Source organism: Scardinius erythrophthalmus (assembly GCF_964197995.2).
Source record: "Scardinius erythrophthalmus genome assembly, contig: HAP1_SCAFFOLD_62, whole genome shotgun sequence".
Lineage (NCBI taxonomy): Eukaryota > Metazoa > Chordata > Actinopteri > Cypriniformes > Leuciscidae > Scardinius > Scardinius erythrophthalmus.
Window position 1 is genome coordinate 401,492 of NW_028296533.1, and position 72,089 is coordinate 473,580.

At 41.9% G+C, this 72,089-nt stretch overlaps 2 protein-coding genes across 2 annotated transcripts; both read left to right on the top strand.

The window, feature by feature from the left end:
- Positions 1-2,330: 2,330 nt before the first annotated feature.
- LOC308686259 (extracellular calcium-sensing receptor-like) lies at positions 2,331-5,498 on the top strand (the record flags this gene model as incomplete). Its single annotated transcript, XM_081394631.1, has 6 exons — positions 2,331-2,539; positions 2,692-2,980; positions 3,062-3,817; positions 3,933-4,160; positions 4,304-4,427; positions 4,588-5,498. 6 exons carry the CDS (start codon positions 2,331-2,333, stop codon positions 5,496-5,498), a joined length of 2,517 nt encoding a protein of 838 aa, XP_081250757.1.
- Positions 5,499-20,586: 15,088 nt separating this feature from the next.
- Positions 20,587-23,916, top strand: olfch1 (olfactory receptor C family, h1; the record flags this gene model as incomplete). The annotated part of the gene is made up of 6 exons (XM_081394632.1): positions 20,587-20,789; positions 21,075-21,363; positions 21,458-22,282; positions 22,373-22,600; positions 22,712-22,835; positions 23,006-23,916. 6 exons carry the CDS (start codon positions 20,587-20,589, stop codon positions 23,914-23,916), a joined length of 2,580 nt encoding a protein of 859 aa, XP_081250758.1.
- Positions 23,917-72,089: the final 48,173 nt, after the last annotated feature.

Sequence of the window (72,089 nt, forward strand, 5' to 3'; positions counted from 1 at the left end):
ATAAAGACACCTGTCCACCCCATACAATCAGTAAGAATCCAACTACTAACATGGCCAAGACCAAAAAGCTGTCCAAAGACACTAGAGACAGAATTGTACACGTCCACAAGGCTGGAAAGGGCTACGGGGAAATTGCCAAGCAGCTTGGTGAAAAAAGGTCCACTGTTGGAGCAATCATTAGAAAATGGAAGAAGCTAAACATGACTGTCAATCTCCCTCGGACTGGGGCTCCATGCAAGATCTCACCTCGTGGGGTCTCAATGATCCTAAGAAAGGTGAGAAATCAGCCCAGAACTACACGGGAGGAGCTGGTCAATGACCTGAAAAGAGCTGGGACCACCGTTTCCAAGGTTACTGTTGGTAATACACTAAGACGTCATGGTTTGAAATCATGCAAGTGTTTCCATATTTGCCATGTAACATTTGGTTTGTTAAACTATTATTCATTATGTAAACAAGGCTTTGTACTTCACTCATGTTCCAATATCCATGTAAAACAGCATCCTTAACATGCACAAAAATGGGGTTGGGGCCATTTAAAATGAACAGTGTATCTTTTGTTTGGTTGACTGCATTTTAGTTTGATGATGAATGGCTGAAATGTCAAGTTAGGAATGCTAGAACTGATATGTTGTGTGTGTGTGCATGTGAGGCGCCTGTGTGATCAGTTGGATTTAATAAAATAAAGATAGAAAGAAATACAACTATAATGCGTTAGAGTATCACAAAAAACTACCGTAGCTTATATTACTTGTCGCTCAGTTTTTTTCTTTTGTTAATCTGTTAATTATTTAAGTTAAATATTGTAACGGTCATCAGCTGGGGTGCCCTTGAAAGCCACCTGAGGCCACTCTACATCAGACTATCATTATTCACTCACAACTACATTTCCCATAATTCACTGCCTGGACTCATCATCCCTGATTATCACTTTCACCTGTGTCTTAATATATTGTTTAGTTCACCCCATATAAGCCTGGTTCACCTCATCATTCCCGGCGATGTCTTGTACGTTATTCCACTGCTTTTCTGAGCGTTTCCTTTGTTGTCATTGTTCCTGGTTCTTGATCTCTGCCTGTGTCCTGGTTATCCCGTTCCTGCCTCACCCTCTGGATTTGTCTGTTTGTTTGGAAAAACACATTTGTGGTATTTTTGATTTGTCACAGACACCCATCTATTCTACTTTAATTTTAATTTTGACATTCTAATCTAGTCGTTTAATGGTTAATGAGCGATTAATATTCTTTGGTTATCGGACTCGTCAGGAAAATAATTTAAATGAGCAAAATGCTCTCATTACAATTTTCCCCCAGATTTACTATGCTGAACGCAAGTTCACGCTAACTCAAAAACTTGCGTACACGAGAATAGAAGAATAGAATAGAATGAGGCATTTATATAGCGCTTTCATATGTACTACTGTACACCCAAAGCGCTTTACAATCATATCAGGGGTCTCTCCTCAACCACCACCAGTGTGCAGCATCCACTTGGATGATGCGATGGCAGCCACAGAACAACGGCGCCAGTGCGCTCACCACACACCAGCTATAGGTGGAGAGAGGAGAGAGATTGATAGAGCCAATTCAATGTAAGGGGTTTATTAGGAGGCCATGATTGGTAAGGGCCAATGTGTGGAATGTGGCCAGGACACCGGGGTTACACCCCTACTCTTTACGAGAAATGCCATGGGATTTTTAATGACCACAGAGAGTCAGGACCTCGGTTTTACGTCTCATCCGAAGGACGGTGCTCTTTGACAGTATAGTGTCCCCGTCACTACACTGGGGCGTTAGGACCCACACAGACCACAGGGTGAGCACCCCCTGCTGGCCTCACTAACACCTCTTCCAGCAGCAACCTGGTTTTTCTCAGGAGGTCTCCCATCCAGGTACTAACCAGGCTCAGCCCTGCTTAGCTTCAGTGGGCAACCAGTCTTGGGCTACAGGGTGATATGGCTGCTGGCATATCGAGCTGCATGACGAGCTGAGACCTGACATGAGATCTGATCATAGCCAACGCTCACGTCTATATTGATAAAAGCCAAGATTGCGTGGAAACGGCCATATGCCCAGTTTTCCGTTCGTTTCATAAATGAGGCTCATTGTATATATAAAATTTTACCTAAGATCTTAATATTGAAAAAAAAAGTTACATCAGACCATCAAATTAGCTGAATTCCACTCCTACTTCGACTGACTCCTGTTCTGCCCTGTGAGGCCATTGGTTACACTCCAAATCATTCATCCATTTTAATTATGTTTATAAAAGTGCATAGACTGTATCAGGTCATTTACATTTGGCAGTCACAGTGGATTTCAATCTCTAGGATGCTTGTCTTTCTTTCTGCGCTCCTGCTTTGCCATAAACCTTATACAAAGGCTGAAAACCCTCTTTGTCAAAAAATGGGAGACCCTAAGTATGCACTGCTTTTCAAGGATGGAGACGTAACTATTGGAGGACTTTTTTCAATCCACAGTATAGAAATATTGCCTTCATTTGATTTTATAGAAAAACCTCAGCTTCTATCATGCTCCAGGTTAGTAACATTGTAAACTATTTGAAAAATATTATAGCAGATAAAGTTTTCAATATCAGTAGACTTTTAATGAAAATATATCGCAGATTATAAAATCATGTATTTTGAATTTATAACCACAAACTACCATAAAACCTGGAATATTATGGCAGTGTGAATTTGAGAGATTTCCGGATGGCTCAAATCATGATCTTTGCCATTGAGGAGATAAACAGAAGTAAAAGTTTGCTCCCTAATGTTTCTATTGGTTACAAAATCTATGATAGCTGTGGTTCAAGACTATCTTCTATGAGTGCAACTATGGCACTGATGAATGGTCAGGAGTTTGCAGGAGGGGACAGATGCCATGGACAGTCTCCTATACATGCTATTATAGGAGAAACTGAGTCGTCTGCCACAGTGATTCTGTCCAGAACTACAGGACCATTTAAAATCCCAGTGGTAAGGAGCAAAAACATTAAATGCTTGACATAATTACCATACTGATGACTGTTTCAGTGTTCCCTCTGCTTTTTTTCCTAGATAAGTCACTCAGCCACATGTGAATGTCTAAGCAATAGAATAGATTACCCCTCATTCTTCAGGACTATTGCTAGTGATTATCACCAGAGCAGAGCTCTAGCATACATAGTCAAATACTTTGGCTGGTCTTGGGTGGGAGCTGTGAACAGTGACAACGATTATGGAAACAATGGAATGGCCATATTTCTAAAAACAGCCCAGGAAGTGGGGATTTGTGTGGAGTACTCTGTGAAATTCTATCGAACCGAGCCCGAAAAACTCCAGAAAGTGGTAGACACCATGAAAAGAAGCACCACAAAAGTGGTTGTTGCATTTCTTTCCCGTGTTGAGATGGTTAATCTACTTGAGCAACTAAGCATTCAGAACATTACAGGCCTCCAAGTAATTGGCGTGGAAGCATGGACAACTGCAAAAAGTTTGATCACTCCAAACAGTTTTCGTGTTCTGGGAGGGTCACTGGGGTTTGCAGTGAGAAAAATCAATAATGAGGGGTTTTCAGATTATGTTATAAAAGCATTCTGGGACACAGCTTTTCCATGCTCACAGACTGGGGGGAATTCTCCTGAAGATAATTTAAACTGCAGCAGATATAAGGATCTACTTGTGCTTAAAAATTACAATGAAGATGTGCCTGAGCAAAGATATGCAATCAATGTCTACAAAGCAGTTTATGCTGTTGCTCATTCACTACACACTCTACTCAAGTGCAAAGAACAAGAAGGTTGTGAGAAAAGTCTGACAATACAACCACAGCAGGTAAAAAAAAAACTAAAACAAAAAAACAAGAAGAGAGATTTGGTGAGAAAGAGGGTAATCCTATTTCTGTTTAACAATGTGTTAAAACACCTAAATGTTCATGTATATTTATTAGGTGGTTGAGGCTCTGAAAAAGGTCAATTTCTCCCTAAAGTTTGGAAATCATGTGCGGTTTGACAGCACTGGTGCAACAGTAGCCCAATATGAAGTTGTGAACTGGCAGCAGGACTCAGATGGATCAATACAATTTAAACCAGTGGGATACTACGATGCATCATTGCACCCTGACCAGCGCTTTGTGGTTAACACTAAAAACATAATCTGGGCTGGAGGACAGCTGGAGGTAAATAGTAACATGTTGGATTGAAAAAAAGCTAATGTGGCTTGGTTAAAAAAAATCAAGGACTATAATCAGAGGAAAGGGGAAATAACTTCATGAGATTAACTGGCATTTAAACTGTATGTACAATGTACTTTTTAATGCAGAAGCCAAGGTCTGTGTGCAGTGAGAGCTGTCCTCCAGGCACTAGGAAGGCTGCACAGAAAGGAAGACCTGTCTGCTGTTATAACTGTATTCCATGTGCAGAAGGAGAAATCAGTAATGAGAGAGGTAATCTTCAGCCCATCTCACACTTTAAAAGAAAAGTAGTTAGTTGCTATTTTTGTGTTCTTATTCTACTCTTCAGGATGCAGTTTATTATCAAAGGAGTTCATATATAAAATAACTTTCTTCGTATCTCTAACTATAGTAAACACAACTTCCTTTCCAGATTCAAATAACTGCAAGCAGTGTCCAGGGGAATACTGGTCTAATGCTGAGAAAAATAAATGTGTGTTAAAGACTGTAGAGTTTCTGTCATTCACAGAAGTTATGGGTATAGTGCTAGTCTTTTTCTCACTGTTTGGAGTAGGATTAACTGCACTGATGGCCATCCTGTTTTACAGCAATAAGGACACCCCCATAGTAAAAGCCAACAATTCAGAGCTGAGCTTCCTGCTACTCTTCTCACTGACTCTGTGTTTCCTCTGTTCACTTACTTTCATTGGTCGGCCAACTGAGTGGTCCTGTATGTTGCGTCGCACAGCGTTTGGGATCACTTTTGTCCTCTGTATCTCCTGTGTTCTGGGGAAAACAATAGTTGTGTTAATGGCATTCAAGGCTACACTTCCAGGAAGTAATGTCATGAAATGGTTTGGGCCTTCACAACAACAACTAAGTGTTCTTGCTTTTACACTTATACAGGTTCTTATCTGTGTACTTTGGCTAACTTTATCTCCTCCATTTCCCTACAAAAATATGAAATATTATAAGGAAAAGATAATTCTTGAGTGCAGTCTTGGTTCTACTCTTGGTTTCTCTGCTGTACTGGGTTATATTGGCCTTCTGGCTGTCTTGTGCTTCATTCTGGCTTTTCTGGCACGCAAGCTGCCTGATAACTTCAATGAGGCCAAGTTCATCACATTCAGTATGATCATATTCTGTGCTGTATGGATCACATTTATTCCAGCTTATGTCAGTTCTCCTGGAAAATTGACTGTAGCTGTGGAGATATTTGCCATTTTAGCCTCAAGCTTTGGTTTACTGTTATGTATATTTGCCCCAAAATGTTATATAATTCTGTTCAAGCCTGAAGAAAATACAAAGCAACATCTGATGGGAAAGATTTCGCATATGTCTTAATAAAAAATAAATTTATGAAATATAAGCTTATGATAACATATGAAACGCAATAAATTAATGAAAAACTGTTCATGAGAGGGCCACCAGTGGAAGGATGGAGTTATATATATATTTAGGTTTCTTCAAGCTTCTTGGAGACGTTGTCACAGTTCTTCTGGATTTCTTCATGTAATCCCAGATGGACTCTAAGATGGTGAGATCAGATCTCCATGTGGAGCATATCGGCTATCGTCAGACTCCTTGTGTATGCAAAATTTTCACTAGAAACCTCCACCCTATTTTGAAAATACAAAAAAAGAAAGAAAAAATTAATAACTTCCATGCATTAATCTCTGCTTGGATGTTGTTACTGGATGCATCTGAGCCATACTAACTGCATAGAACATATAAGAAGATTTACAGCCTGTCACATTTTGTCTGTGATTTGGTTCTTTATCTGTGTTGAGTTCCTGTGCCCTTGGTTGCTATTATTAGTTGATTGATCTGTCCAACCTGTGCCTTGTCTTACCCCTCTTTATATTCTGTATATTGTGTTTGTTCTCATCAATGTAAGGTGTGGTTTTCTGTGATCCTGTTTCTTCCCAGTTGGTTGTTGAGGAGATTCCCCCCTTCTATGTAAAGCGCTTTGAGTGCAGAAAAAAGCGCTATATAAATGTAAAAATGTAATGAATTCACAGATCCTAGTGTTTGTTTTCATTTAATAAACTCATCCATCAATCACTACAGGCCTGCATCGTTAACCTCAATCATAATGAAATGTTTTGAGAAAATGGTCAAAAACATTATGCTTCCATATGTTACACCATTTCTAGATTGTCTCTAATTTGCATATAAACAGAAGAGAGGTACAGATGATGCAGTGGCTTGTCTCTTGCATTGTCTACTTCAGCACCTAGACATCTCTGGAAATTGAGCCAGACTTCTTTTTATTGACTTTAGTTCCACTTTCAATTCAATTCAGCATCATCAGGTAATAAGGAAACTACAGTGTCTGCAAGTTCCATCATCACTAATACATTGGATTAATAATTTATTTCAATAGACCACAAGTGGTAAAGGTAGACAATGCATTATCGCCAATTATTGTTCTTACTACTGGCGCCCCCCAGGGGTGCGTATATAACCCATTTATATTCAAATGGCGGACCCCAGATTGGTTCCATCCGGACCCAGGGATAATTGCGTCATTTCATTTCTATAGTTTAAAGTGAGCAGCGCTTCAAAACAACGGAGCGGTTCACACCACAAGGGCTCATGGCCGTTCATGGTAATGATCTCTCGGCACTACAACCTGTAATATTTTTTATCTAGAGACAAATGCGCTTCATTCAAGCTCTTTCTGCTCCGTGTGTGTTGCTTCTCTCTGATAACGCGGCTATTTTTACAAAAGTAGCAGAAACACAGGGAGCAGAAAATTAGATAGGCTACTTTTGCTAAAACACTGCAGAACTGCAAAACGTCTCAGGTTACCACTGTAACCCTAGTTCCCTGAGAAGGGAACGAGACGATGTGTCGATGACGCTTTGGGAACGCTCCTGCGTGATTGCGTCTGAAGCACTTGTGTCAACTAGTCCAATGGTGAGAGTGGGCGTCACAGGCGGGTGACGTGACAACCAGGAAAGGATAAAGGACATCCGGTTTAGAACCGTGCTAGCTTCGAAAAGGGCCGAAGCAAGTCGATCACAGGGATGTAGGAAGTATGGCAAAGTGACGCATCGTCTCGTTCCCTTCTCAGGGAACTAGGGTTACAGTCTTAACCTGAGACGTTCCCTTTCGAGGGAACTCGCGATGCGTCGATGACACTTTGGGAACGAGAATGCCCAATATGCCATACGAAACAGAACCTGTCTGTGTGAATACTGCACAACTAAGACAAGAGCACTTGAGATCCTGGGGAAGTGCCCAGGTCGAAGTTGCAAAATCTGTACCACATCCTACAGGGATATCTACATATATAATAAGGCTTCTAAGCCACCATACTCCTGTCCTGGTCTAAAAGCACCATGGAGGAAACAACCAAAGTTTCCCCCCCCTCAGGGAAATACCACCAAAAGGGACATGGTAGGCACTAAGGCCGCCACATACACCTTCAGCGTGGAAGGGAATGACCCTGCGGAAAAATGAACCAGCAGTAACTCCAGCACTGTACCAATCGGGCAGTAAACTGGGCCCCACTGTTAATATGAAGTGAAAACCCATCACTTAATACATAAATTTTCCTCGTGGAGGGAGCTCTGGAGTGAAGTATGGTCTCCACAACCTCAGTTGAGAGACCAAAGTCAATGAGTTGTGCCCCCTCAGAGGCCAAACCCACAGGATCCATATCTCTGGGATGGGGTGAAGGGTCACCCCTCCCACTTGAGACCAAAAGTACCTCCTGACTGGAATCTCCAAGGGAGAGCCGTCGAGGAGAGACACCGGGTCCGAGAACTAGTAGGCTCGGCCAGTACGGTTCTACTAGTAGTACAATTATTCAATCCCGGCGGACCTTCTCCAGAACTCCTGGGAGCAGAGTAAGTGTGTAGAGTGAATGTACTCCTTGATCGTACAAAGTGGGTTTTCCCTCGGGGAGAACCCTCTGGTTCTGAGCCACCACTGCAAGGGTCTCGTGTACAGTAGGCCAAAGGGACTCACAATGGACCTGCTGCCATGAGGCCCAACAGTTTCTCGAACTATTTCACAGTGCGTGACTGCTCATGTGGGATAGGAACCAGTATTTCCTTCATATAACCAAGGCGCGGAGAAAACGCAGCGTGATCTTGATCGTACGAAGTGGGTTTTCCCTCGGGGAGAACCCTCTGGTTCTGAGCCACCACTGCAAGGGTCTCATGTACAGTGGGCCAAAGGGTATCACATTGGACGCTGCTGCCATGAGGCCCAACAGTTTCTCGAACTGTTTCACAGTGGCCTAGCTTCAACTCTTTTGTGGCTGTGGGGATAGCAGCTACACGAACGGGCTATAGTGTGGCTCGCATCGTGACTGAATCCCATACCACACCAAGGAAAGTGGTTCTCTGTAGTGGAGAAAGCACACTCTTCTTGGCATTGAGCGAGGATGACATCTCCACCAGAATCAGCCAGTCATCGATGTAGTTCAGAATGCGTAGCCCTGCAGCCTGGCGGGGCCAGAGCTGCATCTACGCACTTCGTGAACTTGCGGGGTGACAGAGCTAGACCGAATGGAAGCACCCGATAATGGTATTTTTCACCCCAAAAGAAAACCTCAGGAACTTCCTTTGTTGAGGGAGGATGGAAGTAAGCACCTTTTAAATCTATCGTGACAAACCAGTCCTCGGATCTGATTTGAGTCACGATGTGTTTGAGTGTGAGCATCTTGAAATTGAGTTTCATGACTGCACGATACAACAGACGAAGATCTAAAATGGGACGCAACCCCCCCATCCTTTTTCGGAACAAAAAAGTAGCGGCTGTAAAACCCTGATTCTCTGTCAGACGAGTACACCTGCTTTATAGCTCCCTTCGCTAATAGAGACTCTACTTCTTGCTCCATCACCAGAGCCTGCTCGGGATGTACTAACGCGAGTAGCACCCCATTGTAACGAGGTGGAGGGGAATGAAACTGGATTCTGTAACCTCTCTCTATTATCTGCAGGACCCATGGAGATATATTCAGCAGATTCTTCCACTCTGTCAAAAAATCTACTAAGGGCACCAGTCTCTCAAGACTGGCCTCTGATGTTATTGTAACAGCCACTTCGGTGACCTGAAGCATCCTGGCAGGAAACAACCGAACTGACTGTTTTTGAACCCCCCTCAGAGGGTGCGAGTTTGACACAGTGTCGTGGTGACACTGAGCCATGTGCTCGCTGGAGACAGCTGCACCCTGAGGCACCAAGGGTGGCAGGGTTGGCAGAGCGGCCTCCTGAGGGCACCGAGGTGGGGCGGGAACCGTATACTGAGGTGTACACCGCTCCACCCTGGTCGGGGTTGCCCTCAGGGGTCTGACACCAGTGGCATTTCACAGAAAAAAACAGTCCTCAGATCCATCTTCTGCTTTAAAGGCATTTGTTGAGAATGCCATTCCGGTCCCCAATCTTTCTGAGTTTGTATAATGAGTTTGTTAATGGTTGGGGCTGCTCCGCCCTGCAGCCCCATTTCCGAAGTTATAAACTCCAAACTCATTATACACAGGAGATTGAGATGGAGAATCTTCAATTGCCTTAACTCGATGCTCAGCACATTCATCTCCTCGGAGGTGGACAGCTGTAGCACCAAATTATACTATTTAATTCCTCAAAATTAAATGTAGTAAAAGATCAACCAGACAAGTTAACACGGTCTGGATGAAATGCTGAACTTATACATGAATCTAACTAATGAAAGTCAGATAAGCAAATTTAAATGCAGCCCACTTATTTAATTCATCAGAATCAAACAGCAAAAAATCAACTGGACAAGTTAATATAGCCTGGATGAAAGGCTGAATATATATATATATATATATTAGGGGTGTAATGATACGCGTATTCGTATTGAACCGTTCGAACCATTTTTCCTGCCGACCAAAATTTCGTTATTTCAAATGTAGGCGCGTTGCGCGTGGCAAGCGCACTCATAATGTAAGAGACGCCGGCGCGACCACAACATTGCCCAACATCAAATGGCAAACGTAATGCAAGCAGAACGAAACTGCTCGTTATTGTGTGGTTGAAGGACCGTTTATCAGTTTGGACCAGTGCAGCGCAAGCCGATCGTGATCATGCGACACTGTTACTACACAGCGCTAATAAGAGATCCGGTAAAGAAAGCATTTGAATTCGCCACAGAAGTAATAGCATTGCTGTGAGATCTAGTGAGAAACATTCACATTTCTCCGTTATTAACGGATCAAACAGCACGTGGAAACCAGGAAGAAACATTGTGTCATGAATGAACTATCCAGTGTCCACAGATCAGCAACATTCACCATGGATTTACTGTAGTAACACTAACTGCAACGTTGGAAGTTTGGCAGGAATAGTAGGCATAATGCCTTCAAGTAACATTACGTCGGTTTTATTTTGACATTATGAATACAATTGCTGCCCTCAAATGTTAATCTGAACTAAAATAAACCTTTGTTTATAACTACTACAATATTACATTTAATTTTTTCCAAGGAGCTATTTTGTTTTATATGCTCCTAAGAAGAGTCAATTATAGCTCTAGAATTGCTCAAAGTAAAAATATATCATACTTTATGATGTTAGTTTTAATAAAAAAAAAAGAATTAAAAAAAATTAAATCAAGGAAATTTCTCTGGCATTTCTTCCTTTTTGCTGTATCAAAAACGTACCGAACCGTACCGAACCGAACCGTGACACAAGTGTATCGTATCGAACCGAACCGTGAATTTTGTGAACCGTTACACCCCTAATAAAAACTTATATATAAAAAATAGTTTCAACATACAATAAAAGAAAAATAAATTCATAGCTTGCAATACACTATGTATCTCTTTAATCAATGCATTGCATTTGCATAACCACTGGATTCTTATTGCAGTCTTTTTTTTTCTTTTTTTTTAAATAAACAGTAGCATGAGGAAACTTGCAGACCCCGTAATCTACGCGCTGCCTCAGCACACGCGAGATCCGAGATCAAGTAACAGAATCTTTATTGCAGACCCGTAATCTACGCGCTGCCTCAGCAAACGCGAGATCCGAGTCAAAGAGTCTTTATTGACTTTCTTCCCTCGAGAAGAAAGCCATCAGGAGCAGAGCTAAAACTCAAATAGTGCAAATGTTACACGTCGGGAATTTATGAATGAACACTGTCACAGCCCCCTTTTACTAGAGCTGACCGTGCATGCTCCACTCCCAAACAAACAACACATGAATCGCGTGTGTGCCCACTTGTAACGAAGCGAGGGCAGGGAGGAACACACGATCCAAAGCTGTTTGCTCCCCATACTCCTGTCTAGATATATTATATGCTTGTGGTTGTGGACATTCATCGATGCTCAGCAACTCTACCTCCTCAGAGATAGACTGCTGAAACACCAGGCTCTCTAACCAGGGCGGAAGAAGCAGCGGCGCGGGCTTCCGATCCCAGAGAGAGAGAGCACTGCATAGGCGGAGGGTGTGTAAGGCTGGGGAAGGCTTAGCCTTCCCCTGGCCACGGACTTGAGACTAGCACAATTCGAGTGAAAAAAAACCCAAACAATTCGAGTGAAAATTTCTCCCTCAAAAGCAGCCTGCCTGCTACTACTAGTTGCTTTTATAAAGAAAAGCTGCCCATAATTGCTGGTCTAGGATCAGTTTCCTCCACTCCAAAACCAAATGATAAGCACGGCTGGCTCAGTCAACTGTGGTCTGTGGAAAACGTAAATTGCATGCCGTGCGCACGCGCAGAGATAATTCATTTATGCAGGATTTTTTTTTTCGATAAACAATTTTTAAATAAATGAAAGCAATATAATTCATAAATTACAATGTTTTTATTAAATTGTGATCACTTTTCGTTCATTTTAAAAAATAGTTTATGACACCCATATCCGGCACTCGCCTAAAAACGCGGGTTTATGTGCTTTAGAAAAAAAAAAGTGATTTAGGCTATTAGGCTAATTTTGAGCTGGCAGCCAATTTAGTTGACATAATGGACATACGAACATTTTTCAAGACAAAGACTTCAAGCTACAACGATCTAAACAACAGCCCTTGCCCATCCAATTCAAGTGTGCAAATATCGGACAAAAACTTAGAAGAAAGCTCGTCTTCACAGATATCAACAGATACAGCCGGTGAGTCTGGCTGCACCAGGCCTTGTGAACGGATCTTTGAGTGTGTTACCAATAAAAGCAGCAGCACACCAGTGGATTTGGGCACAAAGGAAACTGGACCATCACAACCCTACTTGCCCGAATACCCAAAAACATTGTTCGGTAAGCAGAACCGGTCATTTTCGTCCGATTACTATAAGACATATTCATTCATTGAATACAGCAAGGAGGCAGACGCGATTTTCTGCTTCCCATGTAGATTGTTTCAGTGCAGTTCTAGTGGTGCATACAGAGATCCTGCTTTTATTGCAAATGGAGTATGTGACTGGAAGAATATATTAGCAAAGTTACAGAAACACGCAGACGGAGCACCACATCGTCAGTGCAGTGAGCAGTGGCACTGCTTTGAGCAAACCAAAGCTACTGGTTCCATCGCTGCACAGTTAAGTGAATCTCACAGGACCTCAGTGCAGAGCAATAGGGAATATGCAGCATCCATTGTTGACATATTGCTCTATATAGGAAAACAAGGACTTGCACTGAGAGGGCACGATGAGAGAGAAACTTCTGCAAATCGTGGGAACTTTTTGGAGCTGTGTGACTGGTACGCCAGACGTGACGACGCTTTCTGCGCTCGATTAAAGGCCCCGTTCAATCTAACGAGCCCTGACACACAAAATGAAATTTTAGAAATTGCGTCTGGTTTAGTCAAAAACAAAATAATCCGCGGCATCGAAAACAATGGGTTTTTTACTGTTCTAGTGGACGAAGCACGGAGTTTTAAAGAGGAACAAATGGCCGTGTGTGTGAGGTACACAGAGGAGCTGGAGATAAAGGAAAGATTTCTAGGATTTGTTGACTGTTCTGAAAGAGTTGATGCTACTGGAATTTATGGACACATAAAGCACTTTCTGGATGCGTGTGGAATCTACACTTTACCCATTGTTGCACAAAGTTATGACGGAGCGGCTGTCATGTCCGGTCACGTAAACGGAGTCCAGCAGAAACTCCGTCAAGACCATCCATCTGCGGTGTACATTCACTGTATGGCCCACAAGTTGAATTTGGTTTTGGTCGATGCATGCAAGGTAAATCGTACAGCAGCTACGTTTTTTCACATCCTCGAGAGTCTGTATGTGTTTTTCTCACAACCAGGCACACACCATGCATACCAGCAGCACCAAAAGGAGCTCGGGGTTAAAGCCGAACTGACAGCACTCAGCGACACGCGATGGGCGTGTCGATGGAAAAACATAGCAGCTGTCAAGACTTCAATAAGAGCCCTGCTCTCCACTCTTTCCGAGCTCTCTGTTCCCCCTTATCGTAGGTTTGTTGAGGCATCCGGTCTCTTAAGCCATCTCAAGAAGGCCACGTTCTGTGTGTGTCTTTTGGTGTTTTACCAGGTTTTCAGTATGATCCACGTTGCACACAAGGCACTACAAAAGAAAGACACGACATTATCTCAGGCCTCAAGTGTCATGGAATCTACAATAAACGGCCTTGAGAACATGAGGACCACTGAAAAGTGGGACGAATTATGGATGGAGATTAAAGCATTCTGTAATTCACTTGACATTTCAGTCTGTGAAGATGAACGCGATCTTACGCATAAGCGAACTGCGAAAAGAACTGCTACGTTGGATTCATCTGTTGTCACAAGTTCCCTTGGACAAAGAGAATACCAAACAAACATCACACAAAGCATGAAAGAGAAATGGGCCCAACAGCTATATTTTCCTGTTTTGGATACCCTGTTGGGTGAGTGTCAGTCCCGGTTTTCCACTCAGACAATGGGAATAGCAAAGAGTGTGGATGCTGTGCTAAAATGTGACCCAGAAGGCGCGCAGTTTCTTTTAAATAAATATGCGACCACCCTCTCTATCAACCCTAAATTGGCATGTACTGAGATGAATTTACTGAAACTGAACTCACGTCACACATCTCCTGACTTCGTTAAGGAGGCACTCTCGACTGGATTTTATCCAAACTTCGAAAAACTTTTCAAGTTGGCTCTAACATTACCGGTGGGGACCGCAACATGCGAGAGATCTTTTTCAGCTATGCGACGCGTAAAGAATTGGATGCGTTCAACAATGGGCCAGGAGAGACTTTCATCCTTGAGTTTGCTGCATATTGAGAGTGACATTACCACAAAACTAAACAACGAGGACATCATCAACGCATATGATGCCAGGTCTAAACGCAGGATTTTGCTGCATTAGGTAAGGCAGTGTTTATTTATATTGGCTGCCAGCCGTGCCAGGCATACAGTACTGCTTGCTTTTTTGCTAAAATGAACAGTTTGTAAACGTGTTCTTTTATTTTCTAAGATGTGCACTGTAGGGTCGTAGTAAGATTTTTACATTGTACCTGATTTGTTTGTATTTGTTTCGTTAAAAAAAAATAAAAACCTGGAAAAAAAAAACGGTTTGTAAACGTATAGTCGCGTTAATAACAAATTAGTTAACAGGAGCGTTTATACCGGGACGTTTAAGTTGTTGCTAGGCGACACGTTGGTTAAAACTTACATGTGATAGGAAATCTATTTTGCATCAAGGGGAAGCGAAGCGCACATAGCCTTACCCTGGAGTTGGTTCACCCTCCGCCTATGGAGCACTGGATCCCCCGGGTAAAGGCAGAGAAAAGGCGGAGCCCGTCTCTAACCCCTCTGCGAGATCCATTTGCGAACCCCACAATACTATGGGGTTAGATTTCAGTCAGAATTCTGCGCGCGCACGATCACATTTTGAGCGTGCAAAATGGCATTTCGCACGCGCGTGAACTGAGTTTTGCGGAGAAATGTTCGTCTCGCAGATAAGAAAATATTGCGAGCGAACGAAAATCAATTTTGCATTTAAAATAAGTATTTGGATGTGCGCGGACGTTCTCTTTCGCGTGTGCAAAGTTTCACTTTCTTGCTCCTTTCATACCAGCCGTGAGCGCTCTCTAAGCGCAGACAGCTCGCTTGCTCAACACAACCCAGCGTTACAATATGCCATAATTCCAGCCAATCAGAGATAAGACTGCTAAATTCTGATTGGCTGGCTTGAAAACCAATCACAAGACTCCCTGCATTACCGACTGCGGAAGAGAACTAGTGCAGTTGAGTTTATTATTTATGAAAAATATTCAAAAACTTCACTGTAATTCACTGTATTGTTGGCAATTTCAGTTCACACATCACCGCTGTCCTGATGGTTATACTACAAGACTTATTTTGTATAAATATTGTTTTGCGTATTTTTTATGATTATTATTTATGAAAAATATTTAAAAAAACGTCAATGTAATTCGCTGTATTGTTGGCAAATTCAGTTGACACATCACTGATGTCCTGATGGTTATACTACAACACTTATTTTGGGAAAAATATATATTTTAAATTATATATACAATTGTAAATGTATAATTATTATGATTTTTATGAAAAATATTCAATAACATAACTGTAATTCACTGTATTGTTGCCAAATTCAGTTCACACATCACTGCTGTCCTGATAGTTATACTACAAGACTTATTTTGGGGAAAATATATTTTAAGTTGTATATACAATTGTACATTTATGATTTTTTTATGATTTTTATGAAAAATATTCTAATTTACTGTATTGTTGCCAAATTCAGTTCACATATCACTGCTGTCCTGATGGTTATACTACAACACTTATAGGCAAAATATATATTCTAAATTGTATATACAATTGTAAATGTAGAATTATTATGATTTTTATGAAACATATTCAATAACTTCACTGTAATTCGCTGTATTGTTGCCAAATTCAGTTCACACATCGCTGCTGTCCTGATGGTTATACAACACTTATTTTAGGGAAAAATATATATTTTAATTTGTATATACAATTGTAAATGTATAATTATGATTTTTATGAAAAATATTCAATAACATAACTGTAATTCACTGTATTGTTGCCAAATTAAGTTCACACATCACTGATGTCCAAAGTTATTGAATATTTTCATAAAAATCATTAAAAAAATCATAAATTTACAATTGTATTTACAACTTAATTTTTTTTTTTTTTTTTCAAAATAAGTGTTGTAGTATAACCATCAGGACATCAGTGATGTGTGAACTGAATTTGGCAACAATACAGTGAATTACAGTAAAGTTATTGAATATTTTTCATAAAAATCATAAAAATTATACATTTAGAGTACAATTATATACAATTTAAAATATATATTTTATCAAAATAAGTGTTGTTGTATAACCTTCAGGACAGCAGTGATGTGTGAACTGAATTTGCCAGTGAATTACAGTGAAGTTTTTGAATATTTTTCATAAATAATAATCGTAAAAAATACGCAAAACGATATTTATACAAAATAAGTCTTGTAGTATAACCATCAGGACAGCAGTGATGTGTGAACTGAATTTGCCAACAATACATTGAATTACACTGAAGTTTTTGAATATTTTTCATAAATAATAAACTCAACTGCACTAGTTCTCTTCCGCAGTCGGTGATGCAGGGAGTCTTGTGATTGGTTTTCAAGCCAGCCAATCAGAATTTAGCAGTCTTATCTCTGATTGGCTGGAATTATGGCATATTGTAACGCTGGGTTGTGTTGAGCAAGCGAGCTGTCTGCGCTTAGAGAGCGCTCACGGCTGGTATGAAAGGAGCAAGAAAGTGAAACTTTGCACACGCGAAAGAGAACGTCCGCGCACATCCAAATACTTATTTTTAATGCAAAATTGATTTTCGTTCGCTCGCAATATTTTCTTATCTGCGAGACGAACATTTCTCCGCAAAACTCAGTTCACGCGCGTGCGAAATGCCCTTTTGCGCGCTCAAAATGTGATCTTGCGCGCGCAGAATTGTGACCGAAATCTCACCCCATACAATACCAGCTTCCGTGCTGCCTCGGCAACACAGGGCCGGTACTGTGAGGAGCGCAAGCCTGAACACCCTCCTCAAAGAGTGACAAGCGGGAACGGAGTGAGTAAAGCGATAGTAACTCGCAATGCTCATAGTCAGCACCCTCGAGCGCTGACATAACATGCTCCGTTCCAAAGAAACAACACATACATCGTGTGTATCCCCACCCGTAAAGAAAGAGGGCAGGGAGGGACACACGATCTAAGGTTGTTTTGTTCGCCATAATATCTATGCTTGTGACAGACAACAATAAATAAGACTGACAGTATGTAACACAGAGCGCTTGCTGAGGCACAGAAGCTAGCGCGGTTCTAAACCGGATGTCCTTTATCCTTTCCTGGTCGTCACGTCACCCGCCTGTGATGCCTACTCTCGCCATTGGACTAGTTGACACAAGTGCTTCAGACACAATCACGCAGGAGCGTTCCCAAAGCGTCATCGACGCATCGCGAATTCCCTCGAACGGGAACAAGAATGCAGCAAATACAATTATTTTTATCTGTCATACAGATGATTCCGACTGTTTCACTGAGCCAGGTTTGTGACAAGTTGATGCGTGGCACCTTTAGACATGTTTCCTTCCGTATATTTAGCATAATTAATCAGCAGGGCATTTCACAATAAAACTGATGGCAAGGGAAGGCAAAAAACTTTGAAATTACTAGTTAACTTTTTTTGTGTGCTTATGATGAGAGTTTCGATTATTGTATTATGTACATTGTTTTTAGTTGTTTATTACTTTGCGCAAAATATAAAAGTTGTCCATACTTTTCTTATGAGGTAAACCCTACACCATCAGTGTGTTTTCTCAGTCCCAAGGCTTCTACACTGAACAAAATTATAAACGTAACACTTTTGTTTTTGCCCCCATTTTTCATGAGCTGAACTCAAAGATCTAAGACTTTTTCTATGTACACAAAAAGCCTATTTCTCTCAAATATTGTTCACAAATCTGTCTAAATCTGTGTTAGTGAGTACTTCTCCTTTGCCGAAATAATCCATCCACCTCACAGGTGTGGCATATCAAGATGCTGATAAGACATGATTCTTGCACAGGTGTGCCTTAGGCTGGCCACAGTGGGGGCCGGGAAAGAAGGGGGGGGGGTGCAGGATCAGTCAGTATCTTCTTCGCATAGAGTTGATCAGGTTGTTGAATGTGGCTTGTGGAATGTTGGTCCACTCTTCTTCAATGGCTGTGCAAAGTTGCTGGATATTGGCAGGACCTGGGACACGCTGTCGTATACGCCAATCCAGAGGATCCCAAACATGCTCAATGGGTGACATGACAATTGCATGCTCCTTCAAAACTTGCGACATCTGTGGCATTGTGCTGTGTGATAAAACTGCACATTTTAGAGTGGCCTTTTATTGTGGCCAGCCTAAGACACACCTGTGCAATAATCATGCTATCTAATCAGCATCTTGATATGCTACACCTGTGAGGTGGATGGATTATCTCGGCATAGTAGAAGTGCTCACTAACACAGATTTAGACAGATATTTGAGAGAAATAGGCCTTTTGTGTACATAGAAAAAGTCTTAGATCTTTGAGTTCAGCTCATGACAAAATTGTTGCATTTATAATTTTGTTCAGTGTATGTGGGCCAGTTTAGCACACACACTGGTTAGCCAGTGCTGACTGTGCCGTATATTTGCCAAATGTGGCCCAAATTTGGGGTAATATAATTGGGCCATATTTGCTATGCCATGTGTGGGCCACTTTAGGTTCACATTCAGATTTGCCAGTGATTACTGTCCCACATCTTTGCTAAAACTGGCCCAGATATGTTTTAAGACAACTGGGCCACATTTGCTGTATTATATGTGGGCCAGTTTAGGCTCACACACTGGTTAACCAGTGCTGACTGTGCAGTACATTTGCCAAATGCAGCCCAAATTTGGTGTAATGTACTTGGGCCATATTTTCTATGCCATGTGTGGGCCACTTTAGGTTCACATTCAGATTCGCCAGTGATTACTGCCCCTCATCTTTGCCAAAACTAGCCCAGATATGTTTTAAAATAACTGGGCCACATTTGTTGCATTATATGTGGGCCAGTTTAAGATCACACCCTGGTTAGCCAGTGCTGACTGTGCCGTTCATTTGCCAAATGCGGCCCACATTTGGTGTAATATATTTGGGCCATATTTGCTATGCCATTTGTGGGCCACTTTAGGTTCACATTCAGATTCGCCAGTGATTACTGTCCCACATCTTTGCCAAAACTGGCCCAGTTATGTTTTAAGATAACTGGGCCACATTTGCTGCAATATTCATTATTTATCATATGGGCCACTTTAGGCTCACATTCAGATTACACATTGCCATGAGTGCAGCGTCTTTGCCTAAAAAGGCCCACATGTGATTTAAAATATTTGGGCCATATTTGCCATTTTACATGTGGGCCACATCAGGCTCACATACATTTTGTCCGGGCCATAAGAAGGCCTGCAGTGCCTGAAGTGGTCCACATCCGTCTGCTATCTGGGATCTAGAATATGAAAATATAGATCCTTTTCCTATTTAGCACCCAAACTCTGGAACAGTCTTCCTAGCCTTGTTCGGGAAGCTGACACACTCTGTCAGTTTAAATCTAGACTAAAAACATATTTTCACTCTAAAAACACACTATTTAACCTGACATACATATTACACACATTACACATTATAAACATTTTTTTTTTATTTGTATCCGTTTTTATCAGGCTGTCTAAATTAGGTCAGTCGGGAACACTTCCCATAACAGCCGATGTACTTGTTACATCATACGAAGAATGGCATCTACACTAATATTAGTCTCTCTGTTTATCACAAGCTTGATGCAGTCAGCTGTATTCAGTCCAAATCCAGATCAGATGGTGGACCTGCACCTAGACACAAACTCTGACATAGCACTGAATGTCAGCAGAGATCCTGTCAACTAGACAATCCTCTGTGAAGGCCTCGTCGACACGACAGCCATCGGCACAGATCCTCAGCAAAGACCACAAGAACCAGACAATTCCTCTGCCCAGACCTATGACCAGCCTCATTTCCATACTGGTATGATGAATCTAATCTTCAAGCAAAAGAAACTGGATGAAATATTTGAATACTATAAAATACTAATCTGATTTCTGACTTGTGATGCAGCCTGAATCATAATCACACCGTGTTAGTTTGTTGGCCTGCGGAGAACTGGCCCAGCGAATGAGTCTGCTTTCTCATTTGGCCTGAGCTTTTTTTGCATTTCACTGTTCTGACCAGCAGGGGTCACCAGTGTGTGGTGTTTGGAATGCTTCGAAACAGTGAAACATTGGGCTGGTGACTGGAGATCGTGAAAAAACAAAAAAAAACAAAAAAAAAAAACCTCACCATATGATTACATACCTTTGTTCATTGTGTGCTCATGATGAGTCTGACAAACACTATATAAACAAACTCATTGTCATCAGAAGAGTATGGGAGGTCCAGAGTCTCTGTGATGCTTGTCTTTGGTTTCTTGCTGCTCTGCAGCATTAAAACAAAGGGGGAAAAGACTACCTGTAGTATTATAGGGCAACCAGAGTACCCCCTGCTGTCCAAATATGGAGAGATTATCATCGGAGGAGCTTTTTCAATTCACAGCAAAATAAATTTGGAAATGCCATCATTTACCGAAAAACCTCATCGTCTATGGTGCACAAGGTTTGCAACTTCTCTGCTTCTATTTTATTAATTTAACAGTGTAAATATTATATGTCCTATGGAATTGATTTTATTTTGTGAAATAAAACATTAGTTAATATTTCCAATAAGACAATCTTCCAACCTTACTGCACATATTTTTTAAATATTTTTGTGAAATCTCTCTCTCTCTCTCTCTCTCTCTCTCTCTCTCTCTCTCTCTCTCTCTCTCTCTCTCTCTCTCTCTCTCTCTCTCTCTCTCTCTCTCTCTCTCTCTCTCTCTCTCTCTCTCTCTAAACAAATTAGCCTTAATTTGAGAGAATTCCGCTTTGCTCAGACCATGATCTTTGCCATTGAGGAAATTAACAGCAATCAGATGTTGCTCCCAAACATTTCGTTTGGATACCAAATATTTGACAGCTGTGGTTCCACATTAGCCTCTATGAGGTCATCAATGGCTCTGATAAATGGCCAGGAGTTGACAGCAGAACACACCTGCTCTGGAAAAACAGCAGTTAAAGCTATTATTGGAGAATCTGAGTCTTCCTCAACCATTGTACTGTCCAGAGCAACAGGGCCCTTCAAGATTCCTGTGGTGAAATAAACATACATAATTTGTCCTATTGTAAGTTACATGTGGATAAAAATAAATATAGTTTCCTATTCCTTTTATCTGTTCTGTTTGACAGATTAGCCATTTTGCTACCTGTGCCTGCCTGAGCAACAGAAAGCAGTTTCCTTCTTTCTTCAGGACTATTCCCAGTGATTACTACCAGAGCAGAGCATTGGCTCAGCTAGTCAAACACTTCGGCTGGACATGGGTTGGAGCCGTGAGAAGTGATAATGACTATGGAAACAATGGCATGGCAAACTTTGTAGAGATAGCCGAGAGAGAAGGAGTGTGCATCGAGTATTCAGAGGCCATATCAAGGACAAATTCCAAAGAGAAGACCGCTAAGGTCGTTGAAGTAATAAAAAAGGGCACTGCTAAAGTTCTTGTGGCATTTCTGGCACAGGGTGAAATGGATGTGTTACTGGAGGAAATTATCAGGCAAAATGTAACTGGGCTACAGTGGGTAGGCAGTGAATCCTGGATAACAGCGAGATACTTGGCAACTGAAAGAGTTTCAAAAGTTCTTGGTGGAGCAGTTGGCTTTACAATTAGCAAGTCAAAAATCCCAGGGCTGAAAGAATTTCTGCTTAAAGTTAATCCATCTCAGAATCCTTCAAATGCTCTTCTGAGGGAATTTTGGGAGATGACATTTGGATGCCGTCTCTCTTCGACAATCAGTTCTAAATTTGAGTATGAAAAATTTTGTGATGGTTCTGAAAATCTGAGAAACGTGAGTAATGCTTTCACAGATGTATCTGAGCTACGGATTTCAAATAATGTATATACGGCAGTCTATGCTGTAGCTTATGCACTTCAGAACACAATTGCTTGCAAAACCTCAAACAGTTCATACAGTGAAAACGTAACATGTGGAAATAAGGATTTAATGGTTTCCAACCAAGTAAGTAAATCTTGGAAATATGTAATAATTTTTTTTAATTTTTTTTAATTTTTTATTATTAACACATTTTGGTTTTAAAAATGTTAACAGGTACTGCATTCCCTTCAAAATGTGAATTTCACAATGGCTTCTGGTCAGACAGTATACTTTGACCAAAATGGAGACCCTATGGCAAGATATGAGCTAATAAACTGGCAGAAAAACGGAGCAGGGGAAAGAAATTTTATCACTGTAGGACACTATGATGCCTCACTACCCAGTGAACAGCAGTTTGTCATGAATTCTATCAATATAATTTGGGAAGGAGACAGTTACACGGTATGTACAAATAACATTAGGATGTTGAGTGCCTGATATATGTCAGTTAAATAAGAAAATAAAAAAAACTCAAAATTAGTGCAACAAAGTAAGAATGTGTAAACATGGCAGAAACCGAGCTCAGTGTGCAGTGAGAGATGCCCGCCAGGTTTCAGACAAGCTGTGATCAAAAGGAGACCAGTATGCTGCTTTGAATGTTTGCGGTGCCCTTCTGGAGAAATCAGCAACACTACTGGTGAGATGACTATCACTTTGATAGAAAGTGACAAACACATTATAATGTGCAAATAAATGAGAGACACATACATAAATGGATGTACCTATTCCCACAATGTCATATATACCAGATTATGCTGAATGTATGAGGAAAAAAATAATAATGTTATGCTCTATTTGTCTTTTTAGATTCTGCTGAATGTGTCAAATGTCCTTTAGAGTACTGGTCAAACGAAAACCACAGTATGTGTGTTCTTAAGAAGGTGGAGTTCCTTTCAGTCAATGAAAACATGGGAATACTGTTTACTGCATTCTCATTAACCGGGGTGTCTTTAACAATTGCAGTAGCACTGGTGTTTTACAACTTCATAGACACCCCTCTTGTGAAGGCCAGCAATGCAGAGCTGAGCTTCCTGCTTCTCTTCTCATTGTCTCTGTGTTTTCTTTGTTCACTTACTTTTATTGGTCGGCCTACTGAGTGGTCCTGTATGTTGCGTCACACAGCATTCGGGATTACTTTTGCCCTTTGTATTTCTTGTATTCTGGCAAGGACCATAGCAGTGGTAATGGCTTTTAAGGCCACAGTGCCTGGATCAAGTGTCCCTCAGTGTTCACTGCCCTTACAAAGAATTAGCGTTTTCTGTTGTACTCTTTTTCAGGTAATAATATGTACCCTGTGGTTGGTATTAGCCCCTCCAATGCCATTTAAAAATATTACTCATTCATTAGATAAAATAATAGTAGAATGTGATCTAGGCTCAGCTATAGGTTTCTGGGCTGTACTGGTTTATATTGGGTTGCTCTCTGTCCTATGTTTCATTTTGGCTTTTCTGGCTCGAAAGCTGCCAGATAACTTCAATGAAGCCAAATTCATCACATTCAGTATACTTATTTTTTGTGCTGTTTGGATCACATTTATCCCAGCCTATGTCAGTTCTCCTGGAAAATTCACTGTAGCTGTGGAGATATTTGCCATCTTAGCTTCTAGTTTTGGTTTGTTATTCTGTATATTTACACCAAAGTGCTACATTATCTTACTCAAGCCAGACCAAAACACAAGGAAACATATCATGGGCAAAACCCATAATAAATCACAATAAACTTATTATCCACTTTCAAAGCAATTTACTCTAAGAACTATGTAATTTAACTTTAAATAAAAGTGTAATATTGCATCACTTTATTTTGATAGTCCACTTTAGACATTCTACTAACTATAAGTAACTGCCAGTCATTAGAGTATTAGTAGACTGCCTGTTTAATATCTACTAACCCTTTATTTTGATGGTCCCCCAACTAATATTCTACTGACTTTGCAAGTACATCAACTTATTCCACTGACCCTAACAGTCTACTAAAACCCTTATGAGGAGTTAACATTTAGTTACAAATCATCAAGAGTTAGTTGGCATGTACTTGCAAAGTAAAAAGATGTACTTGCAACTCCTATTCAATATGGCCGCGGCGAGTGCGTTGGTGTAGCGGCAGCTCTGAGTCTCATTCCCACGACTCTGTTGTTTGCTATTAACTTGATAAGCTGATTTCACTATGGCTGCTAAAGGAACTAGATTAAATCGGAAGGAACAAAATGCAGGATCGGCTGCTACTGACGAAATTACCAGTGAGCTTAATGTGGCGACTCTTTCCAGCCTCCTGGATGATCTCAGGAAATCTATCGCTGTGGATTTTAAAGCTTCCTTCTCTTCGCTCGAAGCTAAACTTGACTGTATGCAAGAGACTTTGTCTGATCATGCTCAGAAAATTTCATCACTTGAGAGCAATGCTAACATACAAGATGAGCGTATTTCAGTTTTGGAAACTTCCTGTGTTTCATTGTCGGCAAATAACGCTAAATTGCTGGCTAAAGTGGCTGATCTGGAATCACGTAGTCGCCGCAACAATATTAGGCTACTTGGCCTACCTGAATCAACTGAGGGCGGACAGCCCACTTCCTTCTTTGCGGGGCTTCTGATGGAGGTGTTCGGTGAGGATGTTCTGGGTTCTCTGCCGGATTGTGACATGGCTCATCGTGCTCTCATTGCTAGACCGAGCCCAGGTCAGCGGCCTCGGCCAGTTATTATACGCCTTTTAAGGTACCAGCAGAAAGTGACTATCATACGTGAAGCCAGAGCTAGAAGGGGAAGGCTTCAGTACCGTGGAACATCTATCGCGATCTATGAGGATTACACTCCCGAAGTAATGGAACAGCGATCAAAGTATCGTGAAGTTATGTCGGACCTTTATAAACTTGGACTTAAGCCTGCGCTACTGTTTCCTGCAAGACTTTCCATCAATGCGAAGGAGGGAGGTAGGAAAATGTTTTCCTCAGCTGATGAAGCCAGAGTCTATGCAGCTTCACTCCTTCCTGCTAATTAGAACTCACTGGTGTTGTTTTTTCCTCACTATGTGTTGCAGTTTTGGGCTGTTTTATTTAAATTTGCTACTCAACTGTATTTATACGCTATGTTTTTTTTTTTTTTGTTTTTTTTTGTTTTTTTTTGAAGGCTTGGTTGTTTATTGGTAGCGTTTGGACAGCAGTAGTCCTGTCTTGACTTCTCTGCTTTAATTATTATGATTTTTATTTTATTTATTTATTTTTTGTCCCTGCGGATGGCTGGTGGATAGTCTGAGACCTGATCTGGTTTGTCCTTTTGCCCTGCTTATGAGTAGCTAATTTGAGTCTTTAGTTTTGGCACTTTAGAACATAATAGTCTTTGACACATGCATTGTGTCATAATTTGTTTAGATATTAATTTATCTGAAGTATTCGCTGTGAAACTATTATGTACTGATAAATGATAAAAATATTGTACAAATATAATGGTCTAGTTATTGATTTATCTGATTCACTGTGAAATGATAGTAATGATAGGATAAATGATTAAAATAAGGTAAAAATATTTTATCTATAGAAAACAATTATTCTTAGTTATGTGGGTTTTTGAGACTCTCTGAGTCTTTTTTTTTTTTATTGCTTAATTATGGATTATTTGTTTTGCTTGTTGTCTGTTTTGTTTTATATTTGTCGTTGTTTTTGTTTGTCTAAAATTGTTATAATTGTTGTTCTCGCCACCTGCTCTTTATACCCTATTTGTTATGCCTACTACTTATTTGTGAGTTATTGATTTAATTAAAGGATTAAAAGTCATTCATCTCAACATCAGGAGCCTTTCTAGTAAAATTGATCTTCTCAGGGTATGGGCTGCTTTACATAAACCGAATATAATTACTATCTCTGAAACATGGCTTCATAATAGAATCACTAATGATGAGGTGGGAATTGATAATTATGTTTTATATAGAGCTGATAGGACATTAAGAGGAGGAGGTGTTGCTACTTACGTTGATACAAATCTGGTCGCCGAGCGCGTCTTTCCAAATGTTGAGCCTATTAACTTTGAGTGCCTTTTTACTAATATCATTTTTCATGAAAATAAGCAGCTTACTATTGGAAATATTTATAGACCTCCCTCTGCTCCCACTGATTCTTTAAATGGTATCTTGGCTACTATTAATTCTCTTGACAAACATAATGAACTGATCATATTAGGTGATTTTAACAATAACTGGTTGGATCGGTCTTCTTCAGGTGACAGAAATCTTTTAGGCAGTGTAAGCCTTACTCAGTTAATTAAAGAACCTACGAGAGTTGACGGCCGTTCTTCTACCTTGCTTGATTGGATCCTTGTCTCCAATCCGGATAGGATTATTAAATCGGGTGTTTTATCAGATTGCTTTAGTGACCATTCTATAATATACTGCATCTGGAAAATTAAAATACAGAGTTCTCCCTATAAATATATCACAATAAGGCAATGTAAAAATATGAATGTTGATTATTATATACGCGATCTATTAGATATTAGATGGGACAGGCTTCAATTAATTCCACTTGTGGAAGAGGCATGGAACTTCTTCTATACTGAAGTAAAAACCGTAATTGACAAACATGCTCCTGTGAGAACGATTAAAGTCAAAGGTAGACATTTACCATGGATAAATTCTAATTTACTTCAACTATTCAAACAAAGGGACAAAGCTTGGGTTAAATATCGTTTATCAAAAGTTGAATCGGATGGGACAATATACAGGCAGTTAAGGAATAAATGTAAAACTGAAACTAGGAATGCCAAATCTAATTATTATAGAGACTGTTTTTCTCGTGATTTCAATAACCCTAGGCACTTCTGGAATCATTTAAATAATATTCTTAACAAAAATAAAAAGACTTCTGTGAAACAAATATGCAAGGATAAGGACATTTTATCTGATCCTCTGCTTATAGCTCATGCCTTTAATAATCATTTTTCGTCTTTATGTAGTTCAAAATCTGTTTGCCTTGATGGTCTGGCATGGTCTTCCTATTCTTCTATGCCTGCTGGTTCTTTTTCATTCAAAAAGATCATGCCCAGTGATGTTTTTAATGTATTACAGAACCTTAAATTAAAGAGTAGTACAGGACCAGATGATTTGGAAGCTAAGTTTGTCAAAATTGCAGCTCACATATTGATGTTTCCTTTAGCAGATCTTTTTAACCTATCATTAGCTACTAGTACTGTGCCACAAATATGGAAAGCTGCAAGAGTGACCCCTCTTTTCAAAGGTGGAGACCAATCTGATATGAACAATTATCGTCCGATTTCTATCATTTGTGCAGTTGCTAAAATATTTGAGAAATTAATTTTTAATCAACTAACTGAGTACATTAATAATTATAATATTTTATCTCCACATCAATCTGGCTTTAGATCCAATTTTTCTACTTCAACTGCTTTGTTAAAATTTACAAATGATGTTTTCTCGGGTTTTGATAATGGTCATTTCACTGGAGCTGCTTTCATTGATCTCTCAAAGGCATTTGATATGGTTGACCATTACCTTTTACTGGATAAGCTTTACTCTATTGGTTTGAATAAACATGCTGTACTTTGGTTCAACTCTTATTTGCATAATAGACATCAATGTGTTGTTTACCAAGGATTCCAGTCAGATTATTTAATTATTGATAAAGGTGTTCCTCAAGGTTCTTCTTTAGGCCCACTGCTTTTTTCAATCTTTATCAATGACCTGGCACAAGTTTGTTCTCATTGTGAATTAGAGCTTTATGCTGATGACACTGTCATCTTTACCTCTAATCGGGATTTGCTGCAAGTTCAAAGAATTCTTCAATCTGACTTTGATAAAGTACAACAGTGGCTGTTTATTAATAAACTTCTGTTGAACATGAAGAAGTCCTGCTGCATGGTGTTTTCCACGATACAAAATCGCCGTTGTGCTTCCAGTTTTGAATTAAAGTTTTTAGATGGGTCCCTTATGCAGATTGTGGAAGAATTGAAATATTTGGGCCTTTGGCTCGACTCTAACCTTACTTTTAAGATACACATTGATAATATAATTAGGAAAGTATACGGATGTCTTAACACTCTGTACAGATCAATTAATTGTTTTTCAACTCAAGTCAGAAAAAAAATTATTTCTCAGCTGGTAATACCAATTATTGATTATGCAGACATAGTTTATACTAATACCTTTGAGTCCAATCTCAAACCCCTTAATGTCGTATTCAATTCTCTTTGCAGATTTATATTGAACTGTCCATTTAAAACTCATCATTGTTTTATGTATGATTCACTTCATTGGTTGCAACCTAAATCACGAAGGGATTACCACTGGATTCTGTTTATTTTTAAATGTGTTTATTTTAATTGTCCTGCATACCTTAAACAGCACTTAATACCGTATTGCTCAACGTATTCACTTAGAAACCACCAATGCCCAACATTTTTTACGGTACCAAGGCTGCTTTCTGTAGCTGGTAGGAGAGCATTCCAATATAAAGCACCTCATGACTGGAATAACCTTCCTCTTTTTTTGAGGTCTATTTCTATATTTGGTTTGTTTAAGTCGTCACTTTTTTCTTTTCTTAAAACTACATGTTCTTGTAATTAGGGACACCAATGTTATTACATATAAATGATTCATGTAAAACAATTTTTATTAATTTGTGTACAATTATGACTTTCTTTGTCATTTTTTCTTTAACTTGATTCTCTTTTACTTTTCTATGTGAGATGTGACTTTTCCTGTATGTTACATTTTGTTATAAGGCATATTGATAATTGACCGATTAGTGTAGGCTGATTACTTGTTAAATATCCATTAATATGTGTGCTATGTTAGTTGTGGGTAAGGGCAGGTGAGCGAGGTTTTGTTTTGTTTATATGTTTGTATCTGTGTCTTTTTTAGTGTGTGATTAACTATTGTGTCTGTACATTGGTGCAGGACCCCCTTGAAAATGAGATGATACATCTCAAGGGGTTATCCTGAAATAAATTCAATCAATCATAAAAAAAAAGAAAGAAAGAAGGATTCACTCAAATATGAAAACTAAAAAAACACACACACACACACACACACACACACACACACACACACACACACACACAAGTCAAATCCATCCATCCATCCATCCATCTTCTACCGCTTATCCGGGGCCGGGTCGCGGGGGCAGCAGTCTAAGCAGGGATGCCCAGACTTCCCTCTCCCTAGACACTTCCTCCAGCTCTTCCGGGGGGACACCGAGGCGTTCCCAGGCCAGCCGGGAGACATAGTCTCTCCAGCGTGTCCTAGGTCTTCCCCGGGGTCTCCTCCCGGTGGGACATGCCCGGAACACCTTCCCGGGAAGGCGTCCAGGAAGCATCCGGAAAAGATGCCCGAGCCACCTCAACTGACCCCTCTCGATGTGGAGGAGCAGCGGCTCTACTCTGAGCTCCTCCCGAGTGACCGAGCTTCTCACCCTATCTCTAAGGGATCGCCCAGCCACCCTGCGGAGAAAGCTCGTTTCGGCCGCTTGTATCCGGGATCTTGTCCTTTCGGTCATGACCCACAGCTCATGACCATAGGTGAGAGTAGGAACGTAGATTGACTGGTAAATCGAGAGCTTCGCCTTGCGGCTCAGCTCCTTCTTCACCACGACAGACCGGTACAGGGACCGCATTACTGCAGAAGCTGCACCGATCCGCCTGTCAATCTCCCGTTCCATCCTTCCCTCACTCGTGAACAAGACCCCAAGATACTTAAACTCCTCCACTTGAGGCAGGAGCTCTCCACCAACCTGAAGCGGGCAAACCACCCTTTTCCGACTGAGAACCATGGCCTCGGATTTGGAGGTGCTGATTTTCATCCCAGCCGCTTCACACTCGGCTGCAAACCGTCCCAGTGCATGCTGGAGGTCCTGGCTTGATGAGGCCAACACGACAACATCATCCGCAAAGAGCAGAGATGAAATCGTGTGGTCCCCAAACCTGACCCCCTCCGGCCCCTGGCTGCGCCTAGAAATTCTGTCCATAAAAATTATGAACAGAACCGGCGACAAAGGGCAGCCCTGCCGGAGTCCAACACGCACCGGGAACAAGTCTGACTTACTGCTGGCAATACGAACCAAGCTCCTGCTCCGGTCGTACAGGGACCGGATAGCCCTTAGCAAAGGGCCCCGGACCCCATACTCCCGGAGCACCCTCCACAGGCCGCCGCGAGGGACACAGTCGAATGCCTTCTCCAAATCCACAAAGCACATGTGGATTGGTTGGGCAAACTCCCATGAGCCCTCCAGCACCCTGTAGAGGGTATAGATCTGGTCCAGTGTTCCACGACCGGGACGAAAACCACACTGTTCCTCCTGAATCCGAGGTTCTACTATCGGCCGGATTCTCCTCTCCAGTACCCTGGCATAGACTTTCCCAGGGAGGCTGAGAAGTGTGATCCCCCTATAGTTGGAGCACACCCTCCGATCCCCCTTCTTGAAAAGAGGGACCACCACCCCGGTCTGCCAGTCCAAAGGTACTGTCCCCGACCGCCACGTGATGCTGCAGAGGCGTGTCAGCCAAGACAGCCCCACAACATCCAGAGACTTGAGGTACTCAGGGCGGATCTCATCCACCCCCGGTGCCTTGCCACCGAGGAGTTTCTTGACTACCTCGGTGACTTCAGCTTGAGTGATGGACGAGTCCGCCTCCGAGCCCTCAGCCTCTGCTTCCTCAATGGAAGACGTGACGGCGGGATTGAGGAGATCCTCGAAGTATTCCTTCCACCGTCCGGTGATATCCCCAGTCGAGGTCAACAGCTGCCCACCTCCACTGTAAACAGCGTTGGTAGGGCACTGCTTCCCCCTCCTGAGGCGCCGGACGGTTTGCCAGAATCTCTTCGAGGCCAACCGATAGTCCTTCTCCATGGCCTCACCGAACTCCTCCCAGGCCCGAGTTTTTGCCTCCACAACCACCCGGGCTGCAGTCCGCTTGGCCCGTCGGTACCCATCAGCTGCCTCAGGAGTCCCACAAGCCAGCCAGGCCCGATAAGACTCCTTCTTCAGCTTGACGGCATCCCTTACTTCCGGTGTCCACCACCGGGTTCGGGGATTGCCACCTCGACAGGCACCGGAGACCTTACGGCCACAGCTCCGAGTGGCCGCGTTGACAATGGAGGTGGAGAACATGGTCCACTCGGACTCAATATCTCCAGACTCCCTCGGGATCTGGTCGAAGCTCTGCCGGAGGTGGGAGTTGAAGATCTCTCTGACAGGAGATTCGGCCAAACGTTTCCAACAGACCCTCACAGTACGTTTGGGTCTGCCGAGTCTGTCCAGCTTCCTCCCCCGCCATCGGATCCAACTCACCACCAGGTGGTGATCAGTTGACAGCTCCGCCCCTCTCTTCACCCGAGTGTCCAAGACATACGGCCGGAGGTCGGATGAAACGACCACAAAGTCGATCATCGACCTCCGGCCTAGGGTGTCCTGGTGCCATGTGCATTGATGGACACCCTTATGCTTGAACATGGTGTTCGTTATGGACAAGCTGTAACTAGCACAGAAGTCCAATAACAGAACACCACTCGGGTTCAGATCAGGGGGGCCGTTCCTCCCAATCACGCCCCTCCAGGTGTCACTGTCGCTGCCCACGTGGGCGTTGAAGTCCCCCAGTAGAACGACGGAGTCCCCAGTCGGAGCACTTTCCAGCACCCTTCCCAGAGACTCCAAGAAGGCCGGGTACTCTGCACTGCCGTTCGGCCCGTAAGCACAAACGACAGTGAGAGACCTATCCCCGACCCGAAGGCGTAGGGAAGCGACCCTCTCGTTCACCGGGGTGAACTCCAACACATGGCGGCTGAGCTGGGGGGCTATAAGCAAACCCACACCAGCCCGCCGCCTCTCACCATGGGCAACTCCAGAGTGGTGAAGAGTCCATCCTCTCTCGAGGAGTGTGGTTCCAGAGCCCAAGCCGTGCGTAGAGGTGATCCCAACTATCTCTAGTCGGAATCTCTGAACCTCACGCACAACCTCAGGCTCCTTCCCCGCCAGAGAGGTGACATTCCATATCCCTAGAGCTAGATTCCACGTCCAGGGATCGGGTTGTCTAGGCCCCCGCCTTCGACTGCCACCCGATTCACTTGGCACCGGCCCCTTACGGTCCCTCCTGTAGGTGGTGGGTCCACGGGAGTGTGGCCCCACATCGCTCCTTCGGGCTGAGCCCGGCCGGACCCCATGGGGGGAGGCCCGACCACCAGGCGCTCGCATACGAGCCCCAACCCCGGGCCTGGCTCCAGGGTGGGGCCCCGGCTGCGCCATACCGGGCGACGTCACGGTCCTCATTTTTTTTGTCATCATAAGGGTTTTTGAACCGCTCTTAGTCTGACCCGTCGCCTAGGACCTGTTTGCCTTGGGAGACCCTACCAGGGGCATATAGCCCCAGACAACATAGCTCCTAGGTTCATTCGGGTACTCAAACCCCTCCACCACGGTAAGGTGGCAGTTCAAGGAGGGGCACACAAGTCAAATAAAAAATGAAAAAAAATATAAATACACTAAAACACTGATTTCCCACTTTATAATGAATAACTTGCAGTATAACACTTGTTATTTCCAAAATATAGGTCTGAAAATACTGCACTTGGGGAACTATTTTTCTGATTTAAATATATAGTTCAAAACTCCAGCTTATGTGTTTGTATCTGATTATTTCCAAAATATTTTATGCATGTCATATTAAATCACATAGCAAGAGAATATTTTAAGGTTTCAATATACTAAAACAAGAATATAGTCATTTTCAAGCTGATCTCTTTTTATCAAAAGAGTGTATTTAGAGAGAGTGACAACATGCATTAGGAGACATTAAATAAAACAATGGCAATTTCCAGGAAAGCGATGAAAAAGCCTTTTAAAAAACATTAACCTACAACAATAGAAAGAATAGAGGGCCCCTTCCATCAAAAAAAAACTGACAGTTTTATTATACCCTTTTGACCGTGGGAATTTCCCACGCTAGCTCCTCCCACTTATGGGTGTACGTACACCGTGGGAAAATCGGACTTACGCCACACCTCCTTATGGGTTGAACATCTGAAGCGTGGGAAAATTTCCCACGCTCAGTAGTTCTAAACAGTGTATATTAAAACTTTTTTAAGAAATGTACAATAAAACATAGTCAGAGATGAGATCAGTGTTTTTATTAAATAAGACAGATGTACATTCATCACTTTTAAAACATTAAAACAGCAGTGGAATAAGTTAAAATTAAAATTTTCTCTAAAAAGAGTTATTAAAAAATGAGTTAGTGTTATTTCAAGATGTTAAAACATTAAAACAACTTTTTTTCATTTACAAAAAGATAATTTTTCTCTAAAAACAGTTATTTAAAAATGAGTTAGTGTTATTTCAAGATGTTAAAACATTAAAACAACTTTTTTCATTTACAAAAAGATAATTTTTCTCTAAAAACAGTTATTAAAAAATGAGTTAGTGCTATTTCAAGATGTTAAAACATTAAAACAACTTTTTTCATTTACAAAAAGATCATTTTTCTCTAAAAAGAGTTATTAAAAAATGAGTTAGTGTTATTTCAAGATGTTAAAACATTAAAACAACTTTTTTCATTTACAAAAAGATCATTTTTTAAAATGTTGACTTGTAAGCATTTAACTTTCACATAGTATTTTGTAAAACTTTTTACATAAAACACAAACGTTGTTAAAATTCACAGTATCAAAAAATAAAATAGCCTCCTTCCCACCAAACATCCACACACATTAAAGGTGTATAAAACGTTGTATAAAGTTAAAATACACGTCTTTAATGTCCATACATTTGTAAAATGTTAAAACATTACTGAAAAAGTTAAAATTGTATTTTTCTCTAAAAGAGTTATTAGAAAATGAGTTAGTATTAAAACAAATAAAACAACATTTTAAAAACATTAAAACATTAAAAATTATATGTTCAGTCATTTACAGAAAAGTAAAACGAGTTAAGAGAGTTTTTCATCACAAAAAGATAATCTTTTAAAAATGTTGATTTGTAAACATTTAACTTTCACACATTATCTGTAAAATGTTACATTTAACATAAAATATCTGTCTCAAACATAAAAAAGTGTCTCAAACACATCATAATATTAAAACCACAGAATGCAAAAAATATCTAAAAAATAGCCTTACATTTTTGCAAATCCGTTTGTGGAAAGAGAGCCAAAACGTCTCGGGTTACGACTGTAACCCTCGTTCCCTGAGAAGGGAACGAGACGCTGCGTCGAGAATCGACACATTGGGGAACGCCTTCAGCGTGACGCGTCTGAAGCCTGTATGGAACTAGTCCAATCTTGATTGGTGTTACGTGATGACGTCACCCGTGAAGCTATAAAAAGGACACCGGAACATAACAGCGCTAGCTTTCAATTGGTCGAAGCAAGACGTTCTCAGGAGCGCGAAAAGTGTGGCCGAGGGACGCAGCATCTCGTTCCCTTCTCAGGGAACGAGGGTTACAGTCGTAACCCGAGACGTTCCCTTTCGAGGGAACTCGCGCTGCGTCGAGAATCGACACATTGGGGAACGAAATGCCCACTGCGCCACACTGAGAGAATACGCCCTGGTATGAAGCAATCTGGCATACTCAAAACGAGAGAACCCGTGAACCCGGTGTAGAGGGCAGATCCAAACTGTAGTGTTTTATAAAGTGTTAGGGGAAGCCCAGCCTGCAGCATCACAGACCTCTTGGAGGGAAACTCCTGCTAGCAGAGCTTTAGAGGAAGCCACCCCTCTAGTGGAGTAAGCTTTTAACGCTAGAGGTGAAGGCAAACCACGCACCTCGTAAGCTGAAGAAATTGTTTCCACTATCCATCTGCTAATAGTTTGTTTTGAAGCAGGTGACCCTTTCCTTGGGGACCCAAAGCACACAAGTAGTTGATCCGATTTCCTCCAGCCCGAAGTTCTTTGCACATAGATTTCCAGGGCCCGGATCGGGCATAGTAGATGTAATTTAGCTTGCTCATCCGACACATGCGGCGGAGGATGAAAGGCCTGGAGAATTATGGACCGTGCCACATTAGACGGCACCTTAGGCACATAGCCAGGTCTAGGGTGGAGAAAACCCTTTACTCTGCCGGGAGCGAACTCGAGGCAGGAAGGAGCAACAGATAGAGCCTGCAGGTCCCCTACTCTTTTTAGGGACGTAATGGCGAGCAGGAACGCTACTTTAGCAGACATAAATTTCTCAGTCACCTCATCCAAAGGTTCAAAGGGTGCCACAGATAACCCCTCAAGAACCACTGTCAGGTCCCACGTGGGGACCCTAGACTGGATGACAGGCCTCATCCTCCTAACTCCACGAAGGAAACGTACTATAAGTGGGTGTCTCCCCAAAGTGCCCACCCCTAAAGGCGTGTGGAAGGCAGCTAAGGCCACCACATAGACCTTAAGCGTGGACGGGGAGAGCCCGTCCGAGAAACGACTCTGAAGGAACTCCAGCACTGAAGCCACCGGGCAGTTAACTGGGTCCACTTGATGTTCTCTGCACCATAAAGTGAATACATTCCATTTTAACGCATACAGTTTCCTCGTGGAGGGGGCTCTAGAGTTTAAAATGGTCTCGACAACCTCGGTTGAGAGACCGACATTTAAGAGTTGGTCCCCCTCAGGGGCCAAACCCACAGCTTCCATAGCTCTGGTCGAGGGTGGAAAATTGTGCCCTCGGCCTGAGACAGAAGGTCTCTCCTGATCGGAATTTGCCACGGAGGACCTGCTAGGAGAACCATAATGTCCGAAAACCACACTCGGGCCGGCCAGTACGGGGCTACTAGGAGCGGGCTGATCCTGTACCGCCGGACTCTCTCTAGAACCCCTGGAAGCAGAGCAACCGGGGGAAATGCGTACAGACGAAGCCTCGGCCACGTCTGCACCATGGCATCCAGTCCGAGAGGAGCTGGAAGCGTGAGGGAGTACCAGAGCGGACAGTGAGTGTTCTCTTGAGAGGCGAACAGGTCCACTTCCGCCTGACCAAATTCCCTCCATATCAACTCCACCACCTCGGGGTGGAGTCTCCATTCCCCGGGCCTCAGCCCCTGCCTCGACAGGATGTCTGCCCCCACATTGCTGTCCCCAGGGATAAACATTGCCCTGAGTGAAAGAAGTTTCTCCTGGGCCAATAGAAGAACCTGATGCGCCAGTCTGCACAGAGGGCGCAATCTGAGGCCCCCCTGTCGATTTATATATGACACCACCGACATATTGTCTGTTCGCACTAGAACATGATGGCCTCTGAGATCCGGAAGGAAATATCTGAGGGCCAGACACACTGCCATCATCTCCAAGCAATTGATGTGCCAAGAAAGATGATGGTCCTTCCAAGTACCCCTGGTGTAGCGGCCTTCCATAACTGCACCCCAGCCTGTGAGGGAGGCATCCGTGGTTAGAATCTTTCTCTGACACGGTGCCCCCAACACAGGACCTAGGGACAGGAACCCTGGTTTCTTCCACATGACCAAAGAACGAAGGCATCTGCGCGTTACTTTGATCGTGCGAAAAGGGTTGCCCCTCGGGGAAAACCCTCTGGTCCTGAGCCACCACTGCAGGGCCCTCATGTACAGCAGGCCAAAAGGAATCACGTTGGACGCTGCTGCCATAAGGCCCAACACCCTCTGAAAGTGTTTGACAGTGATGGCCTGGCCTAGCTTGAGACTCGTTACTGTGTTCAAGATAGTATCTACCCGAGCAGGAGACAACTGTGCCCGCATCGTGATAGAATCCCACACTACCCCCAGGAAAGTGGTTCTCTGTAGAGGAATTAAGGAACTTTTCTTGGCATTGAGTCTTAACCCTAAGCACCTTAGATGGTTCAGAACAACATCTCGATGTTGAACCGCCATCTCTACCGACTGTGCCAAAATGAGCCAGTCATCGATATAATTGAGGATGCGAATGCCTTGAAGTCTCAGAGGAGCAAGGGCCGCATCCATGCATTTCGTGAAGGTGCGAGGAGACAGTGCTAGGCTGAATGGAAGAACTCTGTACTGATACGCCTTTCCCCCGAAAGCGAATCTTAGGAACTTCCTGTGTTGGGGAAGGATGGAAATATGGAAGTAGGCATCTTTCAGATCTATCATGACAAACCAGTCCTCGGACCTGATCTGACTCACGATAAGAGGTATAGTCAACATTTTGAACCTGTATCTCCTCAGAGACCGGTTCAATACCCTTAGATCTATTATAGGTCGTAACCCCCCATCCTTTTTGGGAACTATAAAATACCGACTGTAGAACCCGGCTTCCCTTTCCTGAAGAGGAACTTGCTCTATGGCCTCCTTTGCTAAGAGGGACTGAACCTCTTGCTCCATAACCTGACCCTGCTCTGGGCTGACCAGTGTGTGAACCACCCCACTGAATCTTGGTGGACGATACTCGAACTGAATTCTGTACCCCTTTTCCACTGTGCGCAGGACCCACTGAGATATATTTAGAAGACCCTTCCAGGTGTCTAGATAATCTACTAGGGGGATCAGTCTCTCGGGACTGACCTCGGGTGTTGTAATTGAAATATCGGTGGCCTGAAGCATTCGTTTGGCAGGAACTAACCGACATAATTCTGTTGCAGGCCTCATGAGAGGGAACGCAAACGACAGAGCCGCATCGTTTTCGGGCGGACACTGCGATTTGCGTTCGCTGAAAACCGATGTGTCCCGAAGCGCACGTAGCGGCGGGGAGCACACATCGATTTCCTGAGGGCTCCGTGAAGGAGCTTGATGTTGTTGCTCTATCACGGGGGGGACCACCCTCAGAGGCCTGCGCAACGCGTCAGGACCTCTTCGCCGAAGCCTTCCTCGCCTGAATGACAGTCCTCAGATCTGTCCTAGGCTCAGACGACTTCGGCTGAGAGTGTTGCCCTCGGACCCAGACCTTCCTCGGGGGGGCACGAGAAGCAACACTCTCCTTCTGCTGCTGCAGGTGTGAGGAGCTGGCGGCTGCCTCCTGGGACTGCCCCCTGGCAGCAGACCCATGAGACTTGGAACGACGGCGGGGAATGAGATGCTTTAGAGCGGCCGATTGTCGTTTCGTCTCCTGAAACCGATCGACGACAGTGTTGACTGCGCCGCCGAAAAGGCCAGAAGACGAAATCGGGGCATCGAGGAGGAAAGCCCTGTCCTTCTCCCCGATGCCTGACAGATTTAACCATAGGTGTCTCTCCATGGCTACCAGTGCTGCCATAGAGCGGCCAATGGCGCGGGCCGTCTCTTTGGTAGTACGGAGAGACAAATCGACCGCTCTACGCATTTCTCGAATCTCATCGAATGAAACCTCCCCGCCTTCGTCCACCTCTTTTAGGAGGTCGGCCTGGTACGCCTGCAAAAGCCCCATAGTGTGCAGGCATGCACCAGCCCGACCTGCCGCCATATATGCCTTCCCAACAAGCGCTGAAGTGGTACGGCAGGGCTTGGAGGGAAGCGCCGGAGCTCTCAGGGACGATGCAGCATCGGGCGAGAGATGAGATGCAAAATTCTCTTCAACCCGGGGCATCGTCCCATAGCCCTTCTCTTTCGACCCCACAATACTGGAATATATATGTACATTGGGGCTGGAGAGACGAGAAGAGAAGGGCTTATTCCACGATCTCGACACCTCGGTGTGGAGATCGGGAAAAAACGGGAGAGAACGGCGTGAAGGTTGTGGCCGGGCTTGCAGGAAGCGCTCATCAAGCATACTTTTTTTCGTCGCTTCCTGCTTATCTGGGGGCCATTCTATATTTAATTTACCCACAGCCTGGGTTACAACCTCCAGCAACTCCTCAAAGGCAGGAGAATGTGATGATGGTGTTTGTGTTTCACTTTCTCCTGCCTCGATGTTCAAACTATCTGACCCCTCGGAGCCAGACAATTCGAACATCGGGACCTCCTCGCGGGCGGAAGAAGCCGCTGGGCGGGTTTCCACCTCGCGAGCAGGACCGCAGGAACTGGCCGATGAATGTTGGGAAAGGGCCGCGGCCGTCTCAACATTATCAGCCAGATCCTTTTGCGATCCCCATGAATGCAAGCGCGACCTGATCCATGGGGAGCGCGTGCCTGGCCTGATTCATCGAACAGACCGAGGCGGGAGCGGAGCGTTCTTAGGGGCATTAGATCACAGTTTGCACAGACAGTGCCCTCGAGCGCTGCCCGTGCATGCTCCGCTCGAGACAAACAACACAGAGCGCGTGTGTGTCACCCTCGCTCAAATAGCGCGGGCAAGGGGACGCACCCTGTCTGAACTGCTTCTCTTTCTCCATTTTACCTTTACCGAACAATACAACACCAAATAAGACACACAGTTTCACATATAACGCTTCCTGAAGAACAGAAAGCTAGCGCTGTTATGTTCCGGTGTCCTTTTTATAGCTTCCGCTTCACCGTCACATGCGACGTCACGGGTGACGTCATCACGTAACACCAATCAAGATTGGACAAGTTCCATACAGGCTTCAGACGCGTCACGCTGAAGGCGTTCCCCAATGTGTCGATTCTCGACGCAGCGCGAGTTCCCTCGAAAGGGAACTCTTATTATCTCCAAAGGTATATCCTAAGGTATATTCCACATGAAATGTATATCCAAATGTATATCCGAAAGGTATATTCCACATCAAAGATATATCCAAGACCAAATGTTTATCCAAAAGGTATATTCCACATCAAAGATATATCCAAGACCAAAGGTGTAGAGATTTTAATTCCAAAAGTTACAAAGTCCTCGTGAGGAGTTCAACGAAAAGCGTCCACACGGTTACATCCCAAAAGTTAGAATGGGGTCTCAGAGGTCTGCCCAGTACCCAGCCCTAGACCACTCCCACCCCTAGACCACTCCCACACCAAGACCCCTCCCACACCAGCTATGTATTGGGTAACAGATCAGTGAGTTGTTTTTAATTAAAGAAGAGTTTTGTTTTCCACATTAATTTAAAACTTTTTAAAAACAATGTATGTATAAAGTTAAAATGCAATGGTTTAGTATTCGTACATTTTACGACGTTATCTGAAAAAAGTTAGAATGTGGTCCTTCACATTCAGATTTAGAAAATCGTTCAAAACAACATCTACAAAAAATAATGTGCAATCATTTAAAACAAGTTCCATATGATACATCACTCATCGTAGGTAGAAACATGAATGAGTATAGATCATGTGTAAACCCGAGTCTCCGCCCACCTAACACTAGATTTATTTATAATTACACTAAATAACATTTATAAAAAATAATAGTTGTTTAAAAAAATAAAAACTCATGTTTTAGTTAATTTTGGACTTTTAGTGAAGTTAACAAATATTCATTAACTTGCTGATTTATTCACTCTTCGATAAGATAATCCACCTCATCCCAATGGAGAAATCCGATCATTGTTTGAGAATGCGTTTTGGAGTAAAAAATAATGAATCTGTCCAAAACTATGTGCTTTAAACTTTAAAACCGTGAAACGTAAGCGGTAGGCAAACAGTTTTTTTTTTCTTTTTTTTTCACAGACATGTTACACTTTCACATACAACCTTTTAAAATGATACAGACCTTTAAAATACAAAGGCGTAGTATTTAAAACGTTAGGCCTCAGAAAAATGTAAAACAAGTAAGAATGTTTTCCTTCACATACAGATTTTAAACCCTGTTAAAAACAAAAAAGTCAAAGTTAAATAATTTAAAACAAGTTATAGAATGTCTTTCACGAACAACTTTTAACCCTCTGAGGTCGGCAAACGCGCCGGCGCGTTTTGCCGTATTTGCTTCACATTGTAGCACTATAAACTTAAATTACTCCGTCATTTATGGTCATACAGAAAAAAAAAAATATAAAAAAAGAATATGTGATATTTTTACTTTTGTAGGTGTCCACTTACAATCAAATCAAAACATTGTGCTTTTGTAAAATAAAGAAAATAAACAGGGTGTGAAAATAAACAGCCTCTCCGTCGCAGTGAACTTTTTTTTCTTGAGCACGTCTATAAACTGAAACAAAACTCACCGAATACTTGTCACACATTTATGAACCATATACCTTTATAAACATTTAAGTGTGTACTTTTAAATTATCGAATTCAAACTGAAAACAAATATTCTCTGTTTAAGTAATTTGTATAAAACCAACAAGATGTCCAGCTTCTCAAACGCTTCCTAATTATTTTTTAATTTGAACAAGCCCACTCGCGCAAAAGATATTCACATGCAAATCTCCACATGGAACGCGAACGCGCTCGTTACCTCAGAAACAAAACACCAAAACACTTAACAAGTCTCTGCTTTTCGTCGAGTTTGAAAGACGCGCCGTGAGCTTACATTGGAATTACCTCAGAAGAAGAACGCGATTTGAAGACAAGAAAGATGTAAGGTAAGAAATTCTTACATATTAGTTTGTTATTGTTGCATAAATTTCACATTGCAGTTGAACCGTTGCTAGATATATGTTGAATATTATAATATTTAGACCCGTGTTTACTGTTACGGTGTTTGTGGATATCTGCTCAAATGTAGATATGTATATGGTAACCATAATGTTTTATATTTGAGCGCGATCGCGTTTAAATGTATCATATTTGGATCGCGATCGCGTTTGAAAAGCAAAATGCACCAAACGGCTTCATGTTTTTACTATTATCTCATTTCATATAATCATAACGAATGGAAACATTTGAAGTAACATGATAATCAATATATTTTTCTCTAGCTTAGTTGTTACTGAAATATTTTGGAAGATTTATAGGCTGATATGGTTATTGTTATTATTATTTTATGCAGCAATGCGCATAGCCTATGCCTACAAGGCACAACAAACCTGGTGTTCATTATATTATATATTGTTGGAAACATTTATGTGTGTGTGTATGTGTGTATTCTGTGAATTTTAAAAAGCAATTTTAACCAGAAAAATCTAAAATTTATTCCCAAAATCGTGCAGGCCTATAGTTTCTCTTGATATCATTATGTTCACTTTGTTTTGTTTTTTTTTCTTTCAGGGCCCAGATGCCACTCCTGCTGACTTCAACATTCACATGAGTCTCTGTACATAAACCTGGTAAAGTGAAAATCAAACACCTTGGAAATGAAAGGTATGTACAATGTTTTTAGGAATGGCACAAAGGTCTCTGTCTTTGGATAATTGTTTTCAATGAGTGCTTTTTTGTCATTTGTTTTGTATCTTTGGATTATGTTGTGTTGTAAATAAATCCAAAAAATCTAAAAGCCATTATTTTTTAAATCTCCTCATTCTTTGTGCAAGTTTGCTCAGAATGATAGGGCCTGATAGCTCCTAATAGGGCCATTAGGGAGTGTCTTTGTCTTTCTCAGGTGTGAAAAGATTACATATTAATGCATAATTTATGTATACCGCATAAAGCTTTTTCACACAAAACACGTCGTAAATTTTTTAAATCAATATATTGTCTTATCTGAATGAGCAGTCAGGGTGATTTTCACATAGTTTTGGAGCAAATATTCTAGGCTACGTCATACAATTTTCAAAAGTCTTGTGAAGAAATAATCAGTATGGGTTTCATGACCTTATTTCAGTGAGAATTTTTTTTGTATTTTCACAAACCATGCATAAATGTCATTATCTCAAAACAACATACTTTTACACACATGCTGCTGATATATTATTGTAGCAGAGTTTGTGCTGAATACAGTGTAATTAGACTTTAGCCATGAAAATGTCACAAGTAACAGAAATAAGCACAAATGTCAGAGCATGTCAGAACACCTCCAAGGCCCAGAAAACACCTCAGACCCCAGAGGGTTAAAGATACCAGAAAAATGGTAAATTACGTGAGCAACATATCAAACAACAACAGTTAAAAAATACATAAAGTGAATAGTTTTTAAGCAAAACTTTTTAACAATACGATTTGCTATTAAGTTTTGTTTAGTTTTTAGCTAAAATATCTCTTAGCCTACACGGTTCCGTAGGCACCATTGCGCTCCGAAAGCACAACACGAATGAGAAATAGACTGGTCTGTGAAGCGAGTCTCCGCCCACCTAACACTCACCCCAACGCAGGAGAATACACACGTGCAGAGGTAGCTACATATTTAAATGGTGGTAAATGATTAAACATAATAACTCTAGGCGTACGCGCCGTCACTCGTCAACATGCGTGGGGGTTTATTCGTATAAAAGTACACAAATAAACATCCAACTCGGTTCACAAAGTGAAAGAGGCAAATAATAGGAAGAGAACAAAAGTCGATAGAGCGTTATCTCTTCTCCTGCACAGCTCACACAGACACACCCTCTACACACATGAGCTGTTGTCATTCTAACTCAAATTGCCGTAAATCCTCCAAGTGACCATTACAATGTGTATGCATTAAACATATCATGCAACAGTAGTTAAAATATGTCTCAAACTATTTTTAAAAACATTAATACAACTCTTGCTTTACAAAAACTGGTATTACACTAAACCAAGAAACAAAATTGTATATTTTCTTTACCCCTACAGTTTTTTCTCAGTTAGGCATATAGTTATTTATTTATTTTTATTCTCTATTTTAACAGACCTAAAATCGTGGTGCTTCAAAGTATGGATTGGAAGTAAATTACCAAAGACACAAACGACTTCAAACATTTATACAGTAGTGTGTTGCAAAAGCAGAATTCTATCTTCTTTAAATAAAGATTCGCTGTTAGAAATGTATTTTCTTTATCTCAGCTTTGTCCATGCAATAGCTTTATTCATAAAACAGTTTTGTCCAGAGCATAAGTTGTGTCCAGAGAACAAAAGGCCCTGTGCTGTACAGTAAGAAAGCCTTGCTTGCAAATTCCTTTGTATGTATGTAAGGCACATCTGTTTCACATTAAGAAGGACCCTCAGATTGCGAGGGAGTTAGGGTCTTGTTCTTTTACATGTATTGTATATGAGAAAAGCTTTTCAGAGCTTCAGGACCGCAAGGCTCTGAAGGCAAATGTACCGGATATTTACCATTTATAGTTATGTTATACAACAGTATATATGATACCTATGATGTCATGTATGATTTTATTGGTTAAGATAATGATACTCCCTCTATACATTTTCAGTATATATTCTTTGTCTAGAATACTGGGAGCTAAGCTATTTTCCTTAGCTTCCCGGCGCTGGTTTCTTTCTCTTTGTTTTATTCATTCACTACCTAAATAAAGGACGGAAAGAAAAAGGCACTTCGTGTTGGATTTCTTTATAATCTTACAAATGGGAGCTCGTCCGATCTATTCCAGATGGTGAGAACATTTCTTCTTTAAATAAGAACAGTTTCTTACTATCTGCTGAGATAGATGAATTTTGATACGTGCTGTGATTTGTACCATATTTGGTATAATTGGTTATCCTTGCAGTAGCAGGAAGGACGAAAGGAAGATCTGATCAGTCTTTCTATCGTCATGGTTTACCTCGTGTTTAATTAAGGCGTGCTTTAATTGAGACGTGAAGAACGACAAAAGACAGTGTTCTTTTATCGTTGCTTTTTGGGTGTTCCTTGTGTTTTAATTAATACAAGAAGAGCGTGAGAAAAAAATTGATCACTTTTTCTGCGTTTTGGTTTTACCTTACTTTTGTAAGAAGGAAATATTGTCGCGAGATATTTCAAAGTGCTCCGTTCCTTTTTTTTGTGGTTGTGAGTGAATGATACAATACATAGTTTATTTTGATCTTTTCCTTTTCTATTCTTTTTATCTCTTTGTTTCTTTGGTCAAATGTACTAACAATTGTAACTGCAGAATTATTCTTTTGTTCTCTATCTGACTGTTTTGAAATTTATTTACTCTGAATTGAGAAGAAATTTTTGTGTGGCTTAAAATGGGCAATAAAATATCTCCTCCGTTAATTGATGAATCTCCAAAAGATTTTATGAATCGAAACGACCAGGCTTTCTATACTGAGCCCTATCTTTCTAATCTGGCAACACAATTAGATGCATACCCTCGTGAGGGCTCATTTAAAGATGCGGACATGCAAAGTGCCAAAAATATGATTTTTAATGGATGGGGCGATCCGCAATGGGATTTTTCTTATATGGAGAAATCCTTTAAAACTTGGCTAAGCATGAAAAAATACTGGGATCAAGGTCCAGTAAGAGTTAAGAATACTGAAAATAATAGTTTTCCATACCCTGAATTGGCTGTGGGGAAAAGTGCAGTCTCTGCCGTCTCTGTCCCTCAGTCAGAAACGGAAAAGAGTTCTCTGCACGAGGAAAAAAAGTCTCTGCTGGAAGAGACACAGACGCTGCAACCCCTCCCTCCCAAATATGAGAGCATTCAAGCTCCCGCTGAAGCACCCGCTAAAAATAGATTATATCCAGATTTAAAGCAAGCGACTGCGTTTCCTTTTGTTGAAACTTCAGATGGATTTAAAGTTCATCCGCTAAATATCTCAGAAGTAATGGCTATCTGTAAAGAACTGCCAGATCCGTCCAAAACCCTGCATCATTATGTATCCGTTTTGAAGCGTTTGACTGCTTACAGCCAGCTGACTGGGCGTGATTATCGCTTTATATTAACCAAAACCCTTTCTGCTGAAATTACGGAGGAAGAATTAATTGAAGCGGTTGATCTTTTGGATCCTGTTAACGATACACCACCGCCTCGTCGTCTTTTGAAAACAGACCCTGAACCAATTGATCTCTCCAAATCTTTTCGTGGCTTGAGATTTAGAGACGATGAGGAGGAGGACGACGCGGATAAAGGTTGGATATGGGCCAATCCAAGTAAACTTAAACTTTTTTTCAAACAATTAACTGCGTTTTTGCTAAAGTTGTTATCTGCTAAACAAGATATCTCGCATGCCGCAAATACAAAGCAGAGACTTGGCGAGACGCCAATGGCATTTTTTAACAGATTTAAAAGTGCATGGATTGAGGAATCAGCACTTCCGATCGATGATGACAATTGTCTGTTGTTTGTGAATACGTTTCTGAACAACATGCATAACGAGACTGCACAATTAATTCGACTTACGACAAATAATCTTACATTTTACGATGTCAGTTGATGACCTTGGCAAGCGTTTACGTGAACTTTCCTGTGCCGGTGCTTTCGACTCTAAAGGAAAAATTCCAGTTATGTTGCAAGTAAATACTGAGCAGGTTAAGGCTCAGACTCGTCCGTTCAATAACTCTAAAAAGCCTCTCACTTGCTTCTGCTGTGGCCGTCCTGGGCATATTGCCAAGTTTTGCAGAAGGAGAGTTGAACAGCAGCAGACTAATGGAAACCAGATGTTTCGGCGCTCTGATGGCTGCGGCCCAAAAGCCCCCTCCTTGCGCCCTTCCTCACAGAACAGACAGTATCCAACTGAATGGAGGAAACAATGAAGCTGCCCACAGAGTCAAGGGTCTGAGTTTTCACTGATGTCGATAAGTTATCCAAATAAATCAAATGTCTTGCCGTTCATTGAATTAAATGTTGATTATAAACCATATGTCTTTCTAATTGACAGCGGAGCTTCTCTCTCTTCCTTATCGTCAATCGTGTACTCTGGCCTCATCACGGGAAAGAAAATTAACTCTGTCGGGATTGACAACGTTCCCGTGAAATGTGAAATGACGCCACCCTTACCGGTTACTTCTAAGGATGTACCATCCTTGTTTAAAATGCATGACTTTGCAATTATACCGAATTCACCATTCTGCCTGTTGGGTAGAGACTTAATGCATAAACTTGGTATGAAATTGGATTTTGACGCTAACTCTCTGACACTTATGTTTCCTGCAGCTTTTTCCATCACAACAGACACAGGAAGTGCTCTTGTCGATGATTTGCCTGCAACTGTGCTGACACAGGAACTTTCGGGCGTCAATCCTCAATTGTGGGCGGAACACAAGGATGACGTAGGGCTAATTGATGTCCGGCCCTACAGGGCACAATTGATAACCGATAGGCCTGTGTTTCAAAAACAATACCCGCTTTCAAAGGAAAAAGAGGAGGGAATTGCACCCCTCATAGAACAGTTCTTGGCTCAGGGCATCCTGGTTCGCACTCATTCACCTTATAACACACCAATTAATCAAAAAAGCAAATGGTTCTTGGCGTTTGACGCAAGACCTGAGAAAAATTAATGATTTGATAAAGCCACTTGCACCAATTGTGCCAGATGTACAGACTATAATTAACTCTATTCCTTCTGAACATGCATTTTTTTCTGTTATTGATTTAAGTTCTGCCTTTTTCAGCATTCCGGTTGATCGTGAAACTCAGCCACTGTTTACGTTTTGCTTTCAGAATTGCCAATTTATGTGGACCCGCCTTCCTCAGGGCTTAAAGGATTCCCCGGCCGTTTTTGCCGCCGTAGTGCAAACGACACTGAAAGATGTCAAACTTCCTTCAGAGACTTGTCTGCTCCAATATGCGGACGACATCCTAGTCACTGGTGCCTCTCCAGAGATGTGTGCTGCTGCCTCTACAATTGTCTGCAATGTTCTAGCTGAGGCTGGATTCAAGGCGTCTAAAGAGAAACTTCAGTGGGTACAGAGAAAAGTCACCTACTTGGGCCATGAACTGTCACAAGGCCAAGTCCGCCTGTCTGCTGACAGGGTTACAGCCATCGCTGCATTCAAGCATCCATCAACACGGAAGCAAATGCAAAGCTTTCTGGGACTGATGAATTTTTGCAGGCTATGGGTGCCAAATTAATCCATGTATGATAAAATCTTGCGAGAAGCTACGCTAGGTGATAAAGAGGACATTAACATGGACTGCTGAAATGGATCAGGCATTCAGACATTTGAAATCCTCTCTCCTAAGGCCTCCCGCCCTTGGCCTCCCCTGTTATTCTCGCGAATTTCATTTATATGTGCACGAGGGTCGCGGAACGGCCGCGGCAATCCTGGCCCAAGATCATGGCGGTACTTATCGTCCAGTAGCTTATCTATCCAAGACCCTTGATTCAGTGGCTAGGGGTCTCCCTGCCTGTTTGCGTGCAGTGGCTGCTACAGCGATCATGGTCCAGGATGCTGAAAGGGTTGTTTTATCACATCCATTAATTGTACACACTTCTCATCAGGTTGGAGCTATTATGCATAATATTTCTACACAGCATATGACTGCTCAACGCCGTTCAGGCTATGAGGCTATATTGTTAGCTACTGCTAATTTAACTTTGAAAGTAACCTCTGTTGTTCACGGTCCCACTGTACATTTGCACAGGTTACTGACACAGCGTGAATTTCAGAGTGACGACCACGACTGCCTGACCAGGATCCAGACGTCGACTGCCTGTAGGCCAGATGTATCTACATCTGACCTAGAGGAGGGATGGAATTGGTATATTGCCTTCCTGTTCGCAGGAGTGATGAGATAGTTAGTAGCTTATGTTCGCTTAACGGTTGGCTGTCTCGGTGGTGTCCGCTTAATAATATAGAATTCATAGACAATTGGAAAAGTTTTTGGGGCAAACCTGACCTGTTGAAAAGAGATGGTATTAATCCCTCCTGGGATGGTGCTGCTCTTCTCTCTAGTAATATGGCTCATAGTCTTAGAGCTCAAACATGACAATCTGGGGCTCAGGTCAGGAAGCAGACAGACTGGCTTAACCGACTGTCTGCTAGCGGCCTCGCGTCACCAAGGTCAGATAAATCCTATCACATAGAGCCTCTTTCACCTAGCTATCATCATATAGAGACTGTGTCTGTTCCCCGAATTTGGAAATCCAAAAAACGTTTAAACCCAACTAAGGTTAAAAATTTAATTGATGTTCAACAAATAAAAAACAGCTATAATACAGATGAGCAAATGCTAAAGCTTGGGTTGCTGAATATTCGATCGCTTACTTCAAAAGCACTCGTTGTTAACGATATGATTTCAGATAATAACCTAGATGTGCTGTGTTTGACAGAAACCTGGCTAAAACCAAACGATTACATTACTTTAAATGAATCAACCCCGCAAGATTACTGTTATAAACATGAGCCTCGTCTGAAACGCAAAGGGGGTGGTGTTGCTGTAATTTATAGTAATAGTTTCAAAACCACTAAGAAATCAAGTTTTAAATATAATTCTTTTGAAGCATTGGTGCTTAATGTAAAAATATATAGTGTAAACGATAAATCACGTTTGAGATTTGTGCTGGGTACTGTATACAGGCCACCAGGGCACCATACAGACTTTATCAAAGAATTTGCGGACTTTCTATCAGAATTAATATTGACTGCAGATAAAGTACTAATTGTTGGTGATTTTAATATACACATCGATAATGAAAAAGATGCATTGGGATTGGCATTTAAAGACATTGTAAATTCAATTGGAGTTAGACAACACGTGTCAGGACCTACTCATCGTCGTAATCATACTCTAGATCTAATATTATCACACGGAATAGATGTTGATGCCGTTGAAATTCTGCAGCAGAGCGATGACATCTCAGATCATTACCTAGTCTCGTGTAATTTGCATTTAGCCAAGGCTGCAAAGCCGACTCCGTGTTACAAATATGTGAGACCTATCACTTATGCTACTAAAGATTGCTTTATTAATAATCTTCCTAATCAGTTTCATCATCTCAGCATCTCAGATAGCTTAGAAGAACTAGATATTACAACAGAAACATTTAACTCTCTCTTTTCCAGCACTTTAGACACAGTTGCTCCGTTGCGCTTAAAGAAGATTAGAGAAAATAGTCCAACGCCGTGGTACAACGAGCACACTTGGGCCCTTAAGAGAGCAGCCAGAAAAATGGAGCGCAACTGGAAGAAAACAAAACTAGAGGTATTTTGCATTTCATGGAAAGAGAGCTCAATTACTTACAGAGAGGTTTTAAAAGCTGCTAGATCTGCTTATTTTTCAACCCTATTAGAAGAAAATAAACATAATCCTAGGTATTTATTTGAAACGGTGGCTAAACTAACGAAAAATAAAGCTTCAAGCACCGAAGTTTCCAAGCAACACAGCAGTAATGACTTTATGAACTTCTTCACTTATAAAATTGATAATATCAGGGACAAAATTATAACTATGTAACCGTCTACTACAGTATCACATCAGGCAGTGCATTGTAGTCTCCCTGAGGAAAAATTTGATTCATTCGTTGCTATAGGAGAGGAAGAATTTACTAAACTCATTAAATCATCTAAATCTACAACATGTATGTTAGACCCTATACCGACTAAGCTACTGAAAGAAATACTTCCAGAGGTCATAGATCCTCTTCTTAATATCATTAATTTGTCTTTGTCTCTAGGATACGTACCAAAAAACTTTAAGCTGGCTATGATTAAACCGCTTGTTAAAAAAACGCAACTTGATCCTTCAGAATTAGTCAATTACAGGCCGATCTCAAATCTACCTTTTCTGTCAAAGATATTAGAAAAGGCAGTATCCTCACAACTGTGTTCCTTTCTTGAAAGAAATGATATCTGCGAGGATTTCCAGTCAGGATTTAGACCGTACCATAGTACCGAAACAGCTCTCGTTAGAGTCACAAATGATTTGCTCTTATCATCCGATCGTGGTTGTATCTCTCTATTAGTGTTACTCGATCTTAGTGCTGCATTTGACACCATCGACCACAACGTTCTTTTAAATTGATTAGAACATTATGTTGGCATTACGGGAAATGCACTAGCATGGTTTAAATCATACTTATCTGACCGTTATCAGTTTGTAGCAGTAAATGATGAGATGTCTCATCGATCACAAGTTCAGTATGGCGTACCACAAGGCTCAGTACTAGGACCGCTGCTGTTCACTCTGTACATGCTACCCTTAGGAGATATCATTAGGAAACATGGCATTAGCTTTCACTGTTATGCTGATGATACTCAGCTCTATATTTCTTCAAAACCTAACGAAACTTATCAATTCACAAAATTAACGGAATGCATAGCGGATATAAAAAATTGGATGACTTGTAATTTCCTACTTCTAAATTCTGAAAAAACAGAGTTTCTAATTATTGGACAAAAAACTTCCTCACGTAATAATCTAGAATACTGTCTAACACTTGATGGCTGCTCTGTTAAGTCTTCGTCGTCGGTTAGGAACCTGGGTGTGCTCTTTGATACCAATCTTTCATTTGAAAGTCACGTGTCTAGTATCTGTAAAACTGCATTTTTCCATCTTAAAAATATATCTAAATTACGCCATATGCTCTCATTGACAAATGCGGAACAATTAGTTCATGCGTTCATGACCTCAAGGCTAGATTATTGTAATGCTCTACTGGGTGGTTGCCCTGCACGCTTAATAAACAAACTACAGCTGGTTCAAAACGCAGCAGCTCGAGTTCTTACCAGAACCAGGAAGTATGACCATATTAGCCCAGTTCTGTCAAAACTGCATTGGCTCCCTATTAAACATCGCATCAACTTTAAAATATTGCTGATTACTTACAAAGCACAGAATGGTTTAGCTCCGCAGTACTTGAGCGAGCTATAGTCCGTCACGTCTATTACGATCTCAAAATTCCGGCCAGTTGATAATACCTAGAATATCAAAATCGACTGCTGGCGGTAGATCCTTTTCCTATTTAGCACCAAAACTCTGGAACAGTCTTCCTACAATTGTCCGGGAAGCAGACACACTCTGTCAGTTCAAAGCCAGATTAAAGACACATCTCTTTGACCTAGCATTCACATAATACATTATAGACTTCTATAATTTAATGTTAGGCTGCATATAGTAGGTCAGCCGGAACCGGGAACACTTCCCAAAAATCCTGATGTACTCGTTACATCATGAGAAGAATGGCATCTACGCTAATTTTAGTGTCTGTGTTTATCCCGAGGTTTTCCTGCAGCTTGCCGGATCCAGGCCGTATCCAGATCTGACGAAGGACCTTCGCCTGGACCGATGACAACGCAGTGCTGAAGTGCCAACTAGTCTCTCCCTATGGAGGATCCCACTACCACTCTACAGATAAGGCGTTGTCGGGAAAATTCGTCTCGCGGTCCTACCCCAAAGCAACAAATAAAATAAAATTCCTTATCAAAATTTATAAGGAAAGACAAGTATTTTGTTTAGGCTTGGCTTGTAGGGAATTCCAAACCTGCGTATATTCAAACGCACATAACTATAGAACCAATTCTAAATGTACATGTGACTGCCATCAGCGTTTCTCACAGGTTCGCGTTTAAAGTCTGTGTAGAGAGAATGGTGTCGTCTTAGCGGCCCCTAATTTAATAACAAATGATCATTGCGACGGAAGCAAATCAATTAAAACTAACTTTAGATGGAAATAACTTAACTCTGCTGTAAAGCCGAAACAATCTCTGTTAACTTAAATTATACGCTTATCTCTGTAAAGCTGCTTTGAGACAATCTACATTGTTAAAAGCGCTATATAAATGAAGATGACTTGACTTGACTTGACTATTGATGGATCCTGCTTTAAGCCAAATGACAGTACATATTTGTGTGGTTATGCTATTGTTGAATTGCCCGATAATGTAATTGAAGCATATTCGCTGCCATATAAATCAGCACAAGTTGCAGAATTAATTGCTCTAACAAGAGCTTGTCAATTGGCAAAAGGTCAGTGCATCAATATATACACTGACTCCAAATATGCGTATGGCGTAGTCCATGATTTTGCTAAATTGTGGGAGGAAAGAAACTTCAAAACCTCCGATGGAAAACCAATTTCGCACCATAATATTGTGGCCGAGCTGATTAGTGCAGCACAGCAACCATTAAAGCTTGCTGTTATTAAGGTAGCTGGTCATAAAACAGGTGAATCTGATGAAGCCAAAGGAAACAGACTTGCAGATGAAGTAGCGAAATGGGCAGCAAAAGAAGCGATACGTAGCCCACATGTAAATGACCAAAGCACTGAAGTGCCAATGATGAATTCATCATTGATTAATGATTTGGACATAAAAATACTACAGGCGAATCCTACTCAAGATGATTTGAATCATTGGGCAGCCAATGAAGTAAAACCAGACCAAACTGGTATTTTGAGAGATAAACAGGGTAGAATAGCACTACCTGCATCCACCATTGTAATGTTGTGCAGGCATTATCATGGTGTATCGCATGTATCGAAAGAGAAAGTGATACAAAATCTGAATCAATCATATTGCATAGCAAACGTTCGAAGGAATACTTTGTTGATATTGGATCCTTGCCTGGTGTGTGCACGAACAAATCGGCACAAGGCAATTGCCCATGATGCTTTACCGCATCCGGAACTTCCTTTTCAATATTTACAGATCGAATTTACACACATGCCTCCATGTGGAAATAACAAATATTTGCTTGTGATCATTGATCGATTTTCTAAGTGGCCAGAAGCTTTTCCGTGTGGCAAAGAAAATGCAAAGACGGTAGTAAAGGTTCTTGCAAAAGAAATTATACCGCGCTTCGACATTCCAACCGTTATAGCAAGTGACAATGGAACTCCGTTTGCTTCTAAAGTGACACAATTATTAGCCAAAGAGCTTAATATTAATTGGCATTTTCACATTCCGTACGCGCCCCAGTCGAGTGGCAACGTCGAGAGGACGAATAAAACGATAAAAGAACGTCTTAATAAAGCATGTCTAGATACGGGCAGAAATTGGGTTGATTTGTTGCCTGCCATTTTGACAGAAATGAGAATGTCTCCATCAGCCACCACAAAAATGTCTCCATTTGAAATTCTCATGGGTAGACCTTTCCCGACCCCTTGGGTCAGAGGTCGCGCTGGCAATCTTTCCACAGGTGACACGGAGGTGATCATCACGGATTATGTGGATTCCCTTGTTAGAACTTTAAAGCCACACCGTGGACTTTGTGACCTAAAGAGTTGACGCATACGAGTTATTTTAAATGATTCCTCAGGCCAATATACAGCGTTTGACACTATTAATGCTCCGAGCGGGGCTGCCCTCTTGAAATACCGCCTATGTAAGTTTGGAGGAGACGGACCGTCGTTGAACAGGTCATGTGACCTGGAGAACGTATCGCTTTACGGCCGTCACGTGACCATAGGCTCTGATATATTAGGCTTGTTTGAGATGAGCAAAATCTGCGCAGAACCGATCACCGATGATCAGCGCGAGTTGCATGCCGGTTAGAAATGTGTCCGAGTGCGGTCCGCCTTGCTCTGATGTCATGCTGACGTATGTCAAAAATCTCTCGCGAGCACAAGGCACACCTGTCGGATTCTGCAGTCGCGCGCAGTTGCTCTCCACTGACTGCGCTGATCAAAAGCATGATGGGAAACGACTTGCTGACGACACGGCTTAATGTTCATTGGTTTAAACAACCGTGATGTATTGTTCTCTTTTAAAATGTTTGATTTTAAAACACTGATATCATGTTTTATGTGTATACGTTATGTGTGAATATTCCCAAACTATCTAACAGTGCGATCTCTATGGGTTATGCAATGTAATTTTTATTAAAAAATAAAACAATACACATGACTGTATTAAAGAAAAAAAGACTGATAAACATGTATTTGGAATGGAATTAAATAAGTTGGCTACTTTGGGTATCTTGTTCATTATATTTATTTTCAAATAAAAAGCAACAGAACTTAAATTACATCCAGTTTATTAGCAACACTGTGCACGAGCGTGAATCCGGTGAATCCCGCGATATCTTTGATCTCGCAGGTGTCAGATCCACTGCGAGAAGAAAGATCTGTCCGTCTTGCCTGTGCTTTTTTCACTCCTCCTCTCACTGCAGCCGCCTACTCTAGCGTACATTTCAGGCGAGGCAAGGCGCATCTCAAACAAGCCTACTGTCTTCTAGACTTTTGCAACAGTGCTGCGGCGCTTGTGGCCTCTAGGGGCGCTAGACGTGAAAGTTCCAGGTCTAGCGCCCCTAGCGCCCGCAAAAGTTCCGCGGTGTGGCTTTAAATGGCATAAATTGTGATGTTTCTCTGTCTCTCCCTCTTCCCTCAGAAAAGCCAACTCATCCTTTCGTTCCAGGACAACAGGTGCTGATAAAGTGTCTGAAGCCCACAAAACTTGGGGAACCAAACTATCTGGGGCCTGCCACGGAGATCGCTGTGACGAGGACCGGTGTTCTGACTGACCTCCAGCCGCAGTGGATCCATGCTAGCAGAGTGAAGGCAGCTCCATCTCAGGGGAACGCATAAGCCTATGCGGAAGTGGACCTCCAGCACTGATCGAAAGGGGAGCGAGGAAGAGAAGTAGACGAAGAACGAGATTGCTGATTGAGATTAGAAATAATTATCATTGAATCCATTAAGCCATGTCTGCAAAGTTGCTATTATACCTGCTCGTGCTGACAAGCATGCTCATTTATACACAAGCCCTTGTTAGCAGTGGTAATGAAACCTGGTTGAGCCACGAAGACGAACCACATGCGGTTGCCTCCAATATGTGGTGGAGGTTAGCCAACTTCACTACTAAGTCTACAGGAAAAAAGGGTGACTGTTATGTTTGCACGAAAATGCCACAAAGTGCTTCCGGACCTCATGTAAGTGTTAAATCACCAGTGACAGAAGAAGAATTATTTTGTCCTTTATTCATTAGTAATGTTGGAGTGCTTTCTCCTCACAATTCATCGATAAATTGGACTTGTCCTGATGACAGTAGAGTGACAGTTGCAGTACAAGTACATGTTAAAGTGGCAACTGTAGGTCCCATTCCAGACTCATTGTTCTGTATTGAATGAAAAGTAGGAGCTGCAACACTGGGTACAATTCCTGAGAGTAAATGTAAGCAAATATATCGCCGCTGTGAAGTACGAAACATGCCTTGTTGTCTTAGCTGTTTGTCGGGAAAAGGAAAATTTGACTTGGACTTATGTACCAAAACATCTGCAAACCCTATATCTACTTTGAGTGTTTATGGATCAGCAACTCCTGAGATTCAAGAATTGTGTGATGAGTATTGTGGACTTTACTCGGGTAAAAATTGTAATAGGTATGTTCCATCTGTAAAAGGAACAAGAGCTTTGAAAGATTGGTTCTGGTTGTGCGGGCACATGGTTTACACCTCGTTACCTTTTAATTGGAGTGGACGATGTGCCCTAGTAACTTTAGAAGAATATTCTATGATTATTAGACCACATGGAAAGGATAATGTGATGAACCAAAGAAGCACACGCTCTCTCTCTGACCGCAGTTCAGTTAGTAGTTTGGGAAGAGATAATCCGGTCCCAAAGGAACATCGACTATGGACTGGTTTGGAAAAATTCTTTGAAAGTATATTTCCATCAATAGGAATTGGCAGTCTTCAACTTGAAGTAGAAGTTACAAGATATGAATTGATTTCCTTTATTAAAACCACAAGGGACACTTTAGCTGGTGTCCAAGAAGAACTTAGAGCTCTTCGTTTGACAGCGCTTCAGAATCGTTTGGCACTCGACCAACTGACTGCGTCCAGAGGAGGGGTGTGTGTCATCGTTGGTATCTCCTGTTGTACTTTTATACCGGCGAATGACGAAGATGGTCATATTATAGCTGACGGAATAAATAATATGACAAAAATTGCTGATGAACTACAGAGGAGAGAAGTGAGTGATAGGAGTGGCTTCGGTGATTGGATAACGAGTTGGAAGCAGATGCTTGTCTCTGCATTAATTCCAATAGGAACGATTCTGTTAATCCTTGCATTTATTGTTTGCTGTATTATTCCATTTATTAGGATGTTGATTTATCGTGCTATGAATACTTTTGTATCTTCTCAGTATGCTTTGATGAACAGGACTGCAAAGCCTTAATGTTTGAATGAAGAATGTTTCAATGTATTATATTACACATAATGGACATGCTGAGAATGGTGTGATATGATAATTCTGTTATATGATAATTATCTTATCAAAGGGGCCATTGTTAGAAATGTATTTTCTTTATCTCAGCTTTGTCCATGCAATAGCTTTATTCATAAAACAGTTTTGTCCAGAGCATAAGTTGTGTCCAGAGAACAAAAGGCCCTGTGCTGTACAGTAAGAAAGCCTTGCTTGCAAATTCCTTTGTATGTATGTAAGGCACATCTGTTTCACATTAAGAAGGACCCTCAGATTTCGAGGGAGTTAGGGTCTTGTTCTTTTCCATGTATTGTATGTGAGAAAAGCTTTTCAGAGCTTCAGGACCGCAAGGCTCCGAAGGCAAATGTACCGGATATTTACCATTTATAGTTATGTTATACAACAGTATATATGATACCTATGATGTCATGATTTTATTGGTTAAGATAATGATACTCCCTCTATACATTTTCAGTATATATTCTTTGTCTAGAATACTGGGAGCTAAGCTATTTTCCTGAGCTTCCCGGTGCTGGTTTCTTTCTCTTCGTTTTATTCATTCACTACCTAAATAAAGGACGGAAAGAAAAAGGCACTTTGTGTTGGATTTCTTTATAATCTTACATTCGCCTTTATTCATGCTTTAATTTCTTTAAAACAGTCTGATGACATGCAATATTTCTGTGGTTAATTGATTAGTAATGTTGCGAGAGGTTTCCTCATACGAGTAAAAACGCTTTAGATGTGTTTGTGACAAAACATTGTACTCACTTAGACCTTTTGAAAGTATGGCCGATCCTTTTTCTTCTGAAAAACGTACATTTCATATTAATTACATGAGGCATTTAACAACCACAGGGAAATGCATGTTGATTTCTAAGTTTCAGACATAATGCAAACATGCAATGTTCGAGGAAGCTAATATTGGTGTAATCTTTGTGAGATCTCACTCACAAACGCAAATCTTTGTGTTGGGTGATCCGCACATAGCTTTACTAAAAGAAAATATTATGGAAATCACTTTCAAACTGTAATTATACCATATTTTATATATTAATATTATGGTTCCATGCTGCTTTAAAGTTTTGTTTGTTTGTTAATAACTAATACCTGTAACATCCTGCACAAATAAAGAAACATATGAGCTAAGGAGTTAAGGAAGTTCATTAATCCCAAATAAACAGATAGGCCTAATGTAATGTTCACAATCTACAATATGTTAGATATTCTCCTACTTTGTATGTGTGTAAATAGTTGTGCTTAATTCTTTGGGTGTATTTTTACACACCCTATGGACTAACTTTAAAACATAATCTTTATACAGGAATCACACGTGTCCTTACAATCCATGTAAGATTCAAAAGACCAAATCACTAAGAAAAGAGCCGTTTATAATAAATACACAAAAGTTTCCAAATGATGGTTTTATTACTCCGCTAGATTTAGTCATCTTGTTCAGATAGCACAACGCTGTTTCACATGTTGTATGTTGGACTGTATGTGTTTTAGGTGAAGACGTTTCTTTGAGAGCTGTCTATAGAAATAAATGACAATTAAGAATTTAAGTGATAGTCTTTCTGTTTGACTAAATTGATACTTCATTTAGTGCAACTTTCCCTCTATCTACGAATTACACAAAGTGCATGCTGTTTTATACTTAAACTATTACAACAGAATCACATCTGACTATTGCACTGAGAGAGGCATATTCATCCAAGCTCGAGACTGTTAAACAAAGTTCCACACTTTGGTAAAACCTAAATTCTAGAGGTCAACTGGGTTAAAAGTAAATGCATCATCATGAGCCATTTAAAACAAATACAGAAAAGCCACTATAGTGATCAGTTTTAGCGTTTGAATGGACATTTTACATATTACGCTGTTTACATTTTTTTTTTTGTACAGTTTTTGCAAAAAAAGTATATAGTCACAGAGCGTGGTCAAACATGTTCATATAGGAATGTATGAAAAAACATGAACAAATATTGCATAAAGATAATTAAATGACGGTCCTCCTAGTATGAGAGTGTTTAAGACTAAACAAATCATATTTATTTTAGAACAAGGAAATGCATGCAATGAACAAGGATTAGCTGGAAATGCACTTCATAATGCATGGTAAACAAAACAGAATTAATAATCCCATACCCACAATTGGCAAGACAGTTTGAATTATTCGGTAAAACCATCCTGACCATGCAGACATCAGCCACCCCACCCACTCATTACCAGTAGCTTGAGGCGGCTCTTTTACAGCTTCTCTCATGTGCTCGATGATATTGGTTATGTTGTCACTGTAATCAGGAATGTTAAAACAACATGATAACCCCAACATTTTACAAACTCCACCCCTCTCTGCTGTCAGAATGTCGAGGACTAGGCGGTTTTGTACGAGTGCCTCTCTCACCTGTTTCATCTCATCGTTTATCAATGTAAAAGCATTTTCTGTGCTATTGGCTATTGCTAATACTGTCCATGCTAATCCATTAATTTTGTTGATTGCTACCGTTGTACCCACCCCCAGGAAAATTGACCAACCTATATTTGCCCCTGGCGTTGTCCACGGGTCTGTCAATGTATATCCTGCATAATTATTTGGCAAAGCTTCAGGCAAAATCTTAATATCTCGTTTCTCTCTCTTACCCACTTTGCTTGTCAAATACACAGAAGTTCCCACATTCATTAAAGCTGGGTAACAGCACCCTGACCAGTCCTTTTTTGGCAAACTGTGATATGCTCTAGCACCACAAACCCACACTGCGGCTGGCGAGCTTTCGCTCGGCTTGTTGAATGGGCACTTAAAGTTGATTTCTTTGTCGTTGATGTTTGCTGTACAATTGTTCATTGTCCCGTCCAGAACATTGATTTTAATTCTACAGTCTGACCACCCAATTTTCAAGGGTCTTGGTCTGTTGAAACAAATACAAACATCACCCTTAGCAAACGTTACCCTCAGAGGTGGAATTGCAATTTCAGTGTTATTGTACTGCTGTATATGGTCACAGCTGTCAGCAGGCTGTTTCGTTGGTGTCTTTCCTCTTTCTAGTTCCACAACAGTTTTCAGCACATCAGTCATTTGCTGAGGAATCAGACACTTGGTTTTGTTGACAGTAGCTGCCGCTAGAGGGACAGCTTTCCATGCGTGTGACATTTGAAGACACATCCAGCAACTTGTCTTGATCTGTAGCTCCTCCTTCTGCAGCAGTGCCAGCGCACACGCTTTGTTCCCCTGGCATTTCATCATTGCTTTCTTTACTTAAGGATTTATCTGACCTTTGCTTGTCTCCCCCTCCTTCATCCAGGCCAGCTCCTCTCCAGAGGCTTGTTCGATCTGTGGTGGCCCAGGTAGCAAGAAAGGTTTTGTCGTTGCTGCTGTCCGTGGTGTCGTTGCCGCATACACCATGATGTCCACCTGCTCATACCAGTCTTTAACAGATAAGTCCAGGGCGCAGTAGTACCTGCCCTGGTCAGAACGCACTGCATTTTCCAATTCCACTCTCATTCCATACCTGTTGTTACTCAGTCTGTCTTCAGGGAACACCCTGAATCTTCTGTCGTACCCCTCTCTGATGTTAAAAGCATAGGCTTTCACGTTGGCCCAGTTGCATGGGCTTTCACAGAAATAAAATGGTGAATACTGTTCGGCGTGTCCGTCACACCCTTGGCAGTTGACTTCGAACGGATTGCATTTGAAGGTTATGCTTGATCCCTCCTCGATGGTGACAGTGCTCCCCTGCAGTCCTCTCACCGGTATCACTTCCTTGAAGATGCTTGCTTCTCTCCTGTCACGCTGTCTGATGGTGCTGTTCAGCACAGTCGTTTCAGTCTCATTGGTGTGTCTCTCCACAGACCACACTTGAAAGCCCTCAGTGAAACATAAAATAATCAAACAGATAGTCACTGATATCAGAGTCAAAATAAACGTGCTTTTGCAAAGTCCGCACATTCCTGGTATTCTGAATGGATGCCATGGCTTTGAACGATCCATCTTGTCTAATTCTGCAACTGTGTTGTGCCAGAGAATACTTTTTAACCACTCATAGTCTTATCAGTCTTTGTTGATGTACAATGTGCAACCTGATGCTGCCTGCACAATCAGAATCCTCCTCTTCTCCCAGCTTCCTTCCCGCAGCTCGTATTTCACTCCGCTCGTTGCTGCTGCTAGAATGTGGGGATCTGTTGCCAGTAAATCTTTAAGTTTTGTTAGTTCAATGGTCAATGTCTCTGACTGTACAAATGGCTTTACTCTGCACATTGGTCTCACCACTCCTTCTGAGTGACCTTGCACCTGCTTGTCTTTAGGGCTTATTGTTGAGCTTGCTGCTGTCCTTGGGGCTCCTCCTCTTGTTGCTCCTCCTATATGGGTGGAACTTTCCTGCAGTGATTGGTGTGCACCCACGTGGCTCGTTCTCCGACCTTCACCACCGTATGCGTGATCAACAAGACTCGGAACGGTCCTAGCCACCGTTTCGCCCTCCAGCTCTTTCTCCTGAGGTTTCAGGAGGAATCACCACGTAATCACCCGGTCTGATTTTGTGCAGGAACGTCTCTGCTACTTTGCTCTTAGAGAGGGCTGCTTTCACCTGCACAGAAATGTTAGATAACAGACACGACATCTCTTTGCAGTAATTCAACATTTCATTCTCACACACATCTGTCGATGGAAGCCTCCTTTTTTCCCCTGTTATACCCATGAATGGTGGTCTACCAAAGCGGATTTCAAATGGGCTCAAATTTGTTTTGACTCTCTTTCTCATTCTCATGTACATTAACACAGTGGGGAGTGCTTTCACCCACGAGAGTCCTGTTTCTTCACAGCATTTTGCCAATTTGTTCTTTACCGTCTGGTTTTCACGTTCAACAGCGCCCCCGCTGGCAGCGTGGTAGGCACAGTGTGTTCTCATATCAATTCCTAAGAACTTGCCCACCTGTTTGATTGCCTCATTGACAAAGTGTCTTCCATTATCAGAGCTGATTTTTCTTAGAACTCCCCACCTCGGGACGATCTCGGTCAGCAGAGCTTTTGCTACTGCCGCCGCGTCTTATTTCGAGGTGGGAAACGCCTCAACCCATCGCGACCACATATCCACCATTACCAAACAATATTTCTGCTTTCCACACGGGGTTAGTTCAATGAAATCAATCATTAAATATTCAAATGGCCCGTCTGGGGCTGGCTGACTTGCCAGTGGTGTTTTGATGCCCCGTGCAATGTTATATGTGGTGCAAATCACACATCTTTTGCAAAAATTCTCAGCATATATTGTGAAACCTTTGGTAAACCACAATTCTCTCATTTGCATAATCATCCCTCCCTTTGAGGCATAGTCCAACCCATGCATCAATTTAGCATAATGCAGGAAAAAATGACTAGGCAGACATGGCTTTCCATCCACAGATGTCCATACACCATCAACATCCTGTTTTCGGTCGAAGTCCATAGTAATCGATTGTCGAGTTCACACGCATAGGTTTAGTTACCTATGATCACGCGCGTGAACTCGACAATCGATTACTATGGACTTTGACCGAAAACAGGAAGAAAATACAGGTATGTGCGCTGGCTGAAATAACATCATTTTTATTAATATCTTTCACATCTACTGCAGTCAGATTCTACCGTGATCACTCAGAAGGAATCACTCACATTAGCTGTGTACTTGTAATGACACATCAAGGATGTTAAGAGGCTAAAAGCTGGTTTAAAACTTGCCCCATTGAAGTCAACAGGGTGCAAATTTAAAAAAGAGGATAACAAGGTGTGGGCAACACCGATTTTTGTCGTTGTTCTCTGTATTGACAGCACTCCAAATTTACAAAAAAATGAGCTCAATGTTAAAATTGACCGGAGTTAAGGTTAAGGTTATTGTCAACTTGTGCGCAGGTAGCCCCACTGCTATCAGCTTCAGTCTGCTTTGCTGCCGCTGCTTTCACAGCCATATCAGCTCTGGCGTTGCCAGTTGATATGAAACCTTTATCGTTAGTATGCGCGGCGCATTTACAAATTGCAATCTTGTCTGGCAGCATAATGGCCTCCAAAAGGTCAGATACTAACGTAGCGTTCAGTATTGGTCGTCCGTCTGACTTCAAAAAATTTCTGTGCTTCCACAAAGCACCAAAGTCATGCGTGACCCCAAAAGCGTAACGCGAGTCTGTGTAAATTGTTACACACTTATAAGTCATCAGTTTACATGCTTCAGTCAAAGCGACTAATTCAGCTGCCTGTGCAGAGTAATGACATGGTCATTTGCCAGATTTTACAGTTTCAAATTCAGTCGTCACGGCAAAGCCCACGTTATTCTGTCCTGTTTGTGGATCTTTCGACACAGATCCATCCACAAACAGGATATTGTCGCAATTATCAATCTGGACGCGGTGTGCACACCTGTTCTAATACTGACAGACAACAGTGATGCTCCTCGCCGTCTTGCACTATGGGCAAAAGCGTGGCCGCATTCAGCGTTGTACATCTTTTGACAGTTATATTTGGCATATCCAACAGAATCATATGATATCTCAACCAACGAGCTGTAGACAAATGTGATGTTCTCTGCTCCTGCAAAATCAGGGACACCGAATGTGGGACTTCCAAAGTCAGATCAGCATAGCCTACAAACTCTCTTGAGGCCATGACAGCCAGTTCAGCCGTTGCCACTGCCCTGAGACAGTGTGGCAGTCCTGCGGCTACAGGGTCGAGTTTTGTTGAAAAATAGGCTACAGGTCTCAATCGGTCACCATGTGACTGCAGGAGGACAGTAGTCATATAACCATTCTTTTCATCATCCATCTGTACGAACAGACGATCTACAACGACGGAGCCATACACAACTGTACTTTCATGTTATCAAACGCTGCTTCAGCTTCACTTGTCAAAACAAGTTTGTCACATGACCTCAGCCCTTTCCCTGTTGTAAGGGCTCGTAAAGGCTGTTCTAAAATGGCATAATTGGGAATGAATGTACAACAGTAAGCACACATTCCCAAAAATGACAACAACTGTTTTTTTGTTACTGGCTTTGGCACTTTATTTATGCCCTGCACCCTCTTTTGTGACAGTGTTTTGCTGTTTTGTTTGATAACATGACCCAGAAAAGTCACTTCCTGTTTCACAAACTGCAGCTTTGAAAGGCTGACCTTGTGCCCCTCCCTCTCAAGATGTTTCAGGAGAGTCACAGTGTCAGCCCTGGAAATAGACTCACTTTCTGAACAGATCAAAAGGTCATCAACATAAGAAAGCAATGCGGTTCCTTCTGTCAAAGTCAGATTCTCAATACTTCTCCTCAGTGCCTCGTTATACACATTCGGGCTTTCACAAAAACCCTGGCATAATCTTGTAAAAGTATAACCCCTACCATTGAAATCAAATGCAAACCAAAACTGGCTTTTCTCATCGACCAGAACGCTAAAGAAAGCGTTAGCCAAGACCACCACAGAGAAATATGTTGCATTTTGCAGAATTTGAGTTAAGATAGTATATGGATTGGGCACTCTTGGCGCTCGTGCAATGACAGATGAATTTACCACCTGGAGATCCTGGAAAAAACGCCATTCAACGGGCTGATTACGATCTCGTATCGATCTTGCAAGATCGATAAATTGGAGTTCTGACAGGTGAATCATCACAAGGCCTGATTATACCCTCTTTCAAAAAAGCATCAAACACCGGTTTTATGCCCTCTATTGCTTCACGTTTCAGGGGATATTGCACCTTACATGGTCTGAAATCAGATTTTGGTGTGATTACAACTGGCTCACATCCTTTTATCAGCCCTACATAAACCTACATTTTTTGCCCACAAGTTTGGTGATATTTGTGCCAAAGAAATATCAATTTCTGAGGCAGAAATATCCCCCTCTCTCTGTGCTGTCACATTTTTCCCAATAGCAGTTACATTTCTCAGGACCCCAACCTCAAAGTCACAGTTTGATTTTAATGCCCCCACACTCTTACTCTCTGCTGTGTGTGAATCAATTCTCACCCAGTCTGTGGCTGATAAACATTCTTTCACAAAAAGGCCCACATCTCTCCACTGCTGGCTTATGGCCTTGGAGACAGATAAGTGGCATGAGGTGTTCTCTGTCATAAGATAACAACCTTTCTGACTCTCATTTAACACTGCAGACAGCGCACACACATTTTCTGTCCAGAAAATCTGGTCAAATTTCACACTTTCATTCTCCACAGAATTAAACCACATCTTTTCAAAGTCTGAATCTCGCTCTGTTACGACATGTGATGTACAATGCATTTTATCATTTGTCATAAACTCTGTGTTGACTGGGTTTGTTTGATCTTTTGCCAATTTCAAAAAAATTTCTGCCCAATCAACATCTGTTACCTGCCATCCATATGCCCATTTCGGCTCAAATTTAGAACAAGTAATTTGTGGTGTATCCTCGATGCTAATTCCATAGGAATTGGCACAGAGGGACAAATTTAATTTACACATTAAATCACGAGCCATCAGAGGTGCAGGACAGCTAGGGGACCACACGAACTCGTGGTTGAAAAAGCGACCACTTTCTGTCTCGCACTCTAACGGCTCTGTTAACCGGTCAGAAATCAAATGGCCCGAGGCCGAAGTGCTCTCATACACTTTCCCGGTTAAGTTCGGAATACATGGTAAATCACATGGTCGTAATGCTGACTGACAGGCCCCCGAATCAACAAGAAAGTCAATAACTACCCCTTTAACTAGCAATGGATAAATTGGCATTTCAGAAAACCCTGTGCTTTTGTATAGTTTCACATGCTCATCAAACACAACACTGCTCAAATCATCAGTCACAGCTTTGCTCAAAACTTCATCAGACACACATAAAGATTTGCAAGCAGTTTTTTCATTGCAAGTAGCAGAAAGTAAATCAGTGTATGTGTTTGTGTTTGTGTGTGCGTCGTGTGTGTGTGTGTTAGTAAAAATATTTTCACTTCCCTTTGCTGTAACCAGAGACTGGCCTCCCAGAGCTGAACCCTCTCTGTCCCGCTCTCTCACCCTCTCGGTTCAATCAGACTTTGTGTTCAGGCACGCGCTGCTCCAGTGTCCGTCCTTCTTGCACAGTCTGCATCTCGTGCAATCTCGGAGCTCGTGTGCATTTGTCGAGCAAACATAGCAGTTCCATTTTCCTCCAGCAGCTCTTCCTTTCTGCCCTTTTCGATTAGCAGGGTTTGACTGGGGAAACGCAGGCTTGTTAGGTTGTTGCTGTTGTTGCACAACCACCATTGTGAGGGGCTTTTTCTTTTCTTTCTTTTCCTCGGCGTCCTCTTCAACGTGAATAGCGTGCCACAGCGTTGCACTCAAACGCCTGTCTTTCCACTCCACATAACTTGACTTTGTCCCTCTTCGGGTTTCGGATTTCATTCCTTGCAGGAAATAGCCCATCAAATGTTTCTCCCAAGTACCTGCTGTCGTTCCCCTGTCTGCTGGCTCAGTTAAGCCACTGTACTTTGCAAATGTCTCAAAAAGTCTGAAGTAATAATTGCTTACCGACTCATCTTTTTCCTGGACACAACATGTGATCTTTTCTGTGTCCACACGTGGAGGAAAGGCTGCGCCGATGGAATTGGAAAAATTTTCCACTTCTTTCCTGTATGGCTCGTTGCTTTCATGATCCCAGTCTGCATGCACTCTTCTGATATCTGTTTTTGCCAGCTTGCCGGCCACTTTGCCCTAGTTCGCAGCGCCCATTCTCACAGTTAGCAATCGTTTCAGTTCTTGTGTAGTTGGGCTGAATTCTCTGCATACTGCAAGCAGTTCGCTGGCGAACCGTTCACCCGCGTCTTGCGGATCTGGCAGATGTGCCATAGCGTCCTTCATGTCCGTCATCGTCCATGCTCTGAACACTAGCATTGGTCCGTTCGTGCCCGCAACTTCAACCATCGGAGCCGTCACCTTTGCCGCTGTAAAACTGCCCTTTTCTTTCTTGACTTGTGATCTAGTCAGTATTTGCTGCTCGCTTGGTCCCGGTCTTTCGTCATTCGGGGTGTCCGGAACTGCTTCCCCGGAAACTTCCCCCTCGTCTTCTTCGCTGCTTGTCGCGGCCCGTGCTGAGGAGTCTGCCTCCCCCTGCTGTATCGGCGACGCTGGTAATTGTGCATGAAACTGCGCTGTTAGTCTTTGTGCCACTCGCTCAGCGGCCTCTGCCCCCGCTCACGCTGCTCTTGCATCTGCCTCTGCCTGCGCTGCTCTTTGGGCTGCCATTGTCAGTTCAATTTGTGCTTGTGCTTCTGCGAGTCGTGCTTCTTGGGCTGCCATTTGCCGTGCCATTTGTTGTCTGTCCTGCTCCAGTTCTTGTACGGTTCTCGGGGGCGGAGCCGTCGCCACCTCAGTCACATGTGGGGAAACACATACATTCGGTTCATTAGTAGCATTCTGTTCCAATGGAACTGTTTTCACACATACAACATCCTTCACATCTTTCTCACTATCACCCAGCAGTTCTTTTTGTATCTGTTTTCGTTCTCGCCTGTCAGCCTCTTCTACCCAACACATTATGGTCTGTTCACATTCTTTGCACACATGTTTAACACACACACAGCAACCATTCTGTTTTCCCTCGTTCTTTTCTATTGATTATTTTACGACATTAAGTCTTATCTTACTCAAGGTTCCCGCCTCGGGGAAGTCATGATATTTTATCAGTTTTTGTATGTCAACCATACATTTACCCCCATAATTATTTCTCATTTGACAGAAAATAGGTGTGTAAAAATGGTCTAATTTACTGTTAGATGACCCCATTTTGGCTGAATTTCCTCTCTTGGATTTTACCTTTTGACACGTCTTACTAATCTGTCAAACGTCTTCAACAGATCCGATTTTTTCACCCAAAATTGGCCAGGTTTCAGCAAATATGCTCTTTGATTATCTGTGACTCTTCCATTCACCTATTTAATCAACTGTGGTACTTCCGTCCACCCAACGAGCTAGTTTTCGTAGAGATCGGTCTGATTTTGTCAGATCAAATCCTCTCAAAACTTTCTCCCCTCGTACCAAAAAACAAATTTAGCCAGTATGGTTCACGTTCACTCACAATTATCAATTTACACTTAACATCAATAAAACAATTCTGCCGTTTCTTACCCAGAGATGCTATCTCTTTTCTATAATTGCCGCGGATTCTTTCTGATCCTGGTGGGAGTTCTTCCACTGGTCCTGAATGCGGGTATTGGCTCTCTCTCCCTTAACCTGTTGAGTTTCTATCTCAAACCGTCGAGGTATGAGACGGCCGCCTGATGCCGCCGGGATTGTGCACGTCCGTCAAATCCGTTCTCAGGACCAGGAGAAGAAGATCTGCACAGGACCCCACTGTTCTGACACCAACTTGTAAAGGCAATTTTCAGAAGTTAATAAAAACAGCATCAAAGGTGTAAGAAACTTTCAAGAGGCAAAATGTAATAAAGAAAAAAAAAATTCTTTGAGGATTCTTTTCACAGAAACCGCAGCTACCCGGTTTGGAAAACAGAATACCTTTAGACTAAACAAAACATAGACATTTTATACAGTTTCTTGGCATCAAAACTCCTTCTTCCAGGTTTCTTGTAATTTTCCAGAAATTATATCCCCTATCTTCAGCTGGTTTGGACTGGTTTCTACCCCCCTTGGGCAGGTCACACTGTTTTTTGTCCCTGAGACACCAAAAGGCCTTCATTTATGACCTAAATTACCTCCCGCTTCCCTTAGGAGAGGGCCTGGTACTTCTTTTATTACTTAAATGACCCCTATATTCTTCTGACCAAACTCTTTCTCGTGCCCAGGTGTTTCACTATCTTCCTGACCCATCTGGTTTATTGGCCTGCTCTTTCCTGTCTCCCCTCAGCTGCTGGAAAACCTCACAGAAACATATGATTAAATGGAATTAACAGTTTGAAAACAAATGAATATAAGAAATACTGAATTTTTCCACAACAACGTAACCAAAGTGTGGACTCTGAGGAAGTCCACAAGTCCGGAGTGTGCCATTTGGGACAGGGCCAAACTGTGCTTTCGTGCGTTGGCTGGCACTGAGCCAGAGAAAGACGAGCTCAGCACAGTCATATTTCACAACTATGCAGTGTTTTCAACCTCATAATGTTTATTTTAGGTTTCAGACATTTAAATACACATAAGCACTAGTAAAACAATACATTTGGAGTTTGTAAAATGCACACTGATGTCTGTGGAAGCAGCGATAACAATCTATTCAAATATAATTTGCCGACGTGTGTTATTCATATCAGACAAACATAGTGGAAGTAACTATAAAGTTTACTCTATTCTTCTCACAGTTCACCGGCCACTTTCTTACATGTATTTCGGAAGAAACTGATGACTGACAGGACTCTCTGAACTGCGGTGCAAAGAAACATGGTGACGCCCATCTCATGTTATAGATCGAGATCAAGATTATTTATAAAGGTTTTAAAACGACAAAACACGCTCACTTACACATTTTTGAGAATCGGAATATCAGATAGTTGATGACATTGTAAGCAAGTTTGTGAATATTTTGAATTAACCCTCTGGGGTCGACAAACGCGCCAGCGCATTTTGCTGGATTTTCTTCACATTGTAGCACAATAAACTTAAATTACTCCGTCATTTATGGTCATGCAGAAAAAAGAAATATCAAAAAAGAATCTGTGATATTTCTACTTTTGTATGTGTCCACTTACAATCAAATCAAAACATTGCGATCGCATTTGAATGTATCATATTTTGGAGCGCGATCGCGTTTGAAAAGCAAAACGCACCAAACGGCTTCATGTTTTTAAGTCAAGTCAAGTCATCTTCATTTATATAGCGCTTTTAACAATGTAGATTATTTCAAAGCAGCTTTACAGAGATAAACGTATAATTTAAGGTAACAGATATTGTTTTGGCTTTATAGCGGTTCTTTAATAAAGTTATTTTCCAGCTAAAGTTAGTTTTGATTGATTTGCTTCCGTCGCAACGATTATTTGTTATTAAATAAGGGGCCGCTAAGACGACACCATTCTCTCTACACAGACTTTAAACGCGAACCTGTGAGAAACGCTGATTGCGTTCACATGCACATTAAGAATTGGTTCTATAGTTATGTGCGTTTGAATATATGTACACAGGTTTGGAATTCCCTACAAGCCAAGCCTAAACAAAGTACTTGTCTTTCCTTATTAATTTTGATAAAGAATTTTATTTTATTTTGTCACTTCAGGGTAGGAACGCGAAACGAATTTTCCCGCCAATGCCTTATTTGTAGAGTGGTAAAGGGATCCTCCATAGGGAGAGACTAGTTGGCACTTCAGCACTGCGTTGTCATCGGGTCCAGGCGAAAGTCCTTCATCAGATCTGGATACGGCCTGGATCCGGCAGGCTGCGGGAAAAACCTCGGGATAAACACAGACACTAAAATTAGCGTAGATGCCATTCTTCTCATGATGTAACGAGTACATCAGGATTTATGGGAAGTGTTCCCGGTTCGGGCTGACCTAATATATGTAGCCTAACATTGAATTATAGAAGTCTATAATGTATTATGTGAATGCTAGGTCAAAGAGATGTGTCTTTAATCTGGCTTTGAACTGACAGAGTGTGTCTGCTTCCCGGACAATGGTAGGAAGACTGTTCCAAAGTTTTGGTGCTAAATAGGAGAAGGATCTACCGCCAGCAGTCGATTTTGATATTCTAGGTATTATTAACTGGCCGGAATTTTGAGATCGCAATAGACGTGAAGGACTATAATGCGTTAAGAGCTCGCCCAAGTACTGCGGAGCTAAACCATTTAGTGCTTTGTAAGTAATCAGCAATATTTTAAAATTTATGCGATGTTTAATAGGCAGCCAATGCAGTGTTGACAGAACCGGGCTAATATGGTCATACTTCCTGGTTCTGGTAAGAACTCGAGCTGCTGCGTTTTGAACTAGCTGTAGTTTGTTTATTAAGCGTGCAGGGCAACCACCCATAAGAGCATTACAATAATCTAGCCTTTATGTCATGAACGCATGGACTAATTGTTCCACATTTGTTATTTGTTATTTGGCACCAAGGTCTCTATTTTGGATCGTTGTTTTCAATAAGTGTTTTTTGTCATTTGTTGTGTCTCTTTGGATTATGTTGTGTTGTAAATAAATCCAAACAATCAAAAAGCCATTCTTTTTTAAATCTCCTCATTCTTTGTGCAAGGTTGCTCAGAATGATAGGGCCTGATAGCTCCTAATAGGGCCGTTAGGGGAGGGTCTTTGTCTTTCTCAGGTGTGAAAAGCTTACATATTAATGACGTGATCACACCTCCCGCATAAAGCTTTCTCACACAAAACACGTCGTACAAATTTTAAATCAATATATACTCTTATAGGTTACTCCTGTGGATCACGGCTGAACGCGTCTTCTCCACACTCACTTACAAACAAAACTTTTTTCACCTAGCGTGCGTCTACTCTACACCCGTACCACTAAAAAGACGGAATATATCCAAGACGTCATAAATTAGTATTAATATTGATAGCATCACTGGTACCGTCGTTGTTAACTTACTGTCCATCTGTTAAAATGGCGAATATATCAGATGTAAGTAGTGCAGGTGAGGACATATTTGAGCTGCACGCACTGCAGTCTGAACTGGAAGCTGTTGAGAAACAGATCCACGACCTTTTAGTGAGACAAGCCGAGCTGAGAGACCGGCGTTTAGCTCTTGAAACATCACGCACCGATGCACACAGCGCCGAGCTGGCCAGTACATGCTACTAGAAGTAGACTGATCCCGTCTCGACGGACCCTTCCAGAACTCCCGGGTGCAGAGCGATCGGGGGAAAAGCGTAAAGGTGTAACCTCGGCCAAGTCTGTACCATGGCCCAATGGAGCTGGATGGGAGAGAAAAAACCACAGTGTACATTGGGGCGTCCCTCGAAACGCTAACAAATCCACTTCCACTGGGCCAAACCTCTCGCATATCGACTTCACCACTTCTGTGTGAAGTCTCCATTCCATGGGCCTCAGCCCCTGCCTCGACAGAATGTCTGTTCTCTATTTCTGGTCCCCTGGGACGTGCATTGCTCTGAGAAATAACAGTTTCCCCTGGTACTACAGGAAGATCTGATGCGCCAATCTGGATAGAGGGCACAGTCTCAGAACCCCCTGATGAATCAAGTAGGAGACCACCGACATATTGTCTGCGTGGTGACCGGAAGCTCCTCAGAACCCTACCATCCATGACCACGCCCCAAGCTGTGAGGGAGGCGTCTGTCGAAGCGGCTTTCCGGCGACATGACGCTCCCAGCATGGGGCTTTGGGACAGAAACCAAGCTTTTTTCCACAAAGATGGGGAACAAAGGCATCTTTGTGTAACCCTGATCATGCGGAATGGGTTACC